Genomic DNA, 72,089 nt, shown 5'->3' on the forward strand with positions numbered 1-72,089 from the left:
CATAAATGTTCATTGTTCAAATATTGAAAGATATATTCAATAGAAATATCAGCAAAAATGACAAATAATAAGGGCAGCAGAATGTTGAAATGTTCTATCTTTATCATTACAGTTGCAGAAAGTCATATATTAGTAGGCACTGGGGGCAGAAGATGCCTGATTTTATATCTTTGTCATATTTGTACAGTTGTTTCAACAAGTTACTTAAAGACAAAATGGAAAAACAAGGAGGTTTGTGCCTGAGATCATGTTGATGTGAAACCAGGGATGGGCAGCTTGTGCCAGGTGAGTTAAGTTTACGTGGCAGGTAGAAGGCAGAGCTCCTGAGAAGCAAGGGTTGTAATTTATCTGCTGGGTGCCCCTTAAGTTCTGTGACTGACTGATTGTCATGTTTTGGGAAAGACCTGATCACAGGAAAAGGGTGGGAATAGAGTGATTTGGGGAGCAGCTAACAGCATTCATCACGGCTCAGGGCCTGAATGAATTTTAAAGAAACAGGAAAACAAATGCTTCTCATGGAATCAGAGAATGTGAGGGCTGGACAATCCCACGAAATGAGGAGCACCCATCCCATTTTCCAGATGAGAAAACAGAGGCCCAGCAAGGTGAAATCCCTCACCCAAGTTGCACCAGTCTCTCCTCCCCACTGCATGGTTCATGAAAGCAGGACTCTTCCTGTCGTGATCACTGCTGAACCCCAGAAAGGGCCAGGCATCTAGCAGCTTCTCCAAAAATTTTGGTTGACTGTAGGAGGAATGCTATTTCTTTCTTTCTCACTCTTATTCAGGATTGTGCCAAGAACTCCCCAGTTTTCAATGTAATTCGATAAATGTAAATATTAATTGAGTTTTGTTGTGATGAGGACTTAGGCTTTGAAGGTAACAGACTTGGTTCAGATCCTGGTTCTGCCACTCAATAGCTGTTTGGCTTTGGGAAAATTACGAAACCTCTCTGAGCTTATTTCCTCCTTTGTAAAGTTGGGATAAATATATCTGAGCCAGCAGAGCACTTGCATGAGAGATGTGCACTAAATATTGGTCTTTCTCACTCTCTCACGCCATCGCTCTGTTCTTCCCAGAGAAGTTGTACAGAAGGATATAGTACTTTAAAAAAAAAAAAAATTAATTAATTAATTTTTGGCTGCGTTGCGTCTTCGTTGCTATGCACGGGCTTTCTCTAGTTGTGACGAGCCAGGGCTACTGTTTGTTGCGGTGCACGGGCTTCTCATTGCGGTGGCTTCTCTTGCGCTTGCTGTGGTGCACTGGCTCTAGGCGTGCGGGCTTCAGTAGTTGTGGTCTTGCAGGCTCAGTAGGTGTGGTGCATGGGCATACCTGCTCCTTGGCATGTGGGAACTTCCCTGACCTGGGCTCGAACCCATGTCCCCTGCATTGGCAGGCAGATTCTTAACCACTGCACCACCAGGGAAGTCCGGTATAGAACTTTAGAAAGAGGGGTTTTAATTTATGTCAGGTAGTGTACATGTTTCTTGTGGAAAAGATTATTCCACTGTAGAAACTTTTAACACGCGATACGACTACAAATGCAGTATTCTGTGGGCTAGATCTTATCAGTAAATTTCATAAGTAATTGGACAAATGAGAAAGCACTAGGTACTAGGGAGTAAGAAGACTCAAATCTGGGGTGCCCCCACCCCAATTTCAAGAGCAGGGTGTGTTTTTCAAATCCATATTTCATCTGGTCTTTGTTTCTCATCCATCCTCGGTGTCTGCCTTTCTCGAGAAGGCTCAGATCCTCCGCTTTCAGACCCTCCCGGCTGGCTGTGCCCCAGCTCCTGCCCTGGAACCTCTGCATGCCTGGGTGTGCCCACTCTCCCTGTGCATCACCACCTTTGCCAGGGAGCTGCTGTATCGTGCACTGCTTGCTGTACCCCAGAGTACCTAGACCGTTCTGGTACATGAAGTACACCCTCATCACCGTGAGTGCACGCCCATCCCCTTACCTTATATCTTGCCTCTAAGCCAGGCTTGGGGGTGACTACAGTGTGCATTCAGCTATGTGAGCTGCTGGGATCAAAGTGAAGTTCCCAACTTTAGAAGTTGCAGGCTTGAGGGGCACACAGTGATTTAAAGTCGGGTCACCTGACTTAAAGCGGGGGGGCTGATTGATTTAAAGCCATGGCAGCTGACTTAAACCCCGCTTCTCTCAGCTGCAGGATGAGACCAACATTGGCGGTGCTCGGGTTCGCTCCAAGCCAGCACTGCTGTTCAGGAAGAGCTCCCAGTAGTGCCTTAGTGCAGGGGGACTTGGTGCCTTGTCTTGCCCCTGCCCTCAGAGGGGGGCCACCTGCTCTTCTGGAGGAGAATCAGGGAGGGGGAAGTGCAGAGTCCTGGCTGGAGTTGCGGCACCCCTTGTCTGATGGCAGGGAAGGGGGGCGGGGCTGTGTGGTGTCCAGGGGCTGGACTCATCAGGTCCACTCAGCTTCTCAGCTTCCTAACCTCCCCACACACACCCCACAAGAGTCTCCAATAATATGTAATTGTGCCTTTGGTTCTTGGTCTTCAAACTCATACCCAGACTCCCAGGTCCCTTGATTCATCCAGTTCTTCTGTGCTCTTTTTTGTATTAGTTACAGTCCTAGAAGAAGGGGGTGGGGATGGGACTGGAGGGACCCCCGCAGCACTGGCCTCAGCTGACTAAGGAGAACCGGGGCCTGTGCTCTCACACATGTGGGAGGACCCTTAAGGCAGAATCGAGGGGGCCAGTTAGAGGCAGTCCTTGCTGCCTCAAGTGAGTATGGATCACCGTCCAGTAGGGAGCACGCTGACCCCTGAAAAGTACAGTTAAGAGGATTTGTTCCTCCTTTGGCTTCAAGGACGTGGGTGGGCTTCAGGGCTTCAGTTCCCCTCCAGGCCTCCAGGTCCGACTGCACCCCAGCGGCCTTGCAGACCTGCCTTCCTGTCCCAGAACTTTCCAGGCTCCAGGAAGAATCCAGACTGCAGAGGTGGTGCCTGAGGACTCCTGCTTAGGAAGTGCTGTCCCTGGGGACCCAACAGTGGAGGGAGGAAGGGTGAAAGGAGTGTGGGGGTGGGGTAGGGAGGGGTGGCTGCCCTGGGAGTTGTTGAGAGAGAAATATTGCCTCCCACACCCCATGCCCCCTGCAACTGACGCATTGATGCCATAGGATCTCAGGGCCGTTTAGTCAGAGATGCCTCTGCTTCTTTACTCCTGTGTTCAAAACTATGCAAAACCAACTCTTCATCCTCTTGCTGCCTTGCCAGGACTTTTAAAGCACTGTTCTGTTGAAGCACTCGTTCCCTAAACTGCAGTTTGGAGCTGTCCCAGCTATTTAAAAGTGTTCTCCTTAAACTGAGACTAAATCCTTCTCTTTTGGAAAAACGATCTTCACTTCAGAGGAGATCGTCTTTTCTGCCCATTCCTTCCTTCTACTTCCCTCTTAAGTACCCCTGTGCTCAAAGAGCTTGGTGATTTATTTTATGCTTGATGTCAAAAAGAAACCTTCCTCATGCACCCAAAAGCTTTCCTTGAACATAGGTGTTTCAAAACCGTGGCAGTGTTTTGCAATTAGTATACACTGGGTAGAATGCCTAGCAATCCCTCCAAGAGCCAGAGGTGAGCGACACCTTTACTTATTTGATTGGATGCCCTTCAAGTTTAGGAAGGTCCCATTCTTATGCCCCAGCAGATAAGACAGAGCCCTGGATGGCTATGGCTGTGATTAGATAACTTCTGATGATTTTATTTCCCTTACTGAGCTGCTGCTTCTAGGTTAAATTCATTTTATTACCTCTTCTTTTTTTTTTTTTTTTTTGCAGTACGCGGGCCTCTCATTGTTGTGGTCTCTCCCGTTGCAGAGCACAGGCTCCGGACGTGCAGGCTCAGCGACGATGTCTCACGGGCCTAGCCGCTCCGCGGCATGTGGCATCATCCCGGACCGGGGCACGAACCCGTGTCCTCCGCATTGGCAGGCGGACTCTCAACCACTGCGTCACCTGGGAAGCCCTACCTGTCCATTTTTAAAGAAAGGCTGACAAAGTCACTGTAATAGGTCAGGAGTCTGAGCTCAGGGTTGGTCAAAGGTACTCACAGGGAAGAAGATGGATAAAAATAGGTGGGTAAAATAGGAGGGTTGGCAAGTACAGCCAGGACAGCCATGTTCACCGTGCATACTAATAAAGGCCAGAATCTCCTCATTTATCTCTGGTGGGAAGTTCTGTTGGTTTCACAGGATCAAACTCAAATCATATTCAAACTAGGGGGCTTCCCTGGTGGCGCAGTGGTTGGGAATCCGCCTGCCGATGGAGGGGATGCGGGTTCGTGCCCCAGTCTAGGAAGATCCCACATGCTGTGGAGCGGCTGGGCCCATGAGCCATGGCCACTGAGCCTGCGCGTTCGGAGCCTGTGCTCCGCAACAGGAGAGGCCACAACAGTGAGAGGCCTGCATACTGCAAATAAAAATACAAACTAGGGGATTTCCCCTGAGCATAAAAGTAAGTATCCACCCCTTGCAGGAGTCGCTGCTGAGGAATAAAAAGCAGATGTAGAGAACCAACGTGAGGACACAGAGAGGGGGAAGGGTAAGCTGGGATGAAGTGAGAGAGTGGCATAGACATGTATACAGTACCAAAGGTGAAATAGATAGCTAGTTGGAAGCAGCTGCATATAACACGGGGAGATTAGCTCAGTGCTTTGTGACCACCTAGAGGTGGGATAGGGAGGATGGGAGGGAGACGCAAGAGGGGGGGATATGGGGGTGTATGTATACGAATAGCTGATTCACTTTGTTATACAGCAGAAGATAACACAACATGGTAAAGCAATTATACTCCAATAAAGATGTTAACAACAACAGCAAAAACCCCCAAAAAACTAAGTCAATCAAGCCAAGGGAGACATTGTATGTGTTTACAGTTCAAGAAATCCAGAAGAGAATCCTTTACTCTGTATGCAATGAATGGTCCATTTGAAAAGAAAAAAACTTTCTGAAATGTTGTTTTTCCATTTATTGTTCAGAACATCATTTTTATACCTCTGCATTTCTTACTATTCAAAGCCAAGTCACGTGAGTTACAGGGAAGCAGCTGATTGATTTAAAGTTGGGTCATGTGATTTAAAAAGCAGTGGCAGTTGATTGATTTAAATCCCGGTCATATGACATGAGGAGGGAGCGCTAAAAACTGCTTTTTCATCTCTGGCTCAGAATATCATATTTACCTTGGTTTTTCTTATGATTTGAAAACTTGAGCTGTCTCTCCTTGGAATCATCAGGAGAAAAATACAGTATTTCAGGTTCATTCTTGAAACCAGATTCTCACGGTTAAGGTGTATTGACTAAAAGATCCTCCTTCTTCAAGAGATTCCAAACCTCTGTAGGACACTTCGTTGTAATTGGAGAAAAAAGGAGAATGAAATCAGGCCAGCAGCTGCAGAGGGCATGGCAGCCCCCAGGACTAGGGAAGGAGGAGGAGGAAGGGCTGAGAGTTGCCATTAGAGAAGACAGCCTCCAGAGGGTGCTAAAGCACCGGCAGAGCCTACCTGCACTCCCACTTTGGCACTCCAGGATCAGAGTTGTGTTTGGAGATGGGGTTGTTGTAACCCCAAGGAGATGAGCAGAGAGGAGGAGTTGATTACCGTTCTCCTCTGACTCTCTGGCCCAAATTACCTGGCTTCACAGGGGGGACAGAGTTTTCTTTCAGCAACTGAGGGGTCACTTGCAGGCTGGTGGGGTTGCCCAGTGGCCCGACAGCCTGACAGGCTGACTGTGGTGTGACCGCCCTTTGTTTCTCCAGAATCTGTACATCAGGAGGTGCATGGCTGCGGGAGCCCATTCACTGCCCACCCCCAAGGGGGATGGCACCTTCCCTGGATATACCCTATGATCACCAGGTACTTGAAATGACTGCGAGTTTTTGACTTCAAGGAAGAGCTCACATAACCCCTTCTGCCTCATAATGTGTGGGATTTACTATAATGGAAGGACATTATAAAGAACAGGTAGAAGACTCACCTGTTGGTCTCCATGTAGGATTTTATTTTGCACGAATCCCTCCTACATGAGTAGATAGCAGAGGTTTATTTTTGTTCCTGTGTGTGTAGTTGTGGCAGAGGATGTAGGTATGGTGATTTGAAGACCTGAAAGAAATATTCTCAGAATTCTCAAGACTTCTCTTCATTGGAATCGAAAGAGACCTGGAAAAGGAGGGAAAGAAAAGGAGGAGGGAGAACGAACGACTGTTTCTCAGTAAATTCACCTTCTTGGTTGATTGTTCTGTCTTCTCATTTCTTTTAACTTCTATGTATGTCTAATGGAATAATGTAGAAAGGCTGATTTTTATGGTTTAAAAGATTTTACATCACAAACTAGAAGTGGCTAACAGAACTTACTCAAATCAATGTTACATAGAGACTTTGTTATTAAATTTGTATACTAAAAGTGGTGAATCCAAATTTTCTTTCTTTTTGAGTGAATATTTGTAACATATTTTTGTAGATAATTTATCTTAGGTATACAAAATGGTGAGAATGGGTACCATTTTTCACCACTTAAATAATTTCTTTTAAGTGAATAGATCGTACACTTTAAATGCCATTGTTGTGTCTTACATGTTGTTTTTTAATTCCTTGATTTCCAAAACTTGTGTTTATTTAATTGATTTCTACCTAATAATCTCCTCTTTTTTGTTTCTTACTTTATATTTTATTGATCTATAGTTAATTTACATTATTATATTAGTTTCAGAGGTACAACACATAGTGATTCATTAATGTTTAGGTATTTCTCCATTTATACTTATTAAAAAAGAGTGGCTCTATTCCCCATGCTATACAGTACGTCACTGTAGATTATTGATTTTATACATAGTGGATTCTTCCTCAGAATTTCTACCACTGTTTTGCTCCTCCATCCTGTCTCTCCCTGCTGGTAACCACTAGTCTGTTCTTTAATCTGTGAGTCTGTTTTGTTGTTGTTGTATTCAATTTTTTAGATGCCACGTGTAAGTGATAACCTACCAAGCTTGTTTTCTCTGCGGCTTATTTTACTAAGCATAATACCCTCCAGGTCCATCCATGTTCTTGCAAATGGCAAAATTTCATTTTTTGCTGAAGTCATCATAGAAAATCTTTTTTATCCCCTAACCTATTGATGAACACTTAGTTTGACTCTGTATCTTGGCTATGGCAAATAACACTGTTATGAACATTGGTGTGCAGTTATGTTTTTGAAATAGTGTTTTTGTCTTCTTCTTATATACCCAGGAGTGAAATTGCAGGATATTATGGTAGTTCTGTTTTTAGTTTTTTATGGAACCTCCATTCTGCTTTCCACAGTAGCTGCACTACTTCACATTCACATCAAGAGTGTACAAGAGTTTCCTTTTCTCCAATCCTCACTAACCTTTGTTATTTGTGACCTTTTTGATGACAGCCATTCTGACAAGCCTGAGGTGATATATCTCATTGTTTTGATTTACATTTTATTGCCAGATTAGCTATGTTTAGCATCTTTGTGAGTTCTGGCTGTCTATCTGTATTTTTTCCTTGGAAAAATGTCTGTTTAGGTCTTCTCATATTTTTAATAAAGATTTTGGGTGTTCTGATATTGAGTTGTATGTGCTGTTTCTGTAGTTTAGATATGAACCCTTGCTTGGTCATCTTTTTGGTGTTAACCTCTTATCATGTGCAAATATTGTCTCTCCTTCAGCAGGTGGTCTTTTCATTTTGTCTTTGGTTTCCTTTGCTGTGCAAAATCTTTTAAGTTTATTGAAGTCCCATTTGTTTATTCTTGCTTTTGTTTCATTTGCCTTAGTAGACTGAACCCAAAACTTTTGCAATCATTTATGTTGAAGAATGTTCTGTATTTTCCTCTAGGGGTTTTATGGTTCTATATTTAAGTCTTTATTCAGTTTTGCGTATATTTTATATATGGTGTGCTGAAATGCTCTAATTTTATTATTTTCCATGTAGCTGACCAGTTTTCCCAGTACCACTTATTGAAGAGAGAGTTTTTTCTCCATATTGCCTGCTTTGTCATAAATCAATTAAATATAAGTGTGTGGGCTTCTTTCTGGGATCTCTTCTATTCCAGTGATCTTTGTGTCTGTTTTTGCTCTGGTCCAATTCTCTTTGATTACTGTCGCTTTGCAGTATAATCTGAAGTCAAGGTGTGTGATGCCTCCAGCTCTGTTCTTTCTCAAGATTGTTTGGCTATTTGGGGTCTTTGTGTTTCTATACAAATTTTAAAATTACTTTTTCAAGTTCTGTGAAAATGCTTTGGTATTCTGATAGGGATTGCATTAAATCTGTAGATTGTCTTTGGTAGTATGGTTATTTTAACAGTATTAATTCTTCCAGTCCATGCACCTGCTATATTTTCCCATCTTTTTCTGTTGCCTTCAACTTCTTTCACCAATGGCTGGTAGATTTCTGAGCACGTGTCTTTTACCTGCTTAGCGAGATTTGTTCCTAAGTATCTTATTCTTTTTGGTGTGATTGCATATGGCATTGTTTTCTTAATTTTTTTCTTTCTGACAGCTTTGAGTTTTATTTTTTCTTCTTTTTCTAATTCCTTCAGGTGTAATGTTAGGTTGTTTATTTGATACTTTTCTTGTTTCCTAAGAATAAGCTTGTATCACTATAACTTCCCCCTGTGAACTGCGTTGGCTGTGTCCCATAGATTTTGGATCATTGTGTGTTCATTTTCATTTGTCTTGGGTATTTTTAGAATCCCTCTTTAACTTCTTCAGTGTTCCTTTCTTCCCCTTTTATTCCCTTCATCTGTGATGTGAGGACTATCTTTAATATTATATTTGGATTTCTTTCAGTTGTGTGTGTGTGTGTGTGTGTGTCTGTGTGTGTGTGTGATCATTTAAGTTGCTGAGCTCTTAATTTCATATGGACACTAACAACCCTGCACTGTTATTCTGCTCCCCCACAGTTACTGAATTTGACCTTATATTTTACATCTACTTGTTTTGTGTGTCCCTGAACTTCTTATTGTGAATATAGGTGATTTTATTACTGTTTTCTTTCATCCTTCCCATTAGCTATGTACATGGTTGATTTCCTGCGTTTGTTGAATATTTGCCTTATCCAGTGAGGTTTTTCCTTTAGTAAGTTTCCTTTCCTAATTTTTAGGTTTCAGTCGTGGCCTTTCCTTTTTTACTGAGAAAAGCCCCTTTAAGATTACTCATAAAGCTGGTTTGGCGTTGCTGAGCTCTTTTCGTTTTGCTTCTCTGTAAAACTTTAGATCTCACCATCAAATCTGAAGGAGAGCCTTGCTGGGTAGAGTATTTCTGGTTATAGGCTTTTCCCTTTCATGACTTTAAATATACCATCTCACTCCCTTCTGGCATGCAGAGGTTATCCTGAAAAGTCAGCTGATAACTTTATGCAAGTTCCCATGTTTGTAATTTGTTGCTTTTCCTTTGCTCCTTTTAATAGTGTCTTTTTATCTTTATTTTTTTGCCATTTTAATTACAGTGAGTCTTGGTGTGGTCCTATTTGGGTTGATCCTGTTTTGACCTTACTGTGTTTACTGGACATGGATGTCTGTTTTCTTTCCCAGGTTATGGAAGTTTTCAGCTCTTATGTCTTCAGGTATGTTCTACACTGCTTTCTCTTTCCTTTTTTGCTTCTGGGACCAGTGTATAGCAAATATTAGTACACTTGATGTTGTTTCACAAGTCTGTTCAACTTTCCTCATTTCATTTTAATCTATTGTTTTACCGTTCATCTTCAGTGATTGCCAGTACTCTGTCCTCAGTTTTCTGATTCATTCCTCTGTATCATTTAGTCTACAGTAGTTTCCTTTTAGTGTATTTTTCATTTCAGTTATTGTATTCCTCATCTCTGTTTTGTTGTTCTTTAATGGTCTAACTCTTTTTAAAAAAATTCTAACTTCTTGCTCTGGTCGTCGGTTCTTCTCCTGAGTTCTTTGATCATCTTTATAGTCATTACCTTGAACTGTTTGTTGAGGAGATTGGCTATCTCCACTTCACTTAGATCTTCTTCTGAGTTCTTATCTCGTTCCTTCATTTGGATCGTGTTTCTGTGTCATGTCATTTTTCTTAACTTGCTGTTTTTATTGCTATGTATGTAGTAGGTTCGTTACATTTCCTGACCTTGGAGAAGTGGCCTTTTGTAGGAGAGGTCCTATGTGTCCCAGGAGCCCACTGTCCCCTGGTCACTAGAACTATATGTTCTAGGTGTACCCCCTGTGTGGGCTGCTTGGGCTCTTCTGTTGTGGTGGGCTGACTACTGTGGGTAATCTGGTAGGCTTGGCTGCCCCCAGAGTGCATGTTTGCCAGACTCTGCCTAGTATGGAGGCTGTCTGTGCTGCTTGGTGAGGCTAAATCATAAGGCAGTTGGCTGCACAACTCTGGGGGACACCAAATCTAGTGCTGGATCATTTATGGGTTGAATTGCAGTCCAGGTGATAGCAGGGCTAGTGCCCAGTCACTGGTCATGGGGCTATGCTGGCTACTGGGAGGAAGACACAGGTCCTGAGTTCTGGCTGCAGGACCCAGGAGTCACAGAGTTGGTGTTGGATCACTGTCCCTGACACAACTATCTGCAGGGTCTGGGGTATCCCTAATCTTGTATTGGCATTCTGATGGGCAGGGTCAGGACCCAGCTGAGTCCATGGCTGCTTCTGGCCTGCAGGTGAGTGTTCTGGTCACACACACTGCTGGACGGTGGTATTCCTGGAGCTGGTGTGTGCCTGTTGGTGTATGGGGCTGATCCCACTGATAGAGCACGTTTGCTGTTGGGTAGGTCCAAGCTCCATCCAGTCCCTGTTCAGTAATCACCTGCTGATGGTGAGGCTGATTCCAAGGCCAGAGCAGTTAATCTGGTGATCCCGTGGAGCATGTTTTAGAAAGGGAGAGGGTAGAGATGGAAACAGCAGTCAGAAGACAGTTATACCCATCCAGGTGAAATGAGAGACTAAGGTGGAATCAATGGAAATAAGATAGTCAGCTATCGTCAAGAGTAGGTATTTTCGAATAAAAGTCAATATGATAGAAAGTGTAATCCTGGATTAACGTTACATATTAATGATAGGAGTAACACCCTTTCAAGTTTTGTGAAAGGGTATCTTTTATTTCTTCCGGTAAAGAATTGGCCTAGAGAAACGGAACTATACTGAGAAATGTGTAAATATAAGAATATTCCTCCTAATATTAGAAATTATAATGATATATAGAGATAAAAATGTTGAGCTCATAATCTAGAATTTGATAAGGCCACAAAAGTTGGAATCTGATCAATGCCTCTGCTCTCAGGAAAGATTACCTCCAAAATCTATAACGACCTATAGTTGTGTATTTAATTTATGAAGATCCTGAAGGTGAGACTCTTAAGAGAGGTGAAGTCAGGGTTAGGGGCTCTGGAAGGTTCAAATAGTAATTCGTAAGGTTAGGAGATTAGAACAAAGCTTCTTATTTATTATTATCTTTCTAACTTCTACTAGTTATTCCTACTAATTAGATATCTAATAGCTAATTGAGGCAATATTTTCCTTTTACCTTTCCTAGAGACTTATCCTGCAATAAAATACCGTCTATCGAAAAACGTACATGTGAACCACTACCTTTTTGGCAGTTTATGTAAGTTACAAATATAACTTCATTATATTTGGAATTTTTATAAAGCTTAATTTTTTATAAAATTAATTTGTTACTCATTCTGAAATATGATTAAAATTCCTACTAAAATTAGGTAGCAAATCCTTTTTGTCTCTAGCAAAGATTAGTGTGAGAATTATTGCACAGATCAGAGGAATCTTTATGGAGCAGTGGTTCTCAACCAGGGTGATTTTGCACGCAGGTGACATTTGGTAGTGCCTTGAGATATTTTTGCTTGTCAGAACTGTATATGCTACTGGCATCTAGTGGACAGAGGTCAGAGATGCTACTAAACATCCAACTTTTCAGGGGAGCCTCCCACAGCAAAGAATTATCCAGCCAAAAATGCCAAGAGTGCTGCCTTTCTAGAGAAGTAAAGATCACTTAACACAAGTATTTAATGAACATTTACTATTTTGTATCTAATGCACCACATATATAATCATGAAAGTATAAATCATAATATCTTCCACAGTGAGATTTCTTTAGTGTATGGAGGGAGTGGTGATGTTATGGTTCATCATATATAAATTAGAATGATTGCCAAAGGATAAATGTTCTGAAAGAATATATATTTTTCTTCTTTTTTTTTTTTTTTTTTTGGTGGTATGCGGGCCTCTCACTGCTGTGGCCTCTCCCGTTGCAGAGCACAGGCTCCGGACATGCAGGCTCAGCGGCCATGGCTCACAGGCCCAGCCGCTCCACGGCATATGGGATCTTCCCGGACCGGGGCACGAACCCGTGTCCCCTGCATCGGCAGGCGGACTCTCAACCACTGCGCCACCAGGGAAGCCCTTTTCTTCTTCTTTTGCTTGTGTCTTTTTTTGTAGAAATCTTGGTTGCAATTTACTCACAGAACTGAGCTTTGGAACATCCAGGCCCGGCATGGAATGCAGTTTTTCCACAAGTAGTAAGTGAAATAGAAGATGAATACATGTAAGAAACTGTGTGTAAAAGCATCATGCGGTTATTGGTTAGCTGGGTGTAAGACCAGTATGAATTCTGGAAAACATGTCTTGAGAGCCATTTATTTTATTTTTTCAAATGAGGAAACTAAGGAACAAAGAGGCCAAGAGACTTGTATAAGTCATATATATGAAACACTCTGCTTTCCATAGTACTGATCTTTGGCACAGGCAATAAAAGGCACCAAGCAAAAACACTCAAAGTCGCATTGTCAAGGAATCCCATTGATGCCTCTCCAATATGCGAATGGTCCATGAAGTTCCACTTTTGAATTTAAATTTGAATCCTGCTCATGTGCAAAGTTCCTAACTACTTAAAATGTATGCAACACAGAGCTGCAAAGAACTAAGTTTAGCACCGAATTCTTCAGGGAGCAAAAGGTGTGGGTGCTTCCCCAACCATTATTAGCTCTTTTAAATGGTAAAGCAGAAAGAATTCCTGAACACCCACCACAGGGCTCTCCCCAGCCACCCAGAACATTATTTTTCTAAAAGCACATATCTCTGAAGTGAATTATCTGTGGCCAATGGGAACCTTTGAGATATGGAAAAAGACGTTGTTTGTGTTCAGCTGTAGTGTGAAAAATATAAAGAAAATACATTGCTGTAGCCTAATTCAATATACTTTCTTTGCTGACTACTGTTCAATAAGAAGTGTGGGTTTTACACTTCAGCTCAAAGGGGTTTTACCCCTTCAGCTCAAAAATTCTGTGATTTCTCATGACACAAGGAAATGATAGTGGGTATGTTCAATGGCCCGAAGGTGATTTCAGACTCAAGATAAAAAGAGCTCTTCTACACCTGGCTTTGGAAAAGACTCCCTTATCTGTCTTGTGGTTCTGAAATCCAGTTTCACACAGTTCACACATTTGGGGTTAATGAAGGTGTTGAGGCTGTGTCTGGAGCTGGATTAGCAATTCCTGCAGACGCCTATCTTTAGCGCCCTCCTTCCTTTCCCTTGTTAGTTTGCTGATGCCTACCTTGGGGAGAGAGCACCAAGGGTCAGTTTTTCTTTTCCAGCACACCGGAGAGCAGGCTCATGAGGTCTCTTCACCAGGAGGTTTTAGTAGCGACAATACAATGTCTTAAACTCACCACCTTTCCTAAACATCTTATAACAGCAAGAGTTCCTTATAAGAATCAGAGTTTCACTATAGTTATGTAGGCAACACGGGAAAATACATTGTGGTAATAAATAAATAAATCACAGTTTAAAAATTAATGAATTCATTCAAAAACATTCATTGAGTGCCATGCCCACTGTGTGTCAGCACTGTACTAAGTGCTGGGGATACAAAGACGCATAGGGCAGGGACTTTCTCCCCAAGAAACTTTCATACTGAAAGGAAAAAGATGGATGTTGATGGGAAAACATATGTGAGAGCTATTCGAGCATCTATGCAGCAAGGTAACAAGGTGAGGGACGGGGGTGATGAAGTAGAAAATGCGTGAAGTAGAAATGCGTTAGAAAATATTTGTAATGGAAGAGGCACCAACTTGTTCCTTTTGAATTTGTGTTCCTCTTAAATGACAGAAAAAGGTAGTGGAAGAATCAGATCTATCTGGTGTTGTAAATAAGTTAGTACTGTACTCCTAAAACTCTTTCACAGTTACTTTCAAAAGATTGTCACAGTGCTTCCCTGGTGGCGCAGTGGTTGGGAGTCCGCCTGCTGATGCAGGGGACGCGGGTTCGTGCCCCGGTCCGGGAAGATCCCACATGCCGCGGAGCGGCTAGGCCCGTGAGCCATGGCCGCTGAGCCTGTACGTCCGGCGCCTGTGCTACGCAACAGTAGAGGCCACAACGGTGAGAGGCCCGCGTACAGCAAATGGAAAAAAAAAAAAAAAAAAAAAAGACTGTCACAGTATAGTAAGTCTTTGTTTTGGGATAAGTCTTTCTAATAGACATAGCTAATTTGATTCAGGAAGCATTTGCCTTGGTGAGATATAAACTTTATTGCATCTCTTTCCAAAGGCTAGCCACCAAGGGAAGATGCCACCCTCGAGTTAAGTTATTTTACTACCTATAATGACATATTACTGGGGTGTTTATAAGTTTCCTGCCTTAAATAAGTTTAGGAAAGGGCCCCAGCTGGGGTGGATTTATCATGAATTCAATGAAGCTTAGGCTTCAGGGCTCCTCACTTGCAGAGGTCCCTTCTAAGGTCTTGAGAAGGGTCCTAGCGATTTTTGTATTCATAATTTTGCATGTTTTTATTAGATAGGATTTTCCAAAGTAGATGAGCTTCAGGCCCCACAAAACCTTGATTCATCACCGGGCTGCAGGTAATTATAAGTCAGTAGCTTTCTGGAATGAAGCCTCTATGTTATTGACAAACATCAGGTGAAGTAGTTAGCAGTGTGGTAGTCTATTTTATATCTGAAATCAACCTCAAAAATGAGCCAAGAGCTTATTAATTAATAAAGTACCACTTTTTGAATGTTGGTAGTAATCATATCTCTTTCAGATAAAATCAGGAATGAAATATATTATGGAAAACCAGCAGTGGTTGAAAATCCTAAATGTTAAGTGTACTTTTTTTTCTGACTTTAAAGTGTTTCTCCTTCATTCAGCTATGAAGGTCCAGACTGATGGCTTATTTTTAAAAATTCTTTTAGTCACTTCATTGGTTCTAAGAATACAAGGTCCATGATTTTAGAAACTGTAGGACTCTACAGTGTAGAAAGGCTATATAACTTAACCAGACAGAGCACATTCACATGCTGCCTTCTCTGTGGTACATTAATATGGTACCAAGGGCTTCCCTGGTGGTGCAGTGGTTGAGAGTCCGCCTGCCGACGCGGGGGACGCGGGTTCGTGCCCCGGTCCGGGAGGATCCCTCATGCCGTGGAGCGGCTGGGCCCGTGGGACATGGAGGTTGGGCCTGCGCGTCCGGAGCCTGTGCTCTGCAGCGGGAGAGGCCGCAACAGCGAGAGGCCCGCGTACCGCAAAAAAAAAAAAAAAAAAAAAATATGGTACCAGGAACATAAGCACTAAGAGAGAATAAGGGGAAAATCAAAGCTTTATCCCTATTGAATTATTTACCTCATTGTTGAGAATGTCAGTAAGGGAGGTGTGGCCACACTATGAAGGCAAATCGAGCTGCGGTCACAGAGCCGCACTAATGCTTCCCCAGTCAGCTAGCGTTGGTTTCCTTTAGATAGCTATGTACACACAAAAGTTTACACACTTCAGGGTGCTGTCATCACTTTCTGCTATGTACTAGAATCCTGGCACCTTCTCAGATTTAGAAAAGCATTAACACTAAAAACAAAAATAACTTGGGTCTGCCATTTGGGGTGATTCAGGGTGTCTGTTTCATTTGTAATAGTTCAAAATTTTGAGATTGTCACACCTAGCAACTACTATGCTTTTCTTCTCCCAACTGCCTCTTATTCTTCCCACCTGTAGTATTTTCTCCCATTCTATATGTTTTTTCACTTGCTTGATAGTGTCCTTTGGAGCACAAACTTTATAAATTTTATAAAATCCCATTCATGTATTTTTCCTTTGGTTCTTTGTGCTTCTGGTATATCTAAGAAACTGTTGTCTAAAGCAAGGTGATAAAGATTTACTCCTGTGTTTTCTTCTAAGAGTTTTATAGCTTTAGCTCTTACGTTTGGATATTTGATCCATTTGGAGTTAATTTTCATATATGGTGTGAAGTTTAGGAGTCCAGCTTCATTATTTTGTGTGTGGATGTACAGTTGTCCCAGGATCATTTGAAAAGACTGTTCTTTCCACATTGAATTGTTTTGGCATGCTTGTTGAAAATCAATAGACCAAAAATATGAGGGTTTATTTCTATAGTGTCATTTCTGTTCCATTGATACACATGTCTTGTCTTATTCCAGTACCACACTGTGATTGCAGTAGCTTTGAACTGAGTATTGAAACTAGGATGTGTGAGTCCCCCACTTTGTTCTTTACCAACATTGTTTTGGTTATTCTGTTTCCTTGAATTGCCATATGAATTTTAGAATTAGCTTGGCAGTTTCTGGAAAGATATCAGCTGGGATTTTGATAGGAATTGCAATGGAACCATAAGTCGATTTGGGAAGTAGTGACATTTTAATAAGATTATCTTCCAGTCCATGAATCCAGCATGTCTTTATATTTATTTAGATCTTCTTCAATTTCTTTCAACAGTTTTGTACTTTTCAGTGTAAATCTTGCACTTACTTGGTTAAATTTTTCCCTAAGTATTTTATTTCTTGTGGTACTCTTACACTTGGAATTGTTTTCTTAATTTCATTTTTGGATTACTCATTGCTGGTGTGTAGAAATAATATTGATCTTATATCCTACAACCTTGATGAATTCTTTTATTAATGCTAACAGTTATTTTCCTAGATTCCCAGGAATATGTCTTGTGGTCTTCCAGTTTCCCAGGAATACATTGGCACATTTCAAAGTCTCTGTGCACATCTCATTCCTCAGCTTTTCTTTTTAAGCTTTTCGGTTGGGCTGTTTTTTGCCCCAAACTGTTATCCATTGCCTCATGCAACAGCCATGTTAAAATATTTGCTTGAAAATGTTTTGCAGAAATGCAACCTGAGGAACGGCTTTTCTCACTAGACAGCTCTCAGTCAGGTCAAAGGGCAAGCCTTTCAAGTGATGTCTTCCAGGGGACCACCAGACATGTATTACAATGACAGTTCTTGGGGAATGAGGCTTTGAAGGACCTCCTAGTCCATGCTGCTCCTTCTGGTACCAGGGATGTGGGCTGTTTTTCAAGGCTACCACTGGCATGGAGAGCAAAGGTCAAGGACAAGTTCAAACAACACAGATCTCATTGTTCTTACAGAAATTAATTTGTTTTCCTTGAATAAATTGCTCCCCAATGTGCAGTAAGCCTGTTGGCTAAATCTCCAGAGTTCAGAAGAAGTTGATTCTGACCATTTTTGCCAGTTTTGTTGTTGTTGCTGTTGTTATTGGTATTGTTGCTTATTAAATGGAGGGATCAATTTTCAGATGTCCTTCCTCCATCAATTTTACTGATTTTCCTGCAATATTTTTTTAAAAATCTCTAAAGTCTCAATGACCATAGGCTAATTAAATATTTGTCATGGGAGATGATTAAGGAAAAAATAAATTAAAAGATAAATACTAACTAAAAAGAGAAAATATAATTCTCATAGAGGCTTTCCCCGATGGGTAGATGAAGATTGAAAAGGTATTTCTATATTTAGTGCTCTGAAAATTAAGGTTAAATTAACAGATGTTTAACACACCCCCACTTTTTTTTTCATTCATGTTAAACACAGGCTTTACAGTCAGAAGTGAGTTCAAATTCCAGCTCTGCTTCTTACTAAATTGATGACTTAGGACAAGTTATGTAAGTTCTCTGTGCCTCAGTTTCCTCATTCGTACAATGGGGTAATATATCTATCACATAAGGTTACTGTGAGGATTGACTATTAAATGCTGATCACAGATGCCTGGCAACCCAAAAGATATTAGTTTTGGTAATTATCTTTATAATGTTCTTCAAAAATACGCTAATAATTCTTGAGTAGAGTTAACCTAAAGTTAGATATTCATTTCTTTCTTCCTGTTTCTTTTTGGTCTTTTTTCCCCTATTTGTTTTAAAGAACTAAGAAAAAAAATAGAGAAAGAACTAAGAAGAAAAGCTATTCCAGCATTTTGGAATAAAATTATGTTCCCCCAAATTTGTTTATTTTATTGATATATAAAGAAAATTTTATTTATTTATTCAGCAAACATTTATGAAATACCTAGTAAGTATTAGGCACTGTGTCAGGCAGAGGAATAATAATGACAATAAAGTGTGGTCCCTGCTCTCAAGTTGCTGACAATCTAGGGCACTGACAAGTAAACAGGTGATTACATCACACTAACAAAGGCTATGATAGAAGAATACACATGGTACTATGTGCTGGGAGTATGGCTTTCACCAGTTCCTATTGGATTTATCTCTCCTTCTTTGGCTCCAGAACCAAGGAATTAGCCCTATTTTTGTCTGTAACTGGGTAGTTTAAATCATGAAATTTTTAAAAATTTGTAGAGATGAAACACCTTGAATTATGGAGGACACTAGGAATAGTAGTTTTTTACAGAGCAAGGGCTTCCTACCAGCATAGTCACTTCGAGGGTTTTGAACCTGAAAAGTTCTTTGGCATATTTTTCCTTTGCTAGCTACTTTTTTTTCTATTTTTTTGTTTGTTTCTCTTCTCCACTTTATCATCTAGAGACCTGGGTAGTTCCCAATGAAAGAGTGTTTTACAGATTCTTATAGTGATTTATAGGTAAAAACAGAAAATGATTTTTTTTTAACCTTCAAGTTCCATACCAAAAAAAATGAATATAAGCTTTCATGGAAGTAATTGAAAATGCACATAATTTTAATTCCATTCCATTTTTCAGAATTCTCAATCGTAATCCTTTGACAACAGGTGAAGATTCTTATCTTTTTAAATTGCCAGCATTAAAATATTTGTAAGTATTGCAACACTTTCATGGCTCATGAGATAATTTCTGCTCTTTTTTGCTTTCATCAAAGATTGAGTACTTTGGTTGAAAAGTCATAATTTAGATTTTAACTGGGTTATTGAAAATAAGAGTTATTGGCAAAGAAAAGGATTAAGAAAGTATATATGGGTAAGACAGCCAGTAGAGAATGAGAACAGTGTTGAAGAACACATATAGTTATGAAGATGTAGATGCATGTAGGAATATTATTTATCCCAGAAAGCAAAAAGGAATAAGGGGTACATTATTTTTTTAAAAAGAGTGATCAAAGAGGTAGATGCAATTGAAAATGAAAAGTTAGGATAATAAAAAATGATTGTGCTGTTCAGCACCATGGTCATTCATTTGATGATGCAAATTTAAATTTCTTCAATAAGAGCTTTTTGGAATTATCATCTATGGCAAATAAGAAGCCAGAATTGAAGTAATCACATGTTAAGTATCTTTTGAAGTTTAGAATTTTTGTCTTTGGGTTTTATATCATGCATATTTGGGCTTCTCCTTCATAGACATGGGAACAACACAAGTGTCACAACTATTGAAAGCATCCTCATGATGACCCTTGAATTGGAAAAAGCTGTAAATTGATTTTTCTTACATTTATTTTCACTCAATTGTGTTTTTTTTTAGTTTTCTTTTATTATTTTCTTAAGTCAGGTTTATTTATGTATAATTTTCATTTCACAAAATTCACTATTTATAAATATACATTGTGATGTGTTTTGACAAACTTATAATTCTGTAGCCACCACCATATTTGAGGTAAAGAAATCTTCTGCACTCCCAAAAGATCCCTCATGTCCCTTTGTAGTCTATCCATCCTGCTCCCACTACCAGCCCCTGGCAACCAACAATCTTATTATTGTCCGTATAATGTTGCCTTTTCCAGAATATCGTATAACTGAAATCATGTGGAATGTAGCCTTTTGTTTTTGGCTTCTTTCACTTACCAGTCTCTTTGGAGGTTCATCAGTTTTGTTGCACCTGTCATTAGTTCATTCTTTTTATTGCTGAGCAGTATTCTAGTTGTGTGGAAACACAGTTTGTTTACACATTAATCGTTTGATGAACATTTGAGTTTTTTCTAGTTTTCTGGCTATTATGAACAAAGCCTCTGAAAACACTCACATGTGTGTGTGAACATTTGTTTTGTGCGAGCATATGTTTTCATTTCTTTGGGGTAAAATACCTAAGGGTGGGATTGCATCATTATATGCTAAGTGCATATTTAACTTTTTAAGAAACTGCTAAACTGTTTTCTACAGTGCCTGTGCCATTTTGGTTTCCCACTAGCAGTCTATGAGAGTTGTAGGTGATCCACATCGTCACCTGATCATTATATATGTTTTTTAAAAAAATTTAGCCTTTCTAGTATGTGTGTAGTTGCATCTCGGGTTTTTTGCCACATTTTGCATTTCTGTAATAGCTGATGATGTTGAGTATCTCTTCATGTGCAAGTATCTTTTTAAATGAAGTGTCTGTTAAAATCCATTTTTAATTGGATATTTATATTGAGTTTTTTTTTTTTTTTTTTTTGCGGTACGCGGGCCTCTCACTGTTGTGGCCTCTCCCGTTGCGGAGCACAGGCTCCGGATGCGCAGGCTCAGCGGCCATGGCTCACGGGCCCAGCCGCTCCGCGGCATGTGGAATCTTCCCGGACCGGGGCACGAACCCGTGTCCCCTGCATTGGCAGGCGGACTCTCAACCACTGCGCCACCAGGGAAGCCCTATATTGAGTTTTAAGAGTGCTTTATATAAAAAGCAATGGAAAAAGTCCTTTCTGTCAGATGTGTGTTTAGTAAATATCTTCTCCCAGATTGTGACTTATCTTCATTGTATTAAAGTATCTCTGAATACTAGAAGTTTTAAATGTTTGATGAACTCTAATTTAGCAATTTTTTTCATATTTATTTAATTTATTTATTTGGTTGTGCTGGGTCTTAGTTGCAGCAGATGGACTCCTTAGTTGCGGCTCATGGGCTTCTTAGTTGTGGCATGTGAACTCTTAGTTGCGGCATGCATGTGGGAAGTAGTTCCCTGACCAGGGATCAAACCAGGGCCCCCTGCATTGGGAACTGGGAGTCTTAACCACCAGGGAAGTCCCTTAGCAATTTTTCTTAGATGGTTTGTGCTTTTTTGTGTCTTATCTAAGAAATCTTTTTCTGAGACCCCATTGTGTAATCCAAAATCACAAAGATTTTCTCCTATGTTTTCTTCCGGAAGTTGTATAGTTCCATTTAGGTCTGTGATTCATTTTGAGTTAATTTTCATATATGTTTTGAGGGAAGGGTCAAGTTTCTTTTTTTTTTCCGTTAAAAAAAAAACTATTTCTGTAGGACCCTATTGTGACAGTTTATTACACAACTTACTGCACCTTAAATTGTGCCATCACCCCTCCAGTATGGCAAGCTAATAGAAAGTTTTTGTTATGCCAAGGCTAGGTGAGGGGATTGCATGAGATTAGTATGCGGAAAGAACCCTGCATTTAGCAGTCTGTTCCAACCGTCTTTGTCAGGTCAGCTGACAAATGACTGTCTTCACCACGCCATCACACATTGTTCACTGCTCTAGCCTCATCTTCCTCAGCCTCCCACAGCATCTGCCACAATTGTGATTCCTTTCTTGTCAGCTAGATGTCCTCCTCTCTGGATATTAAAAATTATTTCCCAGGGCTTCCCTGGTGGCGCAGTGGTTGAGAGTCTGCCTGCCGATGCAGGGGACGCGGGTTCGTGCCCCGGTCCGGGAAAGATCCCACATGCCGCGGAGCGGCTGGGCCTGTGAGCCATGGCTGCTGGGCCTGCGCGTCCGGAGCCTGTGCACCGCAACAGGAGAGGCCACAACAGTGAGAGGCCCGTGTACGGAAAAAAAAAAAAAAAAAAAAAAAAAAAAAATTTATTTCCCTGTGTAACTACAATACTGTTAACACACAGTATTGAAGAAATTAAATTCCTGCACAATAATATTACCTAATAAAGAGTTGCTACTCAATTTTCCCCAATTCTCTCTCATATAATATCATTTCTTTTAACAGGTTTTTGAGGTATAATTGACATACAGTAATCTGTGTTCACACACACACATATATACACACCAAAAGGACATCACCAAAATCAAAATGTTCATAACCTCAGAAAGTTTCTTAACCTTTCTTCCTAATTATTGCTTCCAATCGTTCCTTGCCCTTTCCAATCGCCATGCAACCATTGATGTGCTTTCTGTTTGCATTTTCTAGAATTTTATGTAAATGGAACCATGCAGTGTATACTTTTTTCTAACTGGCTTCTAAGCTCAGCATGATTATTTTAATCTTCATCCATATTTTTGTATATATCAGTAATTCATTTCTGTTTGTTGTTGAATAGTATTCCATTATACGGATGTACCCCAATTTATCTCTTCACCATTGATGGACATGTGAGTTGTTTCAGTCTTTGTCTATTACAGATAAAGTTGCTATGAATATTTGTGTACAAGTCTTTGTATGGATATATACTCCCATTTCTCTTGGGTAAATACCTGCAAGTAGAATGGCTGGATCATTGGTAAGTGTATGTTTAAGTTTTAAAAAAATACCTATTTTCCATAGTGGCTTGATCATTTTACTTCGCTACCAGCAGTGTATGAGAGTTGCATCTTCTTCACGTTGCGGCCAACACTTGCTATGCTCAGTAATTTTAGTTTTAGATAGTTTAATAGGTGTGCAATTTTTTCTAACTCTAGCATCCCTAATGATTAATCTTGTCAAACATCTTTTCATATGCTTATTTTCCATATGTATATCTTTGAATCTTTTATCTATATTTTTCTGGAGTTTTGAGAGTTCTTTATATATTCTTGAAATTAGTCCTTTATCAAATGTGTAAGTTGCTAAGTATTTTCTCCCATTCTGGGACTCATCTTTTCATTCTCTCAGTAGTGTCTTTTGTAGGGCAGAAATTCTTAATTTTGATGGTGTCTAATTTATTTTTTTCTTTTATGGATTATGCTTTTGGTGTTGTATCTAAGAAATTTTGCCTAACTCAAGGTCATAAAATTTTTCACTTGTTTTGCTCTAGAAGTTTTATAGTTTTATGTTATACATTTAGACCTTTGAACCAATTTGAGTTCATTTTTGTATATGGTTTGGATGGAAGTTCTTTTTTTTTTTGAACCTGGATATTCAGTTTTTCCAGCATCATTTGTTGAAAAGACTATCGTTTCTCCACTTAAATGCCTTTGAACCTGAAAGTCAGTTGTCCACATCTCTACTTCTGAACTTTCTATTCTGTTCCTTTGATTTTTTGTTTGTCTTTACACTACTATCACAATGTCTTGAAAGTGTATCTTCATAAGCCTTGAAATCAGTTACTGTAAGTTCTTCAACTTTGTTCTTTTTCAACGTTGTTTTAGTTATTCTAAATTTTATTTCCAGATAAAATTTAGAATTAGCTTGCCTATTTCTACAGAAAAGCCTACTGGGATTTTGATCTATAAATCAATTTGGGGAGGATTGATATCTTATCAATATTGAATCTTCAGATCCATGAATACATTATATCTCTCCATTTATTTAGGTCTTCCTTAATTTCCCCCAGCAATATTTTACAGTTTTCACTGTGCAAGTCTTTTACATAGTTTATCAGATTTATTCTAAATATTTTATATGTTTGATTCTATTATAAGTAGTATTTTAAAAGTTTGATCTCTGATTGTTTGTTGAGATAAATTAATCTTTTTGTATGTTGATCTTGTACCCTGCAAACCTGATAAACTCATTTATTAGTTCCAGTAGCAATTTTGTAGATTCTATCAGGTTTTCTACGTAATCATGTTATCTGCAAATAAAGATAGTTCTACTTCTTCCTTTCCATTCTGAATATCGCTTTTTTTTTTTGTTGCCCTATTGCACTGGTTAGAACCTTCAGTGAAATGTCAAATAGAAGTAATGAGAGTAGACATCCTTGCTTTTGTCCTGATCCTGGAGAGAAAGTACTTTGTCCTTCACCATTAAATATGATGTTTGGGGGGGCTTCCCTGGTGGCGCAGTGGTTGGGAGTCCGCCTGCCGATGCAGGGGACGCGGGTTCGTGCCCCGGTCCGGGAAGATCCCACATGCCACGGAGCAGCTGGGCCCGTGAGCCATGGCCGCTGATCCTGCGCGTCCGGAGCCTGTGCTCCGCAGCGGGAGAGGCCACAACAGTGAGAGGCCCACGTACCGCCAAAAAAAAAAAAATATATGATGTTTGGTGTTTTGTAGAAGTCATTTATCAAGTTGAGGAAGTCTCCTTCCATTCCTAGTCTACTGAGGGCTGTTTTTTTCTTTAATCAGGAATGGATGTTAGATTCTTTTCATTGTTTTCCTGCATCTATTGCAATGATTATGTGATTTTTTCCCTTCTTTTCTTTTCTTAATTTGTTTATTTATTTTTGCCTGCTTTGGGTCTTCATTGCTGCATGCAGGCTTTCTCTAGTTGTGGAGAGCAGGGACTACTCTTCATTGCAGTATGCCGGCTTCTCATTGCGGTGGCTTCTCTTGTTGCAGGGCACGAACTCTAGGTGAATGGACTTCACTAGTTGTGGCACATGGGCTCAGTAGTTGTGTCTCACAGGCTCTAGAGCACAGGTTCATTAGTTGTGGTGCATGGGCTTAGTTGCTCCGTGGCATGTGGGATCTTCCCGGACCAGGGCTGAAACCCATGTCCCCTGCAGTGGCAGGTGGATTCTTAACCACTGCCCCACCAGAGATGTCCTGATTTTTCTTTTTTAGTGTACTAAGTTGGGTATATTGATTTTCAAACATTAAACCAAGCTTTCATTCTTGAGATAAACCCAATTGGACATGATGTATCATCTTTTTATATAATACTGGATTTGATATGCTAAAATTTTGTTAAGAATTTTTGCCTCTGTGTTCATGAGAGATATTGGTTTTTTTCAGTTACTGTTTTCTTGCAATGTCGTTGTCTAATCTTGGTGAAAGTTGGCCTTATAAATAAGTTGGGAAATATTCCCTTCTCTTCAAATTTCTGGTAGAGTTTGTGTAGAATTGACATTATTTTATTCCTTAAATGTTTGGTAGAATTTATCAGTTAAGCCACCTGGACTTGGAGCTTTCTTTGTTGGAAGGTTCTAAACTGCACATCCAATTTCTTTAATAGCTATATTCTTTTTTTTTTTCCTGCAGTACGCGGGCCTCTCACTGTTGTGGCCTCTCCCGTTGCGGAGTACAGGCTCCGGACGTGCAGGCTCAACGGCCATGGCTCACGGGCCTAGCCACTCTGCGGCATGTGGGATCTTCACAGATGGGGGCATGAACCCGTGTCCCCTGCATCGGCAGGCGGACTCTCAAACAGTGCGACACCAGGGAAGCCCTAATATCTATATTCTTGAAAAATTTTAGTAGTGCTTTTCTTTCAAGGAACTTGTCCATTTCATCTTGAATTTATTGGTATATTCTATATATTCTCTTATTATCCTTTTCATATCCATAGTATTTTTCTGTTTTCCATTTTATTTATTTCTACTTTGATCTTTATTGTGTTCTTTATTCTCTTACTCTGTGATTAATTTGCTCTCGTTTTCCCAGATTAAGGTGGAAGTTGAGGAAGCTGAGTACAGATTTAGCAATATCCCACATGGTGACATATTATGTTTTCAGTTTCAGTGAGTTCACAATAGTTTCTGATTTCCCTTTTGATTTCTTCTTTGACCACAAAGTTACTCAGAAGTGTGTTGTTTAGTTTCCAAATATTTGGAGCTTTTTCAGATTTGTTAACTTCTAATTTATTTCCATTGTGTTCGGAGACATATATTGAATGACTAAAATCCTTTAAAAATTTTTTAAAGTATTTTTTTAATTTATTTTTTTGCGGCGTTGGGTCTTTTTTGCTTCGCCTGGGCTTTCTCCAGTTGCGGCGAGCAGGGCCTACTCTTTGTTGCGGTGCACCCGCTTCTCACTGGATGTCTTCTCTTGTTGCAGAGCACAGGCTCTAGGTGCATGGGCTTCAGTAGTCGTGGCACACAGGCTCTAGAGTGCAGGCTCGGTAGTTGTGAGGTACAGGCTTAGTTGCTCCATGGCATGTGGGATCTTCCCGGAACAGGGATCGAACCCATGTCCCCTGCATTGGCAGGCAGATTTTTAAACACTGAACAACCAGGGAAGTCCCTATTCCTGTATTCTTAATCTTTTATGTAGATGCATATTCCAATCTGATGTCATTTTCCTTCTGCTTGAAAATACTTCTTTTAACATTTCTTAAAGTGAAAGTCTACTAGTAATGAATTATTTCAGCTTTTGTATGTCTGAGACAGTCTTTATTTTGCCTTTGTTTTGACATATTTGGATAAAGAATTCTAGCTTGATAGAATTCAGTTCACTACTTTAAAGATGTTATTTCGCTGTGTTCTCATTTACATTGTTTCCAACAAAAATTCTGCTGTCATTGTTATCTTTGTTCCTCTGTATGTAGTGTACAGTTTTTTCCTCTTGCTGCTTTTAAATTTTTCTATTTATTGCTGGTTTTGAGCAATTTGATTATTTTTTGTGCCTTTGTGTAGTTTTGTCCATGTTTCTTATGCTTAAAGTTCATTGATCTTCTTGACTTTGTGGCTTTATAGTGTTTACCATTATGGAAACATTTTGGCTATTATTTCTTCAAATTTTTGCATTTCTCCTCTCCTTCATGGACTCTAAGTACACATGTATTAGGCCACTTGAAGTTGTTGCACAGCTCACTGATGCTCTATTAAGTTTTGTTGTTGTTTAGTTTTGTTACTCTTTTTGTTTCATTTTGGATAGTTTCTATTACTATGCCTTAATGTTCAGTGACCCCTTCTTCTGCAGTGTCTAATCAGCCATTAACCTTTCAATATCTTTTTCATTTAGACATTGCTTTTAATCTCTAAAAGCTCAATTTTGGTCTGTTTTACCTTTTCCATGCCTGTACTTAATATTTGCAGTTTTTAGTCTAGGTTTTTAAACATATGAAATACAGTTATAATAACTTTACTTCAGGTATAACAGCTTTTTAAATGTTCTTTTCTGCGAATTCTAACATCTGTATAGATTATGGGTTAGTTTTGATTGATTGCCTTTTCTCCTCACTATGGGTCATATTTTCCTACTTCTTTGCATGCTTGGCAATTTTTCATATGATCCCAGATATTGTGAGTTTTAGTTTATTGTGTACTATATGTATTTATATTCCTGTAAAATGCTTGGGATTTGTTTTGGGTGGAATTAAGTTACTCAAAACAATTTTATTCTTTTAGGTCTAGCTTTTAAGATTTGTTGGGTAGGAGTCCAAGTAGCCTTTAGTCTGGAGCACATTATTTGCAACTACTGAGACAAGTCCTTTCTGAGTATCATGAGGTTTTCCAGTCTGACTTGTAAGAACAGGTACTATTCCTACAGTGTGATATCCAGTTATTCTTATTATTAATCCTTTCATGTGGTTCTTTTCCTGGTATCAAGTAATTCCTCACACAAATGTACTGACAAATACTTTGTTGAATTCTCAAGAGATCCCTCTGCATATCTCCAGAGTTCTTTGTCTGTGCACTTCTTTTCTCTCTGGTAGTCTGCTTTGTGAACTCTAGTTACCTAGAGTTCTAGTTACCTAGACTGTCAGCTAGGTAACTCTAGTTATTTAACTGTCAGCTAGTTACCTAGCTGACCTAGTTACCTAACTAACTCTAGTTAGTTAACTGTCAGCTAGTTACCTAGACTGTCAGCTAGGTAACTCTAGTTACCTAGACTGTCAGCTCCATTTCGTCAGTCAGGGAGTCCACCAGTCTCTGCCTGGACTTCTCTTCCCTGTACCATGACCTGGAAACTCTCTCAGAAAAGTAAATTAGGGCAATTATAGGGATCACTTCATTTATTTCCCACCTTATGGGGATCACTGAACTTTATTGCCTGAGGTCCAGTTTCTTGAAGAGTTTTTTTTCATATGTTCTGTCTTATTTTTTCATTGCTTCAGGTGCAAGGTTAAATTGGTCCTTGTTACTTCATCTTGGCCAGAATCCAATAACATTCTTTAAATGTGTTTTGCTTTGATACACGGTCCAAATAAGATTAGGCATTGCATGTCTTGTCTTTGTTTCCTTTAATCTACAATATTTCCCTGCTATTTTTTTTCTCGGTCTTTTATGACATTGGCATTTTTGACGAGTCTAAGCCAGTTGTCTTATCAATTGCCCAACTATCTGGATTTGTCCGTTTCCTCATTAGATTCAAAGTAAACTTTTTGGGGAAGGATACTATATAGGTGATGTAATCTTCATACTTCTTCACTTCAGGTGGCCCAGTGCTAAGTTTGATCACTTGATTAAGGTGGTATCTTCCATATCTCTCCATTGTAAAGTTATTTTTTCCCCTTGGTAATTGAAAAATAATATGTGGGGTGAAAGTTTGGGATCAGTGAAGATCCTACTTTCAAACAACTCTTCACCCAACTGTGCATCAATGATAATCCTTGTCTGAATCGATTATTACATTGATAGTTGCCAAATGACACTTTCCTAATTCTATCTTTCCATTTGCATTTATTAGCTGACATTATTCTATAATGAAGAGCCCCCCCACTTTCATTTTGAGTATCATTATGAACTCATGTGTTTTTTTTTAATTAACTATGTTATAACTTATTATAATGATAATGTTATTCTTTGGAATGTTCCTTTTGTCCAGATTTGGCCAAAGCGATCTCTGTTATTGTTTAACCACACGGTGCTTTTCTATTACTAGAATAATTTCTAATATATTACTACTCACAAATAGGACCTGAGAAAGGGACTCCAGAAGGTGCAGTCTTATTCAGACTCTTCTTAGAAGTCTGCCTTCTTCCTGTGTACTCTCAACCCAAAGTGAGGCTTTGGGGTTGGAAGGAGATACTTCGGATTTAAACTACAGATCAGTGTCACCCAATTCTAATCCCTAGTCCCTTTTATCTAGGCATACCATATCTACTGCCATCCTAATCCTTCTGTTGGGCACCTCTCTCCTCCTCTATATTTATTTACAACAGTCAAGAGCAGCAATTGGCCAACCGGCCCCTATCCAGTTCTGCAGTCCATACACCCCAAGAACTCCTTTTTGCATTGGTCTGTGGTGGCCTTGGCCTACCTCTTCTACCTACTCAAGTAACTCTTTTACCACGAATTTAATTACCTGTGTTTCCATTTATAGGATCTTACCTAGCCGTATGGCCTGCTGCCTCTGCCAATTTAAAAATATTATTGAGGTTGTCTGTAAGACAGTCAAGCTGCGTTGTGACAGTGAATGCCTGACAGACGTCACACGTTGTGGTGAATCTCAATTGCGGGATAATAAATTTTTAATTATTTAATATTTTTATTTTTAATCAATGATGATACATTTTAAAATTCATGATGTAATTGCATTATTTCAATTCATACTTTCATAGTTCCAGCTCCCTAAGTTTCTAAGAACTACCCCCTTGCTAAAAATCAGATTCTTGGTTACATTATTAAGCTAATAATATCTCAGTTACATTGTCAGCTTAATAATGTAACTGATCCGCATAGTTAAAGGAACAAGAGAAAGGAATGGATGGGGGAAGGGAATTAACATTAATGGCCTCATATCCTATGCTGTGCTCTGTGCAAATGAGAACTTACTGATATAGTGCATCACAGTTTGTAAACTGATTTTATATACATTAGGTCTCAAGTACCCTTTGTCTTATAGGACAGGTGTAAATATATTTTTGTTTATTTTGTTTGTTCAATTTTATAAAGAGTACAAGTGATGCTGTTTTATGTCCTCTTTGGAGCCTGAGAGTTTCGGGTTCCATAACCAGAAGCTGCTACCTAGCACTTCTAATGGAATGGAGAGCTAGCTTATTCTTAGACTGTCAAGCTCTGAACTTGTTCTGAATTTCAAGCTTTTCTATCCACAAAACACTCAGGGGCTTTCAACTCTTTTTCTGTATATTAGATTTATTGGCACTAAGTATTTAAAAAGCGTGCGTGCGCAAGTGCAAGCGTAGTCCGCTTGCGCCCCGAGCAGCGCACGTGCGGTGATGGTGGGTTGGTGCAATTGGTACTTTTTGCGGTTCCCATCGGGGGTGACAAAACCTTGCTGGTGTGGGAGCTGAGCTCTGGACCCACCCCCGAGGCTTTGCAATTGAGCCGTGCCGGAGCGGAGGGAAGGGTGGAGGAAGCTGCCCCGCGCCCCAGTAACTGGGCGCCCCGGGATACTGCTTCAGTACCTCATCTGCCTGTGGTCTCCACTGAGAGGAATCTTAGTTCTAGAGACGACCTGAGCAGTCATCTCACCCCCATAGATTTATGAGAGTTAGTCCCCAGCAGAAGGCATTGCCTACTAATGCTTCTCGAAGCTTAGGATTTCAGAGGGAACTTGTTCATGAAATGAGAAGTGTTTGGAGTTCCAGGCTCACTACAGTTACCTGTGGCGAAGGGCTGGGGGAATATAAGGGAATGGGCGGTTTGGTTTCCAGGGCCTGAAATTTACTGCACTTTCTTAGTGTGAGACCACCCTAAAGCATTCTCTGTTCACAGTCTTCTCCCAGTTTGGCCTTCTGTATTCGGTCCGAGTCTTCCCAAACGCAGCAGTGGCCTGTCCTGGGTTCTATGCCATCATCAAGTTTTATTCAGCAAGGGATGCCCACAGAGCCCAAAAGGCATGCGACCAGAAGCAGCTTTTTCACACATCTCCAGTGAAGGTGGGTCCAAATGTGGAATTCCTCGCTCTACTGGGATGAAGTGCTGAATTTAAAACTAATAGGCCGGGCTTCCCTGGTGGCGCAGTGGTTAAGAGTCCGCCTGCCGATGCAGGGGACACGGGTTCGTGCCACGGTCCCGGAGGATCCCACATGCCGCGGAGCGCTTGGGCCCATGAGCCATGGCCGCTGAGCCTGCGCATCTGGAGCCTGTGCTCCGCAATGGGAGAGGCCACAGCAGTGAGAGGCCCGCGTACCGCAAAAAAAAAAAAAAAATAAAAAAAATAAAACTAATAGGCCATCTGGAAATCCCTGGTGGTCCAGTGGTTAGGACTCTGCACTTTCACTGCTGAAGGCCTGGGTTGAATCCCTGGTCTGGGAACTAAGATCCCAGTGGGGGAAAAAAAAAATATGGCTAGCGTTTGTACAGCACTGTGGTGTACAGAATGCTCTCACATGCACTGCTCCACTGATCCCCCAGTTCCCCAGTTGTTTCTTTTATTTTAGATGAAGAAACTCGAACTCAGGATGGTTAAGTGACTTACTTAAGGTTTATGACAGTAAATGTGGAAACTAGAGGCCAAACCCAAACTTAACTGATGTTAAACCCCATGTCATTTTATGCTGCCCCTTAATTTAAGAAATCTTCACAAGAATCTTCCTTACATATACGTTTATGTGGATTTTAAATGTGTGAGGTTTACAAAATTTTTTTAAATTAATTAATGAATTTATTTATTTATTTTTGGCTGCGTTGGGTCTTGTTGCTGCGCGCCAGCTTTCTCTATTTGCGGCGAGCAGAGTTTGCTCTTCGTTGCGGTGCTGGGCTTCTCATTGCGACGGCCTCTCTTGTTGCGGAGCACAGGTTCTAGGCACGCGGGCTTCAGTATTTGTGCCTCATGGGCTCTAGAGCACAGGCTCAGTAGTTGTGGCGCACAGGCTTAGTTGCTCTGCGGCATGTGGGATCTTCGCGGACAAGGATCGAACCCGTGTCCCCTGCATTGGCACCCAGGCTCTTAACCAGTGTGCCAACAGCGAAGTCCCGAGCTTGACAAACTTTTGTCAGAAGTAAGATAAAGGAGGCTTCATCATCATCATCACTCTCAAACTGCCTATTAAGAACTCACTTCAGATTCCAGAAAATGGTTAAATGTTCTTTAATGCATTGTAGAAACCTTATTCCATATTAACATGCCATCCAATTTTACTTCCCCAGAATTAACATTTCATTATGTTAAGGACCTTTTCAATTCCACTGAATAAGTGAGTGAGGCTTAGATTTCCCAGACCTTTCCTTTTATAATTGTGTGTCTTCTCTGATTGGCTTCTTGCTCTAGCTACTTCCTACTGACCTTGCTGCCTCTTCTCACCCATATTTCTTTACTCAGTGATTTCACCTTTATTGAATCTGAGAACTCACCTCAGCTGTGACTTCAGGTACACTACCTCCCAGTTCTGTACCCTGTTTAGCACCCTCTTTAATCCTGGCTGTAGTCCCTGGGATTGAAATGATTTTGTGTCAGACATTCTTTAGTTTGCGGACCCTGCGACCATTTCACATACCACTCAGATATTACAGATGGACCTGGAAAGATTATGAAACAGTTACTTGGTATCAGTTGTGAGTAATGAGTTCTTTTCTTATATTGGACATTAAGACCATTCCATAAGCATAGATTGGGAGATTTTCACAGCATAAAGCCCGTCACTGATAGCGTAATGAAGAAAATGTTCTCCAAGTCACAATAGAGTTGAGAGGAAAGGGCATTCGTATTAGATTTCTTTATTTAATGCAGAGCCTTAGTTTACTACCCACAACCCCGAAATTTTTCCCTACTTTACTTATGCGTTCTTTTTCAATTTTATTTATTTATTTGGGTGCACCGGGTCTCAGTTGCAGCAGGTGAGCTCCTTAGTTGAGGCTCAGGGGCTCCCCAGTTGTGGCATGTGGGCTCCCCATTTGCAGCAGGCAGTCTCCTTTATTTGTGGCTTGCAGGCTTCTTGAATGTGGCGTGCGAACTCTTAGTTGCAGCATGCATGTGAGACCTAGTTCCCTGACCGGGGATCGAACCTGGGCCCCCTGCATTAGGATAACGGAATCTTAACCACTGCACCAGCACGGAAGTTCCAATAATGTGTTCTCTTATTCATTGGCAGGTATCTTCCGATCTTTTTCCCCTCTGTTTTTTATAAATACATAAAAGAGAATAACATCTTAAAATAAAATGAAGGAAAGGCCTAATGTATCTGAGTTTTTCTCAGCACGAAGGGAAAGGTTTGCCAGCCAGAACTGTGGCAAGGTTATCCCAGATGTGAACTGTCTCTACTACCCAGTGGCTCAGAGCCCTTCTGAAGCTTCCTAATTGTCCAGGACAGCTCCATTATGACTCACTGCACAGGACCTAGCGTCCCATGTGACACCCAACATTTAAAAATTAGTCTTCATTTCTCCTTCCCTGCAGGCAGCTTCAGTTGGAGAAAGTAATTTCATTTTATTATGTACTCATTCATTCCCTCAGTCAACAGACCATCACTCCTCTATTATATGACAATATCTATGCTTGTTTCTGGTAACAAGGAAAGAATAATATATGGTTCTTTCAAGCACTTAAGGAGCTCATAAACTAGTGACTGAGGAAGATGCACAAACAAATCAATAAAGAATTAACAGTGCTTTGACTTTATTTGTATTATTTGAATTTTTATGACTATATTTATATACTACACCCTGTTCAAAATGAAAATAGAAGTTTAAGAAAGAAGTAGTGATGTAAAAAATCCACAGTAGTATGTAAGTTATTTAGAGAGTATAAGAGTTGAAATATTTGCACTCTCAAAGAAGCTTGTTAATGCAGATGAACCTCTAATTTTTTTCGTTGCTTCATTTACATTTATAAAGGTATACATATTCCCTCTTCTAACAGTAACTTGGGGAGGGTGTGCTACAGATTAAGGTCCTAATTCAGTGGCAGGTCCATCTTGTCTCCTCTTCACGTCATATTCTCAAGCAGGAGCTACAGGATGAGATGAGTAAAACAGTCCATTCCTTTGCTTACACCCAGCCCCATCATAGGCTTCTGCTGGGCTTTCTTGGATGCTTTCATCATCACTTTCACCACCGGATGTCAGGGAACTTTCTGGTTAATCAGGGGCCCTGGAAATGATGCAGAAAAGTACTGACTTAAAAATAATAAATAACATTTATTTAGGGCTCACTGTGAACTCATTGCTTAAAATGCCCTACTTAATCTTCACAAACACTCCATGAAATTGGTATTGATAAATCTCAGGTATATCCAAAATAAATCTCTATGTAGGGTTGAGATATTTTTAGGTCTTTTATGTGTTTAGGTTTGTCTCGGCACCAGATAGAGGTGGTTCATCATAATATGCTTGCCCTAAACAGCTCCAGATGCCAAAAATTGGCAAATTACTTCTTTGGTTTCCATGTGTGGTGAAAAAGGATCATCAGGGTAAACTCTGTAGACTTTCTTTGACTAACCAGACTCCTTTCAACACTGAACTCCTAGACTTTAGAGAGAAGAATAGAACAGGGCTATGGGGAGGAGATGTGGGAGGCTTCCACATGAAAGTATCTGAGCATTGGTCTGCCACCTAGAATTAGTGATAAACTCAATGACTTGGATGGTGGTGTCCATAATTTTCTCCAGTATTTGTATGGTATATCATAAACAATATTTGTCCATATCTAGTGATTCATTTGCAAGTCTCAGTTGATTTTGAAGGGATAGCATACCTAAACTATTACCTGGGATTGCTGCAGTTTAGTTTTTATTTCTAACAACAGAATATGTTGAAGTCTAGCCTTTAATTCAAAATCCTAACAGCTTCGGGATCTTTCTAACCTTGAAGAAAGGGAAAATGAAGATATTGTGACACCACTTCAGAAGCAAAGCCTGACGTTCTTCTGTGCTTTAGAGGTGGTGTTGCCCTCCCAGAAGTGCAGGAGTCCCTGAGTTGGCATGGCTGAGGAACCTTTGGATAAGTTGGAGGAAGGTCTGCTTTCCAGTATGTGTGTGTGTGGGGAGGTGAGGCAGTGGGATTTCTCCTTTTTCCTTTCTTTCTGAAACTCAGCTTTTCAGATACATCATCACCTTTTCTAAGCAACTAAAGCCCTGGGCAGAATTGTTCTGCCCGACAATATAGGTTTTTATCTTAGGCAATACCTGACAACACCTTAAAATTTAGAATTTTAGAACTCGCTGCCTGCCAAGAAGCTTAGGAGGAGGGCAAATTAATTATTATTATTATTTTTTGGTTAATAATTTGTTTTGTGCTAAAATAATCCTTCAAATACACATGTCTTCTGACCTTCAGTTATCCCCAAAAAATCACTGTTTGAAGATTGAAATAAACTCATGTGTAAATGTTCAGTCCTTTGCCTCCTATAGAATGGCCTGAGCGGAAAAATAAATGTAGATCCCTAGAAAGGGGATTCTGATTGGTACTGAGTTTTTTCCTAGAATCCATGGCACTTGGGCTTAGGGTTTTAAGTCAGAGGCAGGGCTGTTAGCGAATGGGGTTGAGGAGGCTCCACCATCCACCTGAGTGGGTGATGGTTGCGAAGAGGCCAGATCATCTGCACTACAACCAAATCTATCTCACTGTATGAGTCCAGCCCTTGATGCAGAGGAGAGCAGGGTCTGTAGCAGTGTAGCCTCAGCTTGTCCATTTGAAATCTGTGAGTAATATGAGATTTGTGCCACGTTCTTGGTTTACATTTCCCGTGTAGTATTTTAGGAACTTCCAGAATAGATCTGAGCCGTAAAAATGTGCCATGCCAGGGTATACCTGCAACGGAGACATTCACCCGTACCCTTGTTGTGCCTGCCCTTAATCACTAAGGTAATGATCTAAGAATCACAGATGCATTTTTAGTTTTAAACATATAACCTAGAAATCAGTTATTCATATAGGCATTTTAAATTCATCTGTTTTGGTTGGATTTAGGGTCATTATCATTCCTTATGAGAAGGAAGATAACCCAGAAGCTTGCTATTCAGAAAGCTATGACAGCTGCATTCCAGAAATTGCTCATTCTGGTTTTAGGTAAGACATATTTGATTGTCGTTGAAGTGCTTCAGTTTCAGTGAGCAAATAAACTAATTTGAAAAGTTAATTGGATGAAAATAATAGTTATCTAAAACATTACATATTCTTTCATTCACCATATGCTTTCACAGCAACAGTCTTAAATTTGTTCTTTGTGGCATTTATGAGAAGAACGACGGCAAATATTATTGTCCCCAGTGTTTAGATGTAGAATGACTGGCCTCAGTTCATACAGAAAGTGTTTGATCCAGTTCTTCCTCAATTGCCTGCTTCTCATACAGAATAGGGTAGTGATTATAAGCCTTGGACACCTGTGTTTGAGTCCTAACATTGTCTCTTAGATTTTGTTGCAGTTGTTGTTGCAATTTTAGGTTTTTCTAGCCAGAGACATTTGAAGGCATTTAATATCTCTAAGCTGCAATTTCTTTATCTGCATATAGGGTTAGTAATTCAGCTTACCACTAAATGGGGGATATTGTAAGAGTAAATGAGATGATGAATGTAAAAAGCTTAGAACTATTCCTGAAACATAGTAAGCAGACAAAATATATTGACTATTATTATTACCGTTGTTTTCTTGTTGAAGTGTTTATTTCTGATATATTGGGTGAATATGATTCTTATATAATAATCGGCTAAGTTTTTGTGAGCCTTGAAACTGGTCATGCTATTGAATAGCGTTGATTGTGTTCCCTATGCAGTTATACAGCGGTGAGAATGTCGCAGGCTGTGCCCAAAGGAAACTTTATGATTAGTAGATTCCCGGAACAGAATTGCTCCCCTGCTTCACAGCCCTGCAGGCTGAGAGACTGAGAAATCCTAGCTAAGTTGTCAGCGACCTTATTGGCTTGTAAGAGTTGACCCTGGATTGGACTTGGCCTTCCAGCCTGGGCAGTCCTTCCAGTGAAGTTTGACTTCCCTGGTCATCAGGCAGAATCTCCATCCGCTGTCAACTCTGGGTAACAACCTTTAAGAACCAAACTAATTCCCTGGGTTGTTTGTGCCTAATATGCCAATGTACTCCTTATATGTACGCAAAACCCCTTAGACCAAAAAGCCTGGTGGCTCTAGCTTGCCTTGAGGCAAGCTGTATTGTCCAAAGGGTACATGGGCCAGTTTCTGCCAGTAGAGTGTTCAAATGCTCTGTCTGTCTGTCTCTGTCTCCAAAGCTATGTTCATTGAATCTGGTAGAATTTTGGTCCCAAGGAGTAGGCACTTACCTTGCTTCTAATAGGAAGTATCTATTATAGTCCAGTGGTGTCTCTCCCAGGTTTGAACTCACTTTGACCCCCACCTGATGCCTTCCTATTTAATTGTATTGTGATGGAACATTTTTGTTTCCACAGCTTTTAATTTCTATGTCCTTATTCCTTAGTTCTTATTTCTAAGATCATAAAGTTTTTGAACCAAAGTTGATACTTCTTATATATGTTTTCACAAATAATTATAATAAAAACTGACGTGTCAGATGAGGGAACTTCTAGGAAAGTGCTCTTGTTTTCTCCTTTTAGAAGTCAAAAGAATGTCTAATTATTCGGTGCTACCATTGTATACAGGAAGTTTTAGAACAAGAACACTTCTGAATTGATCCTTGTTAACTTTATTACAGAAAGTGGTAAAACAGCTGTGGCATACAGACCCTGTGAAGATGTCACAGATGCTAGAACCAAAGAGGAACTACAGGATTTAATTCAAGTATGTGGAGATAAAAGCTCAAGGGGTACACAGCCAGTGTAGCCATAATTCAAAACAACCAGCAGGATTTGGAAGACTTCAGCATGTCTACTCAGCCCTGTCTTCCTTAGGGAAATGTGAAACTCTGAAAGTGCTTTTGAGGCGGGGAATTTCTAGTACTTCTCCAAGTCCCGGACCTTATCTCTGGCCCCTTATTTGATGTTTGGAGAGCAGGATTGAGGGCCACCAGTGTACGTCTATGGTTGTGGACACAGGAGAAGACACAGGCCCTTTAGAACTCCCCTCAAATAGAATTGCAGGGGTTTGGGAACAAAGTAACTATGGTCTTAAGTGTGATTATGCTACACTGTTTAAAAACTATTCATGCCTTTCAAGTAAGGTATATTACCCAGATCTCAGCATCTCATATGTATCTTGTGTTAAATATTTTGCCAAAGAACCTTTCTGTAAAACGGTTATATGGATGCATCGAATTAGGGATTAAGTTGTCAACGTAATTTCTGAAAGAAAACATTAATGTACTGCATATAGGATTTTTATTTAAAAGGAGCAAAAAATGTGTTTCATGTCATTGAGAGCTTAATTTTTGGCCAGATTTGTGATTATTTAACTCACCCCAATGTTGCAAAGTCTATTTTGAAGGGAAGAAAGTAGAGAAAGAAAAGGTGGTTATGTTCTGAAAAATTTTGAAAGTTTTTTCCTGTACAAACTAATTATTTTAAATCAATTTAAATCAGTCGAGGGAACCTGAAACGTATCCACGTTTGGGCTTTAAGAAGTCTAGCTTCCTATGAAATATGAGAGGAAAGGGTTCCGTATTGATACAAAAGATTCTGGAAACCTAATTATAACAACAGATCCACTCCTAAATGAGGCCAATCTTGGAATCAGTTCCATTTAGAAACCATCATGTGCTAGGCACTGGAAATAAGGTGAAGCTCCTTCTCTCTTGGAATTTAGGTGTTAAAGGTGTTGCAGATGATTAAAAAGGAGTAAAATTAAATAGATTATGAAAAGGACTGTGAAGAAATTAAACTTCGTGCTAGTTACAGTATTTCAAGAAAATTACTTATCATGCTGACTTTAACATTCTAAGTGTCTTCTCCATATGTGCACACAGGGTAGACCTCTGAAAAGTGACACTGTAGTTTTTTGTAGATTAATGGCTCTGTTGAGACAAGGTGGGATGGGAGAAGTCTTGCCATGCCAATGTAAAGGGCCATTCACTTGGTTTTAGACTCTCTTTCCCAGAATGAATTGCTCACCTGCCCCAAACCCCTCCTACAGAAGTTCTGGAGTCATCACTGATTCAGTGGTGACCCCTAATAACAGAGTGGTGTATGAATATTGAGAACGTGAATACTGAGAGTTTGGAGGAAATGGCAACAGTTTCGAATAATTGTAAGGTGTGTTCCCCTCCCGCCACCCTAACTGGTGCTCATTTTGCAGGTCAGCTACTTTTCTTGTCAGCCGTGTGGCCAAAGGCAGGAAGAATGTCTCTCAGACTTCAGCTTTGAGGAGGAAGAGTTCAGATTGCCAGAACTGGACTAGCACTTTTGAATTTCCCAGAATGCCAGGTCCTTTGGTTTCCTCGGGAAGCTCTGCATCCTTCCCTCCCCAGTCCACCCCTGGGCTGCTGGAGTTTGAGGCCACTCGGGTCTGCAGCCCAAATCCCGGCTCATTGTTTGGGGCCAGGGCGGACAGGGCGGGGTTGGGAAGAGGACCCGGCAGGAGATTATTGTTGCCTTTGCAAGGGGAAGGATGGCTTGCGCCCTGGGGACTCTGGGAAAAAGGCCCACTCTGGTGGCGCGGATCGGATCTCCGCACGAGCCTAATAACTGTGGCGCAACTAAAGACGTCATAAATAACGGGAGGGACGTTAGGCGGGGGCGGGGCGCGCGGTTGCTAAGGTGAGCCGTTGCGTCGGCGCTGGCATAGCGATTCAGCTCGGACGCAGGATGTGGCTCCGGCTCCTCACTGGCCTGGGTCACTGCCCCTGGAGCCGCCGCATGTTATGTCCCGGCTGCGCCATTGGTTGCCACGGCTCTTCCTCACATGGCAAGGACGGTGGCTTCTAGTCCAGGCAGTTCAGCCTCCGGAGTGGGCCATGGGCCCCGTCCAGGTGACCCCGAACCCCCCGCGGCTGACAGAGGCTTGGTCTTCACAGGCCTCAGACCCTCCTCCCAAATTGCCCCATGCCCTTACATCCCTGGCAGAAGCCGGGGGCTTTAATTACTTGACGTCCTTGTCTCCATTCCAGATGTTGGCCCCCCCCTCATCAGGAGTTGACTGAGACTGAGGCTCCATACCCGGACACGGATTCGGTTAGAGAGCTGCCCCCAGGGCCAGATCAGTTTGCTATTCCACATTAGGATCTGAATAACAAACAAACCCAACATCAAAAGCTCCCAGAGGCAGTTCCAGTGCAAGACTGGGATCAGAATCAGCCCTTTGTTCTCCCTTCTCGACACAAAAGTAAGACTAAACACATAGGCCTAGATGAGGCTGAAGGTCACCAATCATTTGAAATACTGTTCCACCTCTAGGTAGTAACAGCTCAAAACCAATGAAGTTTATGGTTTCACCCCCAAACCTGAAGAAAGATCTAGTTCAGCATCAACAGCTTGACAAAACTATTGTTGGAAGTACTGGCCAATTTCAAAAAAAACACTCAGGGTCTAGAACAACAGTTGCAGGGTCATTATTTAGATCCCAGTATGGATGCCATTTATCCTGAGGAGTGCCTACCTACGGATTTTTTGGGAAGCCCAGATGAACCTACAGAACCCCCTGAGGAAGCTGAAATTTCTCTTTCCCAGCAGGATGGCCCAGTGCTAAGTTTGATCACTTGATTAAGGTGATTTCTTCCATATCTCTCCATTGTAAAGTTATTGTTCCCCTTGGTAATTGATAAATAATCTGTGGGGTGATACTTTGGGATCAGTGAAGATCCTACTTTCAAACAACTCTTCACCCAAGTGTGCATCAATGATAATCTTTGTCTGAATCAGTTATTACATTGATAGTTGCAAAATGACACTTTCCTATTCTATCATCCATTTTGCATTTATTAGCTGACATTATTCTATACAGAAGAGCTCCCCCACTTTTCATTTTGAGTATCACTATGAACTCATGTGCTTTTTTAAAAATTAACTATGTTATACCTTATTATAATGATGATGTTATTCTTTGGAATGTTCCTTTTGTCTAGATTTGGCCAATGCGATCTCTGTTATTGTTTAACCACACGATGCTTTTTTATTACTAGAATAACTTCTAATATATTACTACTCACAAAAGGGGACTGAGAAAAGGATTCGAGAAGGTGTGGTCTTATTCAGACTCTTCTTAGAAGTCTGCCTTCTTCCTGTGTACTCTCAACCCAAAGTGAGGCTTTTGGGTTGGAAGGAGATACTTCTGAATTAAACTACAGATCAATGTCACCCAATTCTAATCCCTATTCCCTTTTTTCTAGGCATACCGTATCTACTGCCATCCTAATCCTTCTGTTGGACACCTCTCTCCTCCTCTGTATTTATTTACAACAGTCAAGAGCAGCAATTGGCCAACCGGCCCCTATCCAGTTCTGCAGTCCATACGCCCCAAGAACTCCTTTTTGCACTGGTCTGTGGTGGCCTTGGCCTACCTCTTCTACCTACTCAAGTAACTCTTTTACCATGAATTAATTATCTGTGTTTCCATTTATAGGAACTTACCTAGCCGTATGGCCTGCTGCCTCTGGCAATTTAAAAATACCATTGAGGTTGTCTGTAAGAGAGTCAAGCTGTGTTCTGACAGTGGATGCCTGACAGACTTCACACGTTGTGGTGAGTCTCAACTGCGGGATAATAAGTTTTTAATTTTATTTTATTTTTAATCAATGATGATAATTTTTAAAATTAATTTAAAATTAAAATTAATAATGTAATTTCATTATTTTAATTAATTCATTCAGAGTTCCAGCTCCCTAAGTTTCTAAGAACTACCCCCTTGGTAAGAATCAGAGTCTTGGTTACATTATTAAGCTAATAGTTGCTCAGTTACATTGTTAGCTTAATAATGTTACTGATCCACATACATAAAGGGACAAGAGAAAGGAATGGAAGCGGGAAGGGAATTAACATTAATGGCCACATATCCTATGCTGTGCTCTCTGCAAATGAGAACTTATTGATATAGTGCATCACAGTTTGCTAACTGATTTTATATACATTAGGTCTCAAGTACCATTTGTCTTATAGGACAGGTGTAAATATAGTTTTGTTTATTTTGTTTGTTTCTGCAGTTTTATAAAGAGTACAAGTGATGCTGTTTTATGTCCTATTTGGAGCCTGAGATTTCTGGTTCCATACCCGGAAGCTGCTACCTAGCCTTTCTAATGGATGGGAGAGCTAGTTTATTCTTAGACTGTCCAGCTCTGAACTTGCTCTGAATCTCAAACTTTTCTATCCACAAAACACTGAGGGGCTTTCAACTATTTTTCTATATATTAGATTTATTGGCACTAACTTGGTGACTTCCAAAATGTGCTTTCATGCCCACGTAGCTTGAATACAGGTCTCTATCACTGATCTAGAGCACATCATAAATAATAACACTTTGCTACTTATATAAAGACAATATTGATGATTTTTCAACACAATTTTTTTTTTTTGTCTGTGACACACAGCTTGTGGGATCTTATCTCCACAACCAGGGATTGAACCCGGGCCACAGCAGGGAAAGTGCTGGGTCCTAACCACTAGACCACCAGGGAACTCCCCCAAACAATTTTTTTTACTAGTTGTATTACTCCCTTCTCCCCCAGAAGTGGGCAGAAAAGGCATTTTTAATTTCCTTTTACAGGTGAGGAGAAACAAGATCAGAGGTGTTAAGTGCTATGACCCTAGTGCCCTGATCTCCTCTCCCCAGTTTGGGGCTCTCTGCAAGCCCATGCTCCTTCTTTCTCATGACCCTTCCCTCCTCCTTTGACCCTCAGGAAAAATACTTTTAATCCTTTTGGAAGAGAAGCCCAGCTACACAATCGTATATATTACCTTCACACAGCCAGAAGCTTTGGATGGTTCCCCAAGTAAAGCTGGAAATATTAGAAGTAAAATGAAATGAAAGCAAAGTAGCCATCTGACAGAAGTTGCTTTTTCCCTTCTGCATTTTGGACCTCAAGTATTATTCCATTGATTTGTTGAACATTCCACATTGGCCTACAATTGGGCAAATCTCTTATACCCCAGATCCTTGCCCAAATTTTAGCAAAGAGCTTGGGCGGACATGGTGTTTTTTTTTTTCTGTATAGAGCCTTCTGTTATGAGGGCTGGGATATATGGAAGCAGGGACTGAGCAAAGGACTCGGTGGGTGGGTGGAGAAGGAAATGTCCAGATGACGACCTGTTAATGGCGGTTGTTGTCGTGGTCATCTGTGATAGTAGCAAGGACAGAAGCACACTAAAGAGGTGGACAGAGGAAGGCTCACACTCCTCTGCCTCTGAGGAAGGACAGGATGGGGTATATAAATTTGAGGAGTCACAGTAGATCTGCAGAGAGTCCAGCTGAGTAGGGGAATATTTGTCTTCCAGCCTTGGATTTTCTTCAGTTCTGGCCCCTGGGAACCAGTGGAGTAATCCTGAATATAGTTAGTATATTTCACGCTACAGAATTTCTGAGTAGATAGCTACTTTTTCAAGAGATATCTTTTTCGCATTTTGTTGTTGCCAGTCATAGGCTTAAGTGTGTGTTTCTTTTTCTCCTAAGTGGCACTCAAACGTTGAGTGATTCCTAATTTATTTGGCTGTGGACTGACTAAAAGCTGTCCCATCAGTCTTCAATGATCAAAAACAGTTATTTTTGACAGATGAAGAAACATCTATAGGGAATGCAGAAGGATAGTTGATGAAGGTGTTACAAACCTGGAAGAAGAACAGCAGCAAGCTGACTATTGAGTCAGAGAGGGCATCCTCAGATAAAGTGCTGTCAGCTTGTCAGGCTTCATGAATGAGCAGCTGGACTTTAATAATAGAAGTAATATTATCAGTGCACTGAATTACATCCTGCCTTTTATCTCAGAGGGGAATCTAGGAGATGTGGAATCAACATTATTACTATTCATTCATCTTCTTTTTTCAAATACACAAGGTGGAGATATGCCACTGGGCATTTTGAAAATCAATACAAGGAGCCCTTCTGTTAAACCTGTACCCAACAATTCAACTAATAAAAATAAATTGAAGAAACTTCACTTTCTGGAAAATTTTTAGATGCAGAAACTGAAGAAAAATTTGCTGAGGTTAAAAAGGAAGAAAAACCTGCCATGCATACGCGTTCCAACCATTTAAGTGCCATGTTTAAACTCTACATCTTTCAAAAGAAATTGGAAGCTACCCAACCACAGAAAGACAGCCTAGCAAAGATTGAGATTACAGAGAAACATGTGCTGAGAGTGAACAGGGTCCTCAGGGGCCCAAGGGGCATACAGAAAATGCACCTCAAAGCAGTGGGAGATGAGAGCGTCAGGAGGAAACAGAATGCCCAGCAATCTGTGGCGAACACTGCCGAAGAAAGAAGGCTCAGGAGGCCATCCGCAAGAAAGCTGAAACAGCTTCTCATGGTGCAGAGGCCCAGGAAGCTGGTGGGAAAGTCGTCCAATGCAGTCTTCATTCATAAAGGAACACAAGGCATCAGGCTCCTCTTCCCTGAAACAGTACTTCAAGGGCAGGCCTTCTGCCTCCATCCCTCCAAAATCCCCACCTGAGGTTAAAAGCAAATCAAAAGACTTTTCCCACACTATTTTTGTTTTAGAAGCTGTAAAGGCTAGAGTTAGAAATATTGAGGCTCCTGAACTAATCTCACCTTCTGGTGAAAAATACATCTTCCATAAAACTCAGTCTCATCGGGTCCACAGAAAACCCAAAGTCAAAAGGAGTCGAAAGTTCAGAAAGAAAAGTTAACTCAATACAATGATGCTTGCAAGCTGTCCGTTCTCTGTAGCGAGGAGTCTCATAAATTCCCCTCCACGAGAGGCTGTTTCACCTTCAAGAGAAGTGACTTCTCAGGAAAATCCTTTTCTAGCATTATTTTCTCTTTCAGACCATTCTACAGAACACACTACTTCAGAAAACAATACTGCACAAAATGTTTCTGATGAAATTATTTCTAGAGGAAACTCTACTCTGCCAAGAGGAAACGGCCCTGGAAACACTACCCATAGGAACGTCTTCACTGCACATTCTACTGTTGCTGCAGACAACAGTATGCCAACTGTTCAACACACCAACAAAACACAATGGGAGTACCACAACACGGGCACTGAATTATCCTCCGAGCCCACAGGCTTCACTTTCCCAGGGCTCACATCCCCAGGTGATCAAGTTGAAACTCAGCTAAACCAGCAGCTACGGTCCCTCATCCCCAACAATGACATGCGAAGGCTCATTTCTCATGTTATCCAGACTTTGAAAATGGATTGCTCGGAGACCCATGTGCAGCTGGCCTGTGCCAACCTCATGTCTCAAACAGGCCTCCTGATGAAACTTCTCAGCAAGCAGCAAGAAGTAAATGTTTCCAAAGGGGAATGGCATACGGACCAGTGGAAAACTGACAACTATATCAGTGAGAGCACAGAAACCCAGAGTGAGCAGAAAGAGCAGGAGTCAAGTGAGGTGAGGATAACCCCTGACACATGGGAGCTGGACTTTTACTCAGTTTAGGACATGCCATTAACATGCCCAAGCAGGAATACCATGGGCTCCTAGTCTGTATCTTATCTTCAGCCATGAAACTGGCTAAGACAGTGATCTCCCACTTTGCTCGTTTAGAGAGTGTGCCACTATTCCTAGGGTAGACGAGAAAAGCCATAACACAAGATAAATAATGTGTAGATAAATTGTAGAAGAAATTGCTAATGATAAGATTATTAACATTAAATTTGGCTTGTTCTTATAGAAGCTACTCGCCTGAAAGGATTGGGTTTTATGGTATTTTAAGAATAGTTAAGTATCATTTAGAATAGGATTAAAAATAGTTACCTTTCATCCCTTCCATCTCCTTGTTTTAAAAAAATTGTTATTTATTTTTAGCTCACAAAAGAAGTTCCAGGATATGGCTATAACAACAAACTCATCTTGGCAATATCTGTAACTGTAGTAGTGACGATTTTGGTTACAATTCTCTGTCTCATTGAGGTAAGGACAATAATTAATTCAGATTCAGAACCCACAAACTGAGAATCAAAGCCACCTTTCCTCCTACTACTACTTGATTCTTGTCTTTAATCATGAGGACTGAATACACTTTGTTCTTTTACTGAAAAGTATATTCCCAGGAGTTTTATTTGTTTGTTTGTGCTTTTGTTTATTTTTTTTGTCTGTGTTGGGTCTTCATTGCGGTGTGCAGGCTTCTCATTGTGGTGGCTACTCTTGTTGTGGAGTACGGGCTCTAGGCACGCGGGCTCAGGAATTGTGGCGCACGGACTTAGTTGCTACACAGCATGTGGGACCTTCCCAGACCAGGAATCAAACCCGCGCCGCCTTCACTTGCAGGCGAATTCTTAACCACTGTGCCACCAGGGAAGTCCCCACAGGATTTTTAAGGGAACTCCACTCCCAGGAGATCTCTATGGAATTGGATCCATGGTAACAAGCCATTGGACTATTTTGACAAGTGAAGTTTATAAGAAGGCCAGAGTTGACATGATAGTAAAATTTCTTCAACACAAAAGACTATGCTGATTAGTTGTACTCACCAGTCACTCTCATTGTACTGTTGATTTCTTTACTTGTTGGCTGAAATGATGAGAGATATAGGATCTCCATCCTCATGGAGCTATCAGTCACCCTGGGAGGGCTAAAAGGACATGCCTAAAAGATAAAAGTGTGATCTTGTGAATTCCTTAGGTTTACTTAGCAGCTTTCTTCTCCGGTGTATTAGGAATTGTGTAGATATGTTCCATTAAAACACTGCAAGTAAAATCCTGCAGCAGGCTACCCTAAAGTATGTCATATTTATAGTAGCCTATTCCTGGAGCTAGCCTGTTTACCTTTTGTTCAGTTACATAATGGTTTATTACTTTTCCCAACAGGCAGTTGCTAACATTAAAAGAGTGACTTTAATAAGCTGACAATCTTGATTCTACCCTACCAATCCAACCTACTTTATTTACCTTTTCTCTTGTAACGGCAGCCCCCCATTCCAGCCAAAGCAGCTCCTCACTATACGTGAGTTACACCATACCCATTCCTACTTTTGTCTGTGCCTTTACCCATCGAAAATTCCTTTATTTTGCTTTGCCTGTGGAAGTCCTATGACTCTCTCACAAACCAACTCAAGTTCAGATACCTTTCTTCATAAAGCCTTCCCTGAATACTCCAGCCCTCCTGATCCTTGTCCTGTGAGGTTTCTCACCAGTTCTTAGGGGCCATAGCAAAGCAGTCCCCTCTCCTCAGAACTCACAAAAGTGGTAAGCAGTTTTTTAAAAGGCAGTCCCCCAGGAGAGAAACACCAAGGTTAGCACATCGTGGAGCTGAGCAGAGATGTGTAAGGACCAATGGCTTCCTGGCCTATCAGACTTGAATAAAACCTGACATGATGTACTAACTTCTCAAGAGAAATGTGTCTATCTGCAGGAGGGTTGGTCAGTAGTGAAAGCATAGAAAAGGTGAGGAGAGAACAACATGGGCAGTGCCCATCCTCACATTGCCCGAGAGTAGAGATGGCACCTTAGGCAGCATAACTGAAGAGTCAGGCCCACCAGCCAGGCTGTGCCTGTTGAGGAGCTGGATGGATCCAGCTACCTCAGGCGTTCCCATGAAATTCTCGATTCAGCTGATACCTTTTCTAATTCTGTTCTCACCAGGTAGCCTTTGATTGTGTGATTGTGCTTGAGTGTGCCACGGAGGCCTGTCTCCACAGAAGGTAATTCACTGACTGTGCAGACACGGATGCCCTGTGTGTAGAACAGATATATTTCTCATTGTCAAGTAATAATTTGGCATTCTGATTTTTGATCAATCCTGTGATATTGATAAAGTGAGACCACCACAACAGGAAGACATGAGTTCTTTCTTGGTGCGGAAGAGGATGATTTCTGAGCCTCAGAGGCTGGGGACTAGCATGGGGTCAGCTTGCTAGTCATTGGCCATTGCCCAGACTGTACCCTCTACATCTCCAGGTGGCATATGTCCTTTTGCTTTTTTACAATTTCTGTAAAGTCCCCTTTTTATTGTTTTTAACTTCTATGTAGTTTAACCTTGCATTTGTTTCCTTTTGTTTTGATTTCACCTGCGAGATCTTAGTTCCCCAAGTAGGGATTAAACCTGTACCCTCGGCAGTGAAAGCAAGGAGTCGTAACCATTTTTTCCTCTCCCCACTTATATGATAAGCTTTTTGAGGACAGGGGCCATGCAGTGCTCTTCCTTTGGTAGACAATAATGGTGTTCAACGGAAGAGATATGAGGCGTTATGTCAATTCCACAGTGAGGAATAATGCAGCCGAATATTTATTTGAAGTAGCATAGAGTCCAGCAATAGACCCATGGTTTCTTAAGACTTTTGAAATGTCACGTTTTAATATTCGAATCAGTGGGAAAAAATGAATTAATGGTGATAGAATAGCTGCCTAACTATTTGGGGGGTAAATAATAGCAGATCCCCATTTTTCATCTTAAATAAACATATTTCCATAAATGTGAAGAAAGACCACATAAAGGTATTAGAAGAAAATAAAACCAATATTTTTATAATCTTATGGTGGGAAAGAGCCTTCAGAGCCTGATGCCACAAGCAGAGCCTTTGATATATTCCGCCATCTTGTCTGTGACACCAGCTTAGCACTGATTCATGCCAAGCGTAAGAGGAAGAGTTTTCCATATATTGTCTGATTTAATGCCCACAGTCCTGTAAGGATGATATTACTATCCCTCCTTCATAGATGAAGGAGATCAATGTAAGGCCCCAGTGGCCAAGCCAAAAGCAGAAGCCAGTTTCACCCGACTGCAAAGCTTGTGCTCCCTACTCCACTCTTTTGTCTCCTTAGAGACAAAAAAAAACTGGAAAGATTCGAAACACTGAAATACAATGAAAGCCAGCATTTCTTTACTATAAGGAGTTTTTTGTTTGTTTGGGCGTGGCGGGGTTTGGCCATGCTGTGCAGCTTGCGGGATGTTAGTTCCCTGACCAGGGATTGAACCTCGGGCCACAGCAGTGAAAGAGCCAAGGCATAACCACTGGACCACCAGGGAACTCCCAAGAGTTTTATAAGTCAACAAGAAGACAAACAGTCCAGGGAAAAAGGGGGCAAGTGCTGTGAAGAGTAGGATGTGTGTTGACAGTCAGCCACCATATCTGCCCGACCTCTCCTCATGGCTCGTGTGCGGTGGGTTTTGTTAGCCAGGCCTTTGTCACCTCATGACGTAAAAATAATCCATAATATTTTCTTCAAGTACTTTAATAATCTGTCTAGAATTTGTTGTATTTGTTTTTTCGTGTGGCTGAGGTAGGGGATCTAACATTTTCCCCCTATATGAAGATCTAATTGTTTTCAAACCTTTCACTGAATGGTTTAGTCTTTCTTCCCTGGCCTAATATACTATCTTTATCTGGACTCTATTCTGTGATCCAGTTATCTTGTCCTGTACCAGTACCAATATCACACTGCTTAATTCCAGTTTCTCTATAACATATGTTATATCTGGTAGGGCAAGATCCTACTCTTTGACCTTCTTTTTCATACATTTCATAACTATTCTTACATATATTCTCTACCAAATGTCTGCTGGCCAGGTTTTACTTAAAAGTTATTTTGTCTATAAATAGATTGCATTGAATTTGGAGGTTACTGTGAAGAGAATTGACCTCTTTACAACCTTCTAGGAGGATGGTATCTCATGCCATGTAAGTACATCTTCTTAATGTCCTTCAGAAAAGTTTAAATATTTTCATCACATAGGTCTTACAAATTTTTGGTTAAGTTTATTCCTAGGTACGTTATGCATTTCTATTGATATAGTAAATGGGATGTTTCTTCTGTTTCTTCGTTAGTTATTTGTGTTATGTGGGAAAGCTATTGAGGCTTATATGTGGATCTCTTGATTTTGTATGGAGCCATCTTACTCATGTTGCTTGCAATAAAATTTCGGTTGATTCTTTTGGTCTTTTTAGGTCCCTCATTTCATGTGCAAATATTTTTGTCTCTTCCTTTCCAATACTTCGTTTTTCTTATCATACTGATTAAGACCTCCTCCACAGTGATCAATAGTAGCAGTAATCATGGGCATCCTACTCTTGGTCTTGACTTTAAAACAATGCTTAGGTTTCTGCTAGATACTTTTATTTTCTTTTCCTACTTCTAAGAGTTTTCATTAGGAATTATGTGTTGAACATTATCTAAAACTGTCAATAAAATATATCGCCTGCTGCATGCAAGTCCCTATGTTAGGTACTGTGGAAGAATCAAAGGATTATTAAACAGGGTAGAATTCCTTTCCTTAAAAAAGTTATCATCTCACTGGATAGATAAGATTTAAAGTAAAAAGGAATGAATAAGGATTTGGAAATAGTTGTAATGGCTAATCATGATCACGTTTTCTTTCAAAACAGATTTATTCTCATAGAATTGCAAAAGAGGAAGATAAAAAAAGAAGCAGAAGGTAAATATTGGTTTTGAAAGCAGAATTTTACAACTAGAGGAGAACTTAGAACTCATCTATTTCAATTTCCTGACCAAAGGCAGAAAGAATGTTTAATTACCCTAATGGTTTACCCTAATTTATTTATTAGCAGAATTAGCTCCCCAGCCCAAGCTGACTTAGAACAGGACCGGCACCGATTCATCTGCTTTCACTAGTCCTTTAAGGAAAGAGGGTGGACGGGGAGAGGTTTTGGTTGCACCTGTTCCTGCTGGCCTGATGCCAGGTTCCTAGGCAGCAGGCCAGGCCAGAGGCCTTCTAGGAGGCTCCGGGGTAGGGAAGGCCGCATGGTTGGGCATGTAGGGGCTGTCCTCACTCAATGCTGACAAAAGGTAGAACATATGAGTCCCTTCTGTAATTTGGCAAGGAAACTTCGCTTCTCATCCTACTGCTTTTTATGCCCCTACTCTCTATTCCCTTTATCCTAACCTCATAGAATTTTAACTGGGAGAAACGTTAGACAGTAGTTTGTCTCTTCCTTCTATAATAAGGAAATGGAGAAGGAGAAAGGGAAAATATCTTGCCCTATGGTCATACTGCTAGTGATTATCAAAAAGAAGAGTGTCCCTTTCCACTGAGGACTTCTCTACTGATCGCACTGTGCTTGGGCTGTGAGCTATGTTTTATGTCACAATTCAGTATACACATACTATATGGACATAAGTAGTTTCTGAAACAAACTTATTGTGCACTCTGATTTTTTTCTCTTCTATTTATATTCAAAAAGAGTATTTTGTGTTTCCCTGCTGGTCATGGCCTTTAAACTGATCCCACAATTCACTGACACCTCAGTGACAGCCTGCAGTATGAAAGTCAGAGAGGTATAGATAACTTTGCTCGTTGGTTTCAGGTGTTTACTTGGTATGATTCAACTTATAGGATAGAGCAGCCAGGAAAATAAAAGCACCTTCTCCCCACGCCCACACCCTCAGCAAATTCTGCATGTGCGACTATGTCCGAAGCGGACTGGTGTGAAGCGCATCTAGAGAGTAACGTGTTTTTGCCCAGCGTCGTTGTGCAGTGTTTTCTCTGCACGATGGCACTCGGCCAAGGACCAAGAAGGGGGAGTGGGGCTGAAAATCCTGCCTATACTCCATGCTAAGCTACATGTAAAGGTCTCCCCAGAGACACTAGGGGGCCATTTTGGACAGACATAGAGAACTTCTGGAAGGCCAGCATACGTGCAATGATTTTCAGGATCCCGGGTCTTGTGATTTTGCTCATTGTGATTATGGACTGAGGTACCCATTTAGTCCTAATAAGACCAGAGATAACAACACATTGTGAGAGAGATGAAAAATGACATGTAACACTAACTGTGTGTGTTTTCCTCCAAGGGGCTTTTTTCGATTTCTGCTGCATAAGAGAAGCTCAGGGGAAAGTGAGAGTCAGGTAAGTTTGAGGAGGAGAAAGTACTGTGGCCAGAGAAAGCAGGGGAGATGCAGAATTAATATTTCCCTTTCTGTTTCTAGGAGGGCTCTTTCGGGAGAAGGCGGCCACTTTGACATAGGGATATGTATAGGCCTCTCAATGCCACACGCAAGGAAAATATGGCACAAAAGCTACACGACAGGGAGTCTTCTGAGGAGGATATTTCTCCATCCCAGCAGAAGGCCCAAACTCGTCATCCAGAGCTCACTGAGGAGGCTGAATCTTTTCCCCAGGAGGACCCTGCTCAGCATCCACAGACCCCTGAGGAGGTTGAATCTTTTTCACCCCAGGCAGAGGCCCAGACTCAGCATCCAGAGCCCACTGAAGAGGTAGAACCACCTCCACTTCAGCAGGAGGCTCCATCTCAGCCTTCAGAGGCCCCTGAGGAACTAGAATCTCCAAGTCCTCAAGAGGCCCTCGCCCGGCCTTTGGAGACACTTAAGGAGCTTGTAGTTCGATCAGTAGCACATCATGGGGTAAATGAAGCTCAGCAGTCAAACTTGTACAATTTCACTATTAAACCTATGGATCTGGCACTTACCATAACTCCACAGGTCACTAAATAGGTTGATCCTTCTCCAGTCCAGCAGGGACCCTATCTCAGCCTCCAGAGAGCCATGAGGAGGTGAACCTTCTCTACTCCATCAAGACGCCCCAACTCAGGTTCCAGGTCTCCCTACTGAGTATGTACATGAAATTCCAGTGAGTGAAGAGGTAGCATCTCTACCTGGCGTTTAGCGTCACATTCATTCCAACTTGCCCAGTGTTACACTTCAACCTCTGGATTTGGAACTTAACATCACTCCAGAGCCCAGTACGGCAGCTGAATTTCCTACAGCTCAGCAGGAGGCCCTGACTCCACCTCTTGAGCATCCTGAGGGGACAGAATCTTCTCCAACCCAACAAGAGACCTCAGCTAAGCCTCCAGAGCCTCCTGGAGAGGTTGAGCCTTCAAGGGAGCAGGGGCAACCAGCTCAGCCTTCTGAGCCTCCTGGGGAAATTGAACCTTCTCCAACCCAGCAGGAGCCCACAGGTCAGCCCCCAGGGCCTCTTGTGGAAGCTGAGCCTTCTCCAAGTGAACAGGATCAACCGACTCATCCTTCTGAGCCTACAGAGCCTCCTGAGGAGGTGAAAACAGCAACCCAGCAGGACATTCCAGCTCAGCTTTCAGAGTCTTTTGGAGAACCTGAAACCTCTGCAACCAAGGAGGAAGCCTCAGCTCAGTATCCAGAGACCCCTAATGAGGCAGAATCTTCTGCAACCCAGCAGGAGATCCCAGCTTTGTCTCCAGCGGAGACAGAAACTTCTGCAGCCCTGCAGGAGCAACCAGCTCAGCCTCCAGAACCTTCTTCTGGGGAGGTGGAACCTTCTCTGACTCAACAGGAACAGCCAGCTCAACCTCCAGAGCATCATGAAATGACAGGTTCACCTCCAAGTCACCCTCATGCTCAACATTCAGAGTTATCCAGTGTCATTGTCAAACATGCAGATGTGGAGCTTACCATAACAAAAGAACCCACTCCAGAGGTGGGACCTTCTCCAAATCAGCGCAAGCCTTCAGCTCAGCCCTCAGTGCCCCTTACTAATGCAGAATTTTCTACGGTGCAACATGAGGCCCCACACTGCCTTCACAGCCACCTGAGGAGGTTGAATTTTTGCCAGTTCAGCAGGAGGCTCCAGCCGAACTCTAGAAGACAGTACACATAATAAACCTTCAGTACAAGCGGAGACCCCAGCTCAGTATCCAGAGCATCGTGGAGAAGAGGTTATACCTGCCACAAGCCAGCAGTAGACTCCAGATCAGCTTTCACAGGCTCCTGCCGTACCTTCTCCACCTCAGCAGGAAGCCACAGCTCAGCATCCAGAGTCCCATGGTGAGGTGGAATCCTCTCCAACTCAGTCTCCAGAGCTCTCTAATGTGACTGTAGTTTTCTCTCCAGAGCATCCTGTGACAACAGTTTCTCCTCTAGGTCAGGATCAAGCTCAGCTTCTGCAGTGGCCCGATGTCACTGTTAAACCCGTGGATCTTGTGTTTATCGTAACTCCAGCATTCACTAATGAGGTTGAAACTTCTCCACCCCAACAAGAAACCTCAGCTCAGTCTACAGTGTCCCCTGAGCAGATCAGCATCCAGCCCCCTCTGAGAATGTTGAACCTTCTCCAGTTCAGCAGGAAGCCCCAACTCAACCTGAAGAGCTTCCTGAGGAAACTGACCCTTCTCCAAGCCAGCAGGAGAGCTCAGCTCAGCATCCAAAGCCCACTGAGTGGGTTGGACCTTCTCCAGTCCAGCATCAGCACCCAATTCAGCCTCCAGGGGCCTCTACAGATGGTGCAGCTCAACCTTTAGTACATAATGAAGTGACATTCTCACCTCTAGGTCCAGGTGAAGTTGAACACCCAATGTTGCTTAATATCACAGTTAAACCCGTAGATCCTGTGGTTGTCTTAACTCTAGAGCCCAGTAAGAGGTTGAACATCCTACAGTGCAGCAGGAGGACCCTACTCAGACTCCAGATCCCCCTGGAGGGATAGAGCTTTCTTTAATCCAGGACGAGGCCCCAGCTTAGTCTCCGGTTCCCCAGGGGAGCTCAGCTATATGTCCGTAGCCCCCTAGGGAGGTGGTACCTTCTCCCACAGAGCAGGAGCTTCAGAATCATTCATCAGAACTCTCTGCAAAGGTGGAACCATTTCCAGTCCCTCAAGGGACCCTTCCTCACCTTCTACAGCCCCCTGTGAACATAGAATCTTCTCCAGTCCAACAGGCGTTCCCAGGCCTACCTCTGGAACCCCTTAAAGAGACAGAACCTTCTCCAGCTGAGCAGAAAGCCCCATCTCAGCCTCCAGCACCACCTAAGGAGGTTGTAGCACAAACTCCAGTGCATTATGAGATGACAGTTCCAACACTAGGACAGGATCAAGCTCAGCATTTAAACTTGCCCAGAGTCACAGTTAATCCTTTGAACCAGGGTCTTCCCACAACTCCAGAACCTACAACGGAGGCTGAACATTCCACACCCCTGCAAGAGACTGTAGTTCCTCCAGCATACCACGAGGTGACACTTCCAAATCCAGAGCAAGTTCAGGCTCAGCATCCAACCTTGACTGAGGACACAATTCAACCTTTGGACCTGGAACTTACATTAACTCTGGAATCCAGTTTGGAGGTTGAACCTTCTCCAACCATGCAGCAGACCCAAGCTCAGCCTCCAGAGCTCATTAAGGCAGTTGTAGCTCAGTCTCCGTTGTATCCCGAGGTGCCAGTTCCAGCACCAGATCAGGATCATGCTGAGCATCCAGTATCACCCAGTATCACAGTTAAACGTTTGGACCTGGAGCTTACCACAACTCCAGAACCTACTACAGAGTCTGAACATTCTGCAACCTGGCAGCAGACTACAGCTCCCCCTCCAAAACACCCTGAGATGACACTTGCACAGCCAAACCTGACTCAACTCACAGTTCAACCTATGGATGTGGAAATTACCATTACTGCAGGATCCAATATGGAGACTGTACCTTCTCCAATCATGCAGCACACCCCAACTCAGCCTCCAGAGGCACCTCAGTACATTGTACGTCAATCTCCATTCCAGCAGGAGGTGACAGTTCCAAATCCAAGTAAGGATCAAGGTCAGCATTCAACATCATCCAGCGTCAGAGTTCATTATGTGGACCTAGAGCAAACCACCACTCCAGAATCCACTATGGAGGCTGGACATTGTACATCCCTACAGCAGACTACAGCTTCCCCTCCAAAACACCCTGAGGTGACACTTGCACAACCAAACCTGACTCAAGTCACAGTTCTACCTGTGGACCTGTGAGTTAACATATCTCAGCAACCAAGGGCATCTGAGACAGTTCTTTTTCCTTCGACTCAGTATTCAGTATCCACAGGCCTTCCTGGTGTAAAATATACCCCAGAAAAGAAGCAGCCGGAACAGAATGCCACCACAAACTTCAGCATATGTGAGCTCTGTACCTGCACAAATGAGACGCTGTCGTGTGTTGGTCTCAGCCCAAAGCAGAAGCTCCACAGAGTGCCTGAGCCAGAGCCTAACGCCTACAACAGCACCTTCACCCTCATGTAAGATTCGCCTCTCCTCATTTGTTCTCTGCATCCTGCCTGACATGGCAGCCTTTCTTCAGGTCTTCCTGGGTCCTCCTTTTCTCCCCAATCCACACTGACTGACTTTCTGTTTTCACCTTTTGTTTGTCAATGATTCCTTATCTTCCTTCTCCTTCTTACCATTTTTCCCTCTCCTCCAGTCTTTTACTTGTAATTGCCCTTATTTTTTCCTTCTCCATTTTTTACCCCATTATTTAATTCCTTAACATCTACTCTTCTCCCATCTTTATTCCATCGTCTTTACAGCAACATGTCCCTCTCCCCATCTCATTGGTGGTAATACAACAAAGTAGTTAAGAGTAGAAATTCCGGAGCCAGACTAACTGGGTTTGAACCCAGGTCTGTCATTTATTAGCTTTATGACTCAATTTCCTCATCTGTAAAATGGGGATTATGGTTGTCATCATGTCATAGCATGACTCCTATGACTCCTCAATCTCCCAATGACTCCAATCTCATTGGGAGATTTAGATGAGTTAATATAGGTAAAGCTCTTCTATCAGTGCCTAGCATATATTTTAGTGTTAGCTATTATTATTATTCCATCCCTCAGTTATATCTAGAACTCATCTTTGTCCCTTGGCTTTCTATATGTAGCACCCATTTTGTGCCCAACCCAGGGCTAAGTACTTTGGGAGCCACAGAAGTATATGGCATTGTCTCCAGAATTGACAATGACAAGTTGGAAGAAAGGGGATATGCCTTAAAAGGGAGGTAATATATAATTAAGTATGAAGAGAAATACAGATAGGTGGTGTAGTTCACCACAACCTGTAATCACAGGGGTGTGGAGGTCACCGAAGGCTGCATGGATAAACTCAGTGTTTAGCTGGGACTTAAAGATTGGCTGTGATTTGCCAGAAAAATAATAGGCAGTACAGTCTAGGCAAAGGTGTGACTGCAGGGATGATCAGAATTTAATAGATTAGTCTGGCTGAAAATAATTGGGTTAGGTAACAATAAAAGATAGGATTATGAAAAACCTTGGCTATCGGCAATCCAGGTTTGAAAGTTCCACTGTAAGATATGGGGAGCCACTGCAAGTTTTCAAGCAAGAGAGACAAATGATGAAAACAAGAGGCTTATTTTAAACACGAAGATGGGTAAGACAGGATTCCTTATAGCAACTCATGATCTCATAGGTAAAATAAGCATATAAGCTCAAACCATAATGACAAAGTGCTGTGGAGGCACCATGAAGTAATAAAACTACATTTCTTTTAAAACAGTCATTTCCTCCTTCTATCCATTCCCCAGCTATTTGTTGATTTTATAAATATTCGAGTTTGCTTTATGTCCACGCATTGGCTTTAAATATGATAGACGATGCACATAAGCAGGATCTAGTCCATACTTTGAAGGAGTTTATACTCAGAGGAAATGGGTTGCAAAAAGAGCTATATTTAAAGAAAGAAATGAATATGGGCAATGAGAGCTACAAGTTGGTACTGGAGCACAAAAGAAGGAAAAAACTTCAAATTGGATCAGGGAAGATGTTACTAGAGCAATGCTGTTTAAACGGGACCTCGAAGGGCCATTGGGTATCAATGACAGACATCTTGGGAAGAATAAGGTTGGAAAAGGAAAGTGGGAGAAAGGCAAAACACAGGAAAAATACTCTGAGTACCTGTAGAGTACAAGTGGGAAGAGTAGGAGATTAGAGCCAGATCATCTAGGGCTTTGGAGGCCAAGCCAAGGATAACATGCCAAGCTAGCATGTTACCACAGCAGTGCTTTAGGACAAGCATTAGCCTGCAACAGAACCAACACTTGGAGGGCTTGTGAAAACACAAGCTCCACCCCCACAGTTACTGATTCAAGAGGTCCAGAGTAGGGCTGAGTATTTGTATCTTCATTAATTCACAAGTGATGCTGGTATTTCAGAACCACTTCCGGAGAGTTAATCTGGGGATCGCGTAGAGGATGGCTTAGAAAGGGAGAGGGTAGAGATGGAAACACCAGTCAGAAGACAGTTACACCCATCCAGGTGAAATGAGAGACTAAACTGGAATCAATGGAAATAAGATAGTCAGCTATAGTCAAGAGTAGGTATTTTCGAATAAAATTCGAAATGATAGAAAGTGTAATCCTGAATTAACGTTACATATTAATGATAGGGATAACTTCCTTTCAAGTTGTGTGAAAGGTTATCTTTTATTTTTTCTGGTAATGAATTGGCGTAGAAAAACAGAACTATACTGGGAAATGGGTAAATATAAGAATATTCCTTTTAATAGAAGAAATTATAATGATATATAGAGATAAAAACTTTGGGCTCATAATCTAGAATTTGATTAGACAACGAAAGGTGGAATCTAATCAATGCTTCTTCTCTCAGGAAAGATTACCTCCAAAATCTATCAGGATCTATAGTTGTATATTTAATTTATGAAGATCCTGAATGTGAGACTTTTAAGAGAGATGAAGGCAGGGTCAGGAACTCTGAAAGGTTCAAATAGTAATTCCTAAGGTTTGGAGTTTAGACCAAAGCTTCTTATTTATTATTATCATTCTAACCTCTATTAGTTATTCCTACTAATTAGGTATCTAATAGCAAATTGAAGCAATATATTCCTTTTAATTTTCCTAGAGATTTTTCCTGCAATAAAATACCATCTGTTGAAAAAATTACAGTAGAACCACTACCTTTTTTGAAGTTTATGTAAGTTACAAATATAACTTCATTATATTTGGAATTTTTATAAAGCTTAATTTTTTATAAAATTAATTTGTTACTCATTTTGAAATATGATTAAAATTACCAGTAAAATTTTGTAGCAAATCCTTTTTGTCTCTAGCAAAGATTAGTGTGAGAATTATTACACAGGTCAGAGTGAATCATTAGAGAGCAGTGGTTCTCACCCAGGGTGATTTTGCACGCAGGTGACATTTGGTAGTGTCTGGAGACATTTTTGCTTGTCAGATCTGTATATGCTACTGACATCTAGTGGACAGAGGCCAGAGATGATAGTAAACATCCAAGAGTGTACAGGAGAGCCTCCCCCAGCAAAGAATTATCCAGCCAAAATGTCTATAATGCTGCCTTTCTAGAGAAATAAAGATCACTTAACACAAGTATTTAATGAGCATTTACTATTTTGTATCTAATGCACCACATATATAATCATGAAAGTATAAATCATAATATCTTCCACAGTGAGATTTCTTTAGTGCATGGAGGGAGTGGTGATGTTATGTTTCATCATATATAAATTAGAATTATTGCCAAAGGATAAATATTCTGAAAGTATATATATTTTTCTTTTTATTTTGCATGTGTTTTTTTTGTAGAAATCTTGGTTGCAATTTACTCACAGAACTGAGCTTTGGAACATTTCAGGCCTGGCATGGAATGAAGTTTTTACACAAGTAGTAAGTGAAATAGAAGATGAATACATGTAAAAAACTGTGTATAAAAACATCATGTGGTTATTGGTTAGCTGGGTGTAAGCCCAGTATGAATTCTGGAAAGGATGTCTTGAGAGCCATTTTTTTTTTTTTTTTTCAAATGAGGAAACTTAGGTACAAAGAGGCCAAGAGACTTGTTTAACTCATATATGAAACCCTCTGCTTTCCATAGTACTGAACTTTGGCTCGGGCAATAAAAGGCACCAAGCCAAAACACTCAAATTAGCATTGTCATGGAAACCCACTGATGCCTCTCCAATATGCGAATGGCCCATGAAGTTCTACTTTTGAATTTAACTTTGATTCCAGCTCATGTGCAAAGTTCCTAACTGCTTAAAATGTATGCAACACAGAGCTGCAAAGAACTAAGTTTAGCACCGAATTCTTCAGGGAGCAAAAGGTGTGGGTGCTTCCCCAACCATTATTAGCTCTTTTAAATGGCAAAGCAGAAAGAATTCCTGAACACACACCACAGGGCATTCCCCAGTCACCCAGAACATTATTTTTCTAAAAGCACATATCTCTGAAGTGTAATATTTGTGGCCAGTAGGAACTTTTGAGATATGGAAAAAGACGTTGTTTGTGTTCAGCTGTAGTGTGAAAAATATAAAGAAAATACATTGCTGTAGCCTAATACAATATACGTTCTTTGCTGACTACTCTTCAATAAGAAGTGTGGGTTTTACACCCCTTCAGCTCAAAAATTCTGTGATTTCTCATGACACAAGGAAATGATAGTGGGTACGTTCAATGGACCGAAGGCGATTTTAGACTCAAGGTAAAAAAGACCTCTTCTACACCTGGCTTTGGAAAAGACTCTCTTACCTGTCTTGTGGGTCAGAAATCCAGTTTCACACAGTTCACACATTTTGGGTTAATGAAGGTGTTGAGGCTGTGTCTGGAACTGGATTAGCAATTCCTGCAGATGCCTATCTTTAGTGGCCTCCTTCCTTTCCCTTGTTAGTTTGCTGATGCCTACCTTGGGGAGAGAGCACCAAGGGTCAGTTTTTCTTTTGCCAGTACATCGGAGAGCAGGCTGATGAGGTCCCTTCACCAGGAGGTTTTAGTAGCGTCAGTACAAGGTCTTAAACTCACCACCTTTCCTAAACATCCTATAACACAAAGAGTTCCTTATAAGAATCAGAGTTTCACTATAGTTATGTAGGCAACACCGGAAAATATATTGTGGAAATAAATAAATAAACAACCAAACAAATGAATAAATAAATCACAGTTTAAAGATTAAGAATTCATTCAAAAACATTCACTGAGTACCATGCCACTGTGTGTCAGCACTGTACTATGTGCTGGAGATACAGAGGTGCATAGGGCAGGAACGTTGTCCCCAAGAAGCTTTCATACTGGAAGGAGAAAGATGAAAGTTGACGGGAAAACATAGATGAGAGCCATTCTAGCATCTATGCAGCAGGGTAACAAGGTGACGGAGGGGGGGGGATGAAGTAGAAAATGGGTGGTAGGTTAGAAAAGATTTGTAATGGAAGAGGCACCAACTTGTTCCTTTTGAATTTGTTTTCCTCTTTAATGACCGAAAAAGTTAGTGAAAGATAATCAGAACTATCTGGAGTTGGAAATAAATTAGTACTGTCCTCCTAAAACTCATTCACAGTTACTTTCAAAAGATTGTCACAGTATAGTAAGTCTTTGTTTTGGGCTAAGTCTTTCTAATAGACAAAGCTAATTTGATTCAGGAAACATTTGCCATGGTGAGATAAAAAGTTTATTGCATCTCTTTCCAAAGGCAAGCCACCAAGGGAAGATGCCACCCTTGAGTTAAGTCATTTTACTACCTATAATGACGTATTATTAGGGTGTTTATAAGTTGCCTGCATTAAATAAGTTTGGAAAAGGGCCTCAGCTGAGGTGGATTTATCATGAATTAAATGAAGCTTAGGCTTCAGGGCTCCTCACTTGCATAGGTCCCTTCCAAAGTCTTGAGAGGGGTCCTAGCGATTTTTGTATTCACAACTTTGCATGTTTTTATTAGATAGGATTTCCCAAAGTAGATGAGGTTCAGGCCCCACAAAACCTTGATTCATAACCGGGTTTCAGGTAATTATGTCAGTAGGTTTCTTGGATGAAGCCTCTGTGTTATTGACAAACATCAGGTGAAGTAGTTAGCAGTGTGGTAGTCTATTTTAAATCCGAAATCTACCTCAAAGATGAACCAAGAGTTTATTAATTACTAAAGTACCACTTTTTGACTGGTGGTATTAATCATATCTCTCTCAGATAAAATCAGGAATGAAATATATTATGAAAAAGCAGCAGTGGTTGATAATCCTAAATGTTAAGTATAGTTTTTCTTTCTGAATTTCCAGTGTTTCTTCTTCATTCACCTATGCAGGTCCAGACTGATGGCTTATTTTTAAAAATTCTTTTAGTCACTTCATTGGTTCTAACAATACAAGCTCCATGATTTTAGAAACTGAAGGACTCTGCAGTGTATAAAGGCTATATAACTTAACCAGACAGAGTGCATTCACATGCTGTCTTGTCTGTGGTACACCAATATTGAACCAAGAACAAGAGAGAATAAAAGGAAAATCAAAGCCTTATCCCTATTAAATTATTTACCCCATTTTTGAGAATATCAGTGAGGGAGGGGGGCCACACTATGAAGGCAAATTGAGCTGTGGTCACAGAGCCGCCCTAACGCTCCCCCAATCAACTAGCATTGGTTTCCTTTAGATAGCTATGTACACACAAAAGCTTACACACTTCAGGGTGTTGTCATCACTTTTTGCTATGTACTAGAATCCTGGCAGCTTCTCAGATTTAGAAAGGCATAAACGCTAAAAACAAAAATAACTTGGGTCTGCCCTTTGCCATGACTTAGAGTGGCTGTTTTATTTGTAATAGTTCAAAATTTTGAGACTGTCACACCTAGCAACTACTATACTTTTCTTCTCCCAACTGTGTCTTATTCTTCCCACCTGTAGTATTTTCTCCCATTCTGTATGTTTTTTTCACTTTCTTGATAGTGTCCTTTGAAGCACAAACTTTTTAATTTTTATAAAATCCAATTCATCTATTTTTCCTTTGGTTGTTTGTGCTTCGGGTATTATATCTACGAAACTGTTGTCTACTGCAAGGACTACTCCTGTGTTTTCTTCTAAGAGTTTTATAGCCTTTGCTCTTACATTTGGAAATTTGATCCATTTGGAGTTAATTTTCATATATGGTGTGAAGTTTAGGAGTGCAACTTCATTATTTTGTGTGTGGATGTACAGTTGTCCCAGCGTCATTTGAAAAGACTCTTCTTACCGCATTGAATTGTTTGGGCACGCTTGTTGAAAATCAATAGACCATAAATATGAGGGTTCATTTCTATACTGTCATTTCTGTTCCATTGATTTACATGTCTTGTCTTATTCCAGTACCACACTGTGATTGCAGTAGCTTTGAACTGAGTTTTGAAACCAGGATGTGTGAGTCCTCCCACTTTGTTCTTTACCAACATTGTTGTGGTTATTCTGTTTCCTTGAATTGCCATATGAATTTTAGAATTAGCTTAGCAGTTTCTGGAAAGAAGTCAGCTGGGATTTTGAAAGGATTTACCATGTAACCATGGGTTGATTTGGGAAGTAGTGACATTTTAATATGACTATCTTCCAGTCCATGAATCCAGCATGTCTTTTTATTTATTTAGATCTTCTTCAATTTCTTTCAACAGTTTTGTACTTTTCAGTGTGAATCTTGCACTTACTTGGTTAAATTTTTCCCTAAGTATTTTACTTGTTTTGATGCTGTTACACATGGAATTGTTTTCTTAATTTCACTTTTGGATTACTCATTGCTCGTGTGTAGAAATAATTTTTTTTTTCTTTTGTGGTATGCTGCCTCTCACTGTTGTGGCCTCACCCGTTGCAGAGCACAGGCTCCGGACGCACAGGCTCAGCGGCCATGGCTCACGGGCCCAGCCGCCCCGCGGCATGTGGGATCCTCCCATACCGGGCCACGAACCTGTGTCCCCTGCATCGGCAGGTGGACTCTCAACCACTGCACCACTAGGGAAGCCCTAGAAATAATATTGATCTTATATCCTGAAACCTTGCTGAATTCATTTATTAATGCTAACAGTTATTTTCCTACATTCCCAGGAATATGTCTTGTGGTCTTCCAGTTTCCCAGGAATACATTGGCACATTTCAGTCTCTGTGGACATCTCATTCCTCAGCTTTTCTTTTTAAGCTTTTTGGTTGGGCTATTTTTTGCCCCAAACTGTTATCCATTGTCTCATGCAACTGCCATGTTAAAATATTTGCTTCAAAATGTTTTCCGAAATGCCACCTGAGGAGAGGCTTTTCTCACTAGACTGCTCGTGGTCAGGTCAAAGACAAGCCTTTCACGTGAGGTCTTCCAGGGGACCATCAGACATGTAAAACAATGACAGTTCTTTGGGAATGAGTCTTTTTGAAGGACCTCCCAGACCATGCTGCTCCTTCTGGTACCAGGGATGTGGGCTGTTTTTCAAGGCTACCACTGGCATGGAGAGCAAAGGTCAAGGACAAGTTCAAGCAACACAGATCTCATTGTTCTTACAGAAATTAATTTGTTTTCCTTGAATAAATTGCCCCCCAGTGTGTTGTGAGCCTGTTGGTTAAATTTCCAGAGTTCAGAAGAAGTTGATTCTGACCATTTTTGCCAGTTTTGTTGTTGTTGTTATTGTTATTGTTGCTTCTATGGAGGGATGAATTTTTAGATGTCCTTCCTCCATCATTTTATTACTGATTTTCCTGCAATGTTTTTTAAAATCTCTAGTCTCAATGACCATAGGCTAATTTAATATTTATTATGGGAGATGATTAAGGAAAAAATAAATAAAAGGAAAAATAAATAAAAAGAGAAAATATAATTCTCATAGAGGCTTTCCCAGATGGGTAGATGAAGTTTGAAAAGGTATTTCTATATTTAGTGCTCTCCAAATTAAGGTTAAAGTGAAAGATATTTTATAAAACCCCCCCTTTTTGTTTTCATTCATGTTAAACACAGGCTTTAGAGTCAGAACTGAGTTCAAATTCCAGCTCTGCTTCTTACTAGCTTGATGACTTAGGACAAGCTATGTAACTTCTCTGTGCCTCTGTTTCCTCATTTGTACAATGGGGTAATATATCTATCACATAAGGTTACTGTGAGGATTAAATGTTAAATGCTGATCACAGATCCCTGGCAACCCAAAAGATATTAGTTTTGATGATTATTTTTATAATATTCTGTAAAAGTACACTAATAATTCTTGAGTAGAGTTAACCTAAAGTCAGATATTCTTTTCTTTCTTCCTGTTTATTTTGGGGGTTTTTTTTCCCCTTATTTGTTTTACAGAGCAAAGGAAAAAAAAAAAGAGAAAGAACTAAGAAGAAAATCTATTCCAGCATTTTGGAATAAAATTTTGTTCCCCAAAATTAATTCGTTTATTTTATTGATATATAAACAAAATGTTATTTATTTATTCAGCAAACATTTATTAAATACCTAGTAAATATATAGCCACTATGTCAGGCACAGGAATAATAATGACAGTAAAGTGTGGTCCCTGCTCTGAAGTTGCTGACAATCTAGGAGACTGACAAGTAAACCGTTGATTACATACACAGTAACAAAGGCTATGATACTAGAATACACATGGGAGTATGTGATGGGAGTATGGCTTTCACAAGTTCCTCTTGGATTTATCGCTTCTTCTTTGGCTCCAGAACCAAGGAATTAGACCTATTTTTGTCTTTAATTGGGTAGTTTAAATCATGAAATTTTCAAAAAATTTGTAGAGATGAAAGAAATCACCTTGAATTATGGAGGACACTAGAAATAGTAGTTTTTTACAGAGCAAGGGCTTCCTACCAGTATAGTCACTTCGAGGGTTTTGAACCTGAAAAGTTCTTTGGCATATTTTTTCTATGCTAGCCACTTTATTTCTATTTTTTTGTTTGTTTCTCTTCTCCATTTTATCATCTAGAGACCTGCCTAGTTCCCAATGAAACGGTGTTTTACAAATTCTAATGGTGATATATAGGTAAAGAGAGAAAATGGGTTTTTTTTGACCTTCAAGTTCCATACCAAAAAAAATGAATATAAGCTTTCATGGAAGTAATTGAAAATGCAGATAATTTTAATTCCATTCCATTTTTCAGAATTCTCAATCGTAATCCTTTGACAACAGGTGAAGATTCTTATCTTTTTAAATTGCCAGCATTAAAATATTTGTAAGTATTGCAACACTTTCATGGCTCATGAGATAATTTCTGCTCCTTCTTTCTTTCGTCAAAGATTGAGTACTTTGGGTAAAAAGTCATAATTTAGATTTTAACTGGGTTATTGAAAATAAGAGTTATTGGCAAAGAAAAGGATTAAGAAAGAATATATACGGGTAAGACAGCCAGCAGAGAATGAGAACAGTGTTGAAGAACACATATAGTTATGGAAGATGTAGATGCATGTAGGAATATTATTTATCCCAGAAAGCAAAAAGGAATAAGGGGTACATTATTTTTTTAAAAAAGAGTGATCAAAGAGGTAGATGCAATTGAAAATGAGAAGCTAGGATAATAAAAAATGATTGTGCTGTTCAGCACCAAGGTCATTCATTTGATGATGCAAATTTAAATTTCTTCAATAAGAGCTCTTTGGAATTATCACCTATGGCAAGTCAGAAGCCAGAATTGAAGTAATCACATGTTAAGTATCTTTTGAAGTTTAGAATTTTTGTCTTTGGGTTTTATATCATGCATGTTTGGGCTTCTCCTTCAGAGACATGGGAACAACACAAGTGTCACAACAATTGAAAGCATGCTCATGATGACCCTTGAATTGGAAAAACTGTAAGTTGATTTTTCTGACATTTATTTTCACTCATTTGTTTTTTTTAGGTTTGTTTTATTATTTTCTTAAGTCAGCTTTACTTATGTATAATTTTCATTTCACAAAATTCACTGTTTTTAAATATACAGTGTGATGTGTTTTGACAAACGTATAGTTAGTTCTGTAGCCACCACCACATTTGAGGTAAAGAACATTTCTGCACTCCCAAAAGACCCCTCATGTCCCTTTGTAGTCAATCCATCCTCCTCCCACTACCAGCCCCTGGCAACAACCAGTCTGATTTTTGTCCATGTAATGTTGCCTTTTCCGGAATGTCTTATAACTGAAATCATGTGGAATGTAGCCTTTTGTTTTTGGCTTCTTTCACTTAGTCTCTTTGGAGATTTATCTGTTTTGTTGCACCTGTCAATATTTCATTCCTTTTTATTGCTGAGCAGTATTCTAGTTGTGTGGATATACAGTTTGTTTACGCATTCAGTGATTGATGAACATTTGAGTTTTTTCTAGTTTTTTGGCAGTTTTGAACAAAGCCTCTGAAAACACTCACATGTATGTGTGAACATATGTTTTGTGCGAGCATATGTTTTCATTTCTTTGGGGTAAAATACCTAAGGGTGGGATTGCTTCATCATATGCTAAGCGCATATTTAACTTTTTAAGAAACTGCTAAACTGTTTTCTAAAGTGCCTGTGCCTTTTTGCTTTCCCACTAGCAGTTTATGCGAGTTTCAGTTGCTCCACATCATCACCTGATCCTTATATTTGTTTTTCAAAAAAATTTAGCCTTTCTCGTAGGTGTGTAGTTGCATCTTGTGGTTTTTGCCACATTTTGCATTTCTGTAATAGCTGATGATGTTGAGTGTCTATTGATGTGCAAATATCTTTTTAAAGAAGTGTCTGTTCAAATCCATTTTTAAATTGGATATTTATATTGAGTTTTAAGAGTGCTTTATATAAAAAGCAATGGAAAAAGTCCTTTCTCTGAGATATGTGTTTAGTAAATATCTTCTCCCAGATTGTGACTTATCTTCATTGTATTACAGTGTCTCTGAAGACTAGAAGTTTTAAATTTTTGATGATCTCTAATTTAGCAATTTTTCTTTTTTTTCATATTTATTTAATTTATTTATTTGGCTGTTCTGAGTCTTAGTTGCGGCAGATGGACTCCTTAGTTGCGGCTCATGGGCTTCTTAGTTGTGGCATGCGAACTCTTAGTTGCGGCATGCATGTGGGAACTAGTTCCCTGACCAGGGATCGAACCCGGGTCCCTGCATTGGGAACTCAGAGTCTTAACCACCAGGGAAGTCTCTTAGCAATTTTTCTTAGATGGTTTGTGCTTTTCTGTGTCTTATCTAAGAAATCTTTGTCTGAGACCCCATTGTCTAACCCAAAATCACAAAGATTTTCTCCTATGTTTTCTTCCAGAAGTTGTATAGTTCCATTTAGGTCTATGATTCATTTTGAGTTAATTTTCATATATGTTTTGAGGGAAGGGTCAAGTTTCATTTCTTTGCAGTTTAAAAATTATTTCTGTAGGACCCTATTGTGACAGTTTATTACACAACTTACTGCACCTTAAACTGTGCCATCCCCCCTCCAATATGGCAAGCTAATAGAAACTTTCTGTTATGCCAAGGCTAGGTGAGGGGATTGCATGAGCTTAGTATGCAGAAAGGGCCCTGCATTTAGCAGTCTGTTCCAACCATCTTTGTCAGGTCAGCTGACAAATGACTGTCTTCACCATGCCATCACACATTGTTCACTGCTCTAGCCTCATCTTGCTCAGCCTCCCACAGCATCTGCCACAATTGCGATCCCTCTCTTGTCAGCTAGATGCCTTCCTCTGTGGATATTAAAAATTATTTCCCTATGTAACTACAATACTGTTAACACACAGTATTGAAGAAATTAAATTCCTACACAATGACATTACCTTATAAAGAGTTGCTATTCAAATTTCCCCAGTTGTCTCTCTCATATAATATCATTTCTTTTAACAGCTTTTTGAGGTATAATTGACATAGAATAATCTGTGTTCACACACACGCATATATAAACACCATGAAGACATCACCAAAATCAAAATGTCCATCTCCTCAGAAAGTTTCTTAACGTCTCTTTGTAATTCTTCCTTCCCATTGTTCCTGCCCTTCCCAATCACCATGTAACCCTTGCTCTGCTTTCTGTTTGCATTTTCTAGAATTGTATGTAGATGGAATCATACAGTGTATACTTTCTTCTAACTGGTTTCTAACTCAGCATGATTATTTTAATTTTCATCCATATTGTTGTATAGATCAGTAAATCATTTCTGTTTATTGCTGAATAGTATTGCATTATATTGATGAACCACAATTTATCTATTCACCATTGATGAACATTGAGTTGTTTCAGTCTTTGTCTATTACAGATAAAGTTGCTATGAATATTTGTGTACAAGTGTTTGTATGGATATATACTTCCATTTCTCTTGGGTAAATACCTGCAAGTAGAATGGCTGGATCATTGCTTAGTGTATGTTTAAGTTTTTTAAAAATACCTATTTTCCATAGTGGTTTGATCATTTTACATCTCTACCAGCAGTGTATGAGAATTGTATTTTCTTCACGTTGCGGCCAACGCTTGCTATGCTCAGTATTTTTAATTTCAGATAGTTTAATAGGTGTGTAGTTGTATCTCACTGTAGCATCCCTAATGATTAATCATGTCAAACGTCTTTTCATATGCTTATATTCCATCTGTATATCTTTTTATCTTTTATATATATTTTTCTGGAGTTTTGAGAGTTCTTTATATATTCTGGAAATTAGTCCTTTATCGAATATGTAAGTTGCTAAGTATTTTCTCCCATTCTGTGACTCATCTTTCCGTTCTCTCGGGAGTGTCTTTTGCAGGGCAGAAATTCTTAATTTTGATAGTGTCTAATTTATCTATTTTTTTCTTTCATGGATTATGCTTTTGGTGTTGTATCTAAGAAATTTTGCCTAACTCAAGGTCATAAAATTTTTCACCTGTTTTGTTCTAGAAATTTTATACTTTTATGTTTTACATTTAGATCTTTGAACCCATTTGAGTTCATTTCTGTATATGGTTTGGATGGAAGTTCTTTTTTTTGTTTGGTTTTTGCACCTGTGTATTCAATTGTTCCAGCATCATTTGGTGAAAAGACTATCATCTCTCCACTTAAATGCCTTTGAACCTGAAAGTCAGTGTCCACATCTCTCTACTTCTGAACTTTCTATTCTCTTCCTTTGATCCTTTTGTCTATCTTTACACTACTATCACAATGTCTTGAAAGTGTTACTTCATAAGCCTTGAAATCAGTTACTGTTAGTTCTTCAACTTTGTTCTTTTTCAACGTTGTTTTAGTTATTCTAAATTTTATTTCCACATGAATTTTAGAATTAGGTTGTCAATTTCTATAGAAAAGCCTACTGGTATTTTGATCTATAAATCAGTTTGGGGAGAAATGATGTCTTAACAATATTGAACCTTCTGATCCATGAATACGTTTTATCTCTTCATTTATTTAGGTCTTCGTTAATTTCCCCCAGCAATATTTTACAGTTTTCACTGTGCAAGTCTGCTACATGTTTTGTCAGATTTATTCTAAGTATTTTATATGTTTGATTCTATTATAAGTAGTATTTTAAAACTTTGATCTCTGATTGTTTGTTGAGATAAATTAATCTTTTTGTATGTTCATCTTGTACCCTGCAAACTTGAGAAACTCATTGATGAGTTCCAGTAGCAATTTTGTAGATTCTATCAGGTTTTCTCTATCATCATGTTATCTGGAAATAAACATAGGTTTAGTTCTTCCTTTCCTTTCTGAATATCTCTTTTCTTTTTGTTGCCCTATTGTACTGGCTAGAACCTTCAGTGCAATGTCAAATAGAAGTAATGAGAGCAGACATCCTTGCCTTTGTCCTGATACTGGCGAGCAAGTTCTTTGTCCTTCACCATTAAATATGATGTTAAGTTTTTTGTAGAAGTCATTTATCAAGTTGAGGAAGTCTCCTTCCATTCCTCGTCTGCTGAGGGCTGTTTTTTTTTCTTTAATCAGGAATGGATGTTAGATTTTTTCATTCTTTTCCTGCATCTATTGCAATGATTATGTGATTTTTCCCTTCTTTTCTTAATTTGTTTATTTATTTATGGGCTGTATTGGGCCTCCATTCCTGCACGCAGGCTTTCTCTAGTTGTGGCGAGCAGAGACTACTCTTCATTGCAGTATGCCGGCTTCTCATTGCGGTGGCTTCTCTTGTTGCAGAGAATGGGCTCTAGGTGCACGGGTTTCACTAGTTGTGGCACATGGGCTCAGTAGTTGTGACTCACGGGCTCTAGAGCTCAGGCTCAGTAGTTCTGGTGCATGGGCTTAGTTGCTCCGTGGCATGTGGGATCTTCACTGACCAGGGGTCAAACTCATGTCCCCTGCAGTGGCAGGTGGATTCTTAACCACTGCCCCACCAGAGATGTCCTGATTTTTCTTTATTAGTGTAGTAAGTTGGTAAATTGATTTTCAAATATTAAACCAACCTTTCATTCTTGAGATTAAACCCCACTTGGTCATGATGTATCATATTTTTATATATTATTGGATTTGATATGCTAAAATTTTGTTAAGATTTTTTGCCTCTGTGTTCATGAGAGATATTGGTCTATAGTTTTCTTGTAATGTCATTGTCTAATCTTGATACGGTGAAAGTTGGCCTTATAAATAAGTTGGGAAGTATTCCCTTCTCTTCAACTTTCTGGTAGAGTTTGTGTAGACTTGGCATTATTTTATTCCTTAAATGTTCGGTAGAATTTATCAGCTAAGCCACCTGGACTTGAAGCTTTCTTTGTTGGAAGGTTTTAAACTGCACACCCAATTTCTTTAATATCTGTATTCTTGAATAAACTTTGGTAGTGCATGTGTTTCAAGGAATTTGTCCATTTCATCTTGAATTTATTGGTATAAAGTATTCTATATATTCTCTTATTATCCTTTTCATATCCATAGTATTTTCCTGTTTTCCATTTTATTTATTTCTACTTTGATCTTTATTGTGTTCTTTCTTCTCTTACTCTGTGATTAATTTGCTCTCGTTTTCCCAGTTTAAGGTGGAAGTTGAGGAAGCTGAGTACCGCATTAGCAATCACCCACATGTTGACATATTATGTTTTCAGTTTCAGTGAATTCAAAATACTTTCTGATTTCCCTTTTGATTTCTTCTTTGACCACAAAGTTACTCAGAAGAGTGTTCTTTGGTTTCCAAATATTTGGAACTTTTTCGGATTTGTTAATTTCTAATTTAATTCCATTGTGGTCAGAGACATATATTGAATGACTAAAATCCTTTCAAAAAATTTTTTAAGTATTTTTTTTAATTAATTTTTTCTGCGTTGGGTCTTTATTGCTTCGCCTGGGCTTTCTCTAGTTGCGGCAAGCAGGGGCTCCTCTTCGTTACAGTGCATTGGCTTCTCATTGGATGACTTCTCTTGTTGCAGAGCACAGGCTCTAGGTGCGTGGCCTTCAGTAGTCGTGGTACACAGGCTTAGAGTGCAGGCTCAGTAGTTGTGCCATGCGGGCGTAGTTGCTTGGCGACATGTGGGATCTTCTCGGACCAGGGATCGAACCCATATCCCCTGCATTGGCAGGCAGGCAGGTTGTTAACCACTGAACCACCAGGGAAGTCCCAATTGCAGTATTCTTAATCTTTTGTGTAGATCCATATTCCAATCTGGTGTCATTTTCCTTTTGCTTAAAAATACTTCTTTTAACATTTCTTATAGTGAAATTCTACTTGTAAAGAATTCTTGCAGCTTTTGTATGTCTGAGACAGTCTTTATTTTGCTTTTGTTTTGATACATCTGGGTGTAGAATTCTAGCTTGATAGAATTGGCTGACTGACCACTGACTTCTCATTTACATTGTTTCCAACAAAAATTCTGCTGTCATTGATATCTTTGTTCCTCTCTATGTAGTGTATAGGTTTTTCCTCTGGCTGCTGTTAAATTTTTCTCTTTATTGCTGGTTCTGGGCAATTTGATTATTTTTTGTGCCTTGGTGTAGTTTTGTCCATGTTTCCTATGCTTAAAGTTCATTGATCTTCT

The 72,089-nt window shown here is 40.3% G+C and overlaps 1 pseudogene across 1 annotated transcript; it reads left to right on the forward strand.

The window, feature by feature from the left end:
• The first annotated feature begins 10,620 nt into the window (after positions 1-10,620).
• Positions 10,621-39,060, forward strand: LOC309968901 (RAD52 motif-containing protein 1-like; annotated as a pseudogene). The gene is made up of 8 exons: positions 10,621-10,641; positions 30,069-30,185; positions 30,565-30,744; positions 34,093-34,214; positions 34,590-34,758; positions 35,713-35,811; positions 37,424-37,509; positions 38,959-39,060. The product of its transcript is annotated as an RAD52 motif-containing protein 1-like (transcript).
• The last annotated feature ends 33,029 nt before the right edge of the window (positions 39,061-72,089 follow it).

The sequence above is a fragment of the Leucopleurus acutus genome, assembly GCF_964270905.1.
Source record: "Leucopleurus acutus genome assembly, chromosome: 1".
NCBI classification, from domain to species: Eukaryota; Metazoa; Chordata; class Mammalia; order Artiodactyla; family Delphinidae; genus Leucopleurus; species Leucopleurus acutus.